The sequence below is a fragment of the Vicia villosa genome, unplaced genomic scaffold, assembly GCF_029867415.1.
Source record: "Vicia villosa cultivar HV-30 ecotype Madison, WI unplaced genomic scaffold, Vvil1.0 ctg.001422F_1_1_3, whole genome shotgun sequence".
Classification (NCBI taxonomy): domain Eukaryota; kingdom Viridiplantae; phylum Streptophyta; class Magnoliopsida; order Fabales; family Fabaceae; genus Vicia; species Vicia villosa.
The window spans coordinates 5,359-68,921 of NW_026705614.1; the positions used below are offsets into that span (position 1 = coordinate 5,359).

The window sequence follows — 63,563 nt, forward strand, 5'->3', positions numbered from 1 at the left end:
GTCGACCTATTGCAAGCCCTTTGTGAAGAAAGTCAGGTGAAGGATGAATGCGTCGACGCATCACCTTCTTAGGTCGACACATTGGGTTTTTGAGGAATTTACGGGAATGCGCACGCCGACCCTTCAGGTCGACGCATCAAAGTTTGGCTGCTCAAGTGCAAGAATGGAATGCGTCGACGCATTACTTCATTAGGTCGATGCATGGACTTTTGGGGAATCCACGGGAATGTGCACGCCGACCCTTTAGGTCGACGCAAGTGTCACACTGGGCTTATTTTTCAGGTGCAAATCATTACATAGGTCGACCTATGTAGAGAGCAGGTCGACCTGTCGCTAATAATTCTGGTTTTCTGTTGTGTTCATTTTGATCTATGCATTGTATGTGGTATAAATACTCAAGTGATCATTCTCAAGAAAAAACAACAAGAAACGTGAAATATAGACTCAACTTCTTCTCATCTTCAACCTTTCGCTTATTGATCGAGAATCACACATAATCATCTTTCTTGATCGAAGTAAGGAACGTGTGTTGATAAGGTTCGACGGTAGAGTTTGTCTTGTTCGAGATTCGACGGTAGACATTCATCTTGTTCGAGTGAAGATTTTTGAGGGTGTTTCTTGTATAAAACCTTAGGGTTTTTCCTTCCTCATCAAAGATTTTGTTCGAAGGTTTTTGATGATCGATTCGCTTTGGTAATCAATTCAGCCGTGCATAAGGGTTTGAGAGATTGAAGATCTACTCAACAAACTTGCTACAACCGGAGGATTGAGAAAGGAACGATCAGGGTCTTGATCGTGAAGATCTTAGACATTGACTTGATTCGACGTGAATCAAGGGGAGGATCGAATTGTATTTCAATTTTACTGCATGATTGTAGTTGGTGATTGGTACTTTCTATCCTTGTTAAACATTTTGCAATCAAATAAAACTTTCCTAATTTCATTTGAAATTAGGGGCAGACGTACTCCTGCGAGGACGATAGAGGAACTGCCTAAACAAATATCATGTTCCTTATCGCATTTACTTTATCGCATTTTCACTTGTTTTCGTTTATTTCCATTATTGAACAAAAACTAAGGTTAGGTAAAATATCGATCACCAAGTGTTCGATAAAATTACTCAATCAAATTTTTGTTCATATTTTAGTGAAAACGTTCATTGTGAGTAATATACCATATAGTGTGTAATTGAGACAATCGAGATATTCGTTAAAACGTAATTCATCACTTGACATTCTCATCCGTTTGGTTTAGTGCACATATCCGGTCCCCGATAACATAATCATCTTAGACGATTAAGTGATTCAGGGAAGTCACGTTTCAAATAGCTAAAATTTTCTTAAGTCGAAAAAGGTGGTCTATTCACCCCCCCTCTAGACCAGTCCTATCGTCTAACAAGTGGTGTCACGAGCTCCGGTTCATTCTAGTGCTTGATATAACTTTTTAGAAAATGGAGAACGGTCAAAAATGGGCGTATACTAAAGCGCCTGTTTTCACTGGAGAAAATTATAGTTATTGGAAAGACTGTATGTGCATTCATATCAACTCCGTTGATAGAAAAATTTGGGATGTCATCGTCAATGGTCCGATGGCTATCACCATAACCAACGATGCTGGCATCACAAGACCTAAACCTCAAGCACAATGGGATGAAAAAGATGAAAAGAATTACAGGTATGATTGGAAAGCTAAAAACATGATTATAGCTTCCTTAGGGGTCGATGAGTACTTTCGTGTGTCACATTGCCAATCGGCTAAGGCAATGTGGGATGCATTACAAGTCGTCCATGAAGGAACTAATGATGTTAAACTAGCTAGAATCAATACTTTAACGCAAGAGTTTGATCTCTTTCATATGAAGCAAGGTGAAACCATTGCGGATATGCAAAAGAGATTTTCTCACATTATCAATCGATTACACACTTTGGGACATATTACTCCCAATGCCGTAGCTACTAACAAAGTTTTGAGATGTCTTAGTAGGGAATGGCAACCGAAGGTCACGGCAATCAAAGAAGCCAATGATCTCACTACATTGGATCTCACAGCTATATTCGGAAAGCTTGAAGAACATGAGCAAGACCTCATGAACCTAAACAAGCACGAAAAGAAAGAAAAGAAAGAAAAGTCAAAGGACACGGAAAAGAAGTCTATCGCTCTAAAGGCTTCAAGTTCTAAGTCATCCACCAAAGATACATGTGATAGTGAGTCTAGTGATGAAGATGATAGTTCGGATGAAGATATGGGATTATTCGTAAGAAGATACAACAAATATCTTCGAAAGAATGAAATTAAGCATTTGGACAACAATCTAGTTGATTATAGACGTCAATCAAAGCCTAACAAGCAAGATGAGTACAAGAAGACTAAACCTAGAGGATCTTATTACAACTGTGGAAAACCCGGTCACTATAAACCGGATTGCCCTTCGCTAAAGAAAGATAAGACAAAGAGTAAAACTCAAAAGAAGCAACCAAAAGGAAGAAGAGCTTACATCGCTTGGGAAAGTGATAGTGATTCATCTAGCAAAGAAAGCTCAAGCGATAAAGAGGAAACCGTCAACCTATGTCTCATGGCACATCAAAAGAAGAAAAAGATTGTGGAATGTCTTGAGCCATCCGAGAGAAGATGGTTTCTAGATAGCGGATGCTCAAGACATATGACGGGTGACTTATCTTTATTCTATGACTTTGTGGCTAAGAAGAAAGGATTTGTGACCTATGGTGATAACAACAAGGGAGCAATACTCGGTAAAGGTAGTGTAGGTAATCCCTCTTCTACTACTATCTCTGACGTCCTTCTAGTTGAGGGCCTTAAACACAATCTTATTAGCATCAGTCAATTATGCGACAAAGGATACTCAGTATCGTTTTCTAAAGAAAGTTGCATAATTCGAAATGATGACAAGAAAGATGATGTGTTCAAAGGCCTGAGGGTAAATAATGTATACATGCTTGATCTAAATGATGTATCCTCGATTGAAGCAAAATGTCTAGCAACTATGAGTGAAGACTCATGGCTTTGGCATAGACGTTTAGCTCACGTCAACTTTGATTTGCTTAATAAAATCGTCTCAAAAGACTTAGTGTCCGGCCTACCTAAAATAAAGTTTTCCAAAGATCACTTATGTGATGCGTGCCAAATGGGGAAGCAAACGAGGATCTCTTTTAAATCTAAAAACATTGTTGCAACTACAAGACCTCTTGAACTTCTCTATATGGACCTCTTTGGACCATCTAGAATAAAAAGTCTAGGTGGAAACTATTATGGGTATGTCATAGTTGATGACTTTTCTAGATATTGTTGGACGATTTTCTTAGCAAATAAAAGTGACACCTTCTCCGCATTTGAGAAATTTGCCAAGTTAATTCAAAATAAATTAAACACTAACATAGTATCCATCCGAAGTGATCATGGAGGTGAGTTTGAAAACCATCTCTTTGAAGAGTTTTGTGGCAATCATGGCATTAATCATAATTTCTCTGCACCACGAACCCCCCAACAAAATGGTGTTGTGGAACGTAAAAATCGTGTGTTGAAAGAACTTGGGAGAACTATGATTAATGAACATGGGCTTCCAAAATATTTTTGGGCCGATGCCATTAATACGGCTTGTTATGTTCTGAATAGGATCCTGATACGTCCTATTCTAAACAAAACACCGTATGAACTCTTAAAAGGGAGAAAACCAAACATTTCTCACCTTCATGTATTTGGATGTAAATGCTTTGTTCTAAACAATGGAAAAGAAAGTCTTGGCAAGTTTGATGCAAAAGCGGATGAGGGTATCTTTCTAGGATACGCTCAATCTAGTAAAGCTTATAAAGTATACAACAAAAGGTTACATATTGTTGAAGAGTCCGTACATGTCTCTTTTGATGAGTCTTGTCCGAAAGTTGTCGGAAAAGGTAGTGTTCTTAATGGTGCAGGTGTCTCAACTGAGAGTTTACTTAATGATCCGGATGCCAAGCTTGAGAAAGATAAAGAATCCCTCTTACCCGAGAATAATGAAGAGGAAGTGGATCAAACACCTAAAGAGAAAGTAGAAGATCAACCAAGCGAGAAGAGTGATCTTCCTCTTGCATGGAAATATTCTAAGGACCATCCTATGGAGAACATTCTAGGAGACATATCAAAAGGGGTGACAACACGGTCAAGGATAAGTAACTTTTGTTTTTATTATTCTTTCGTCTCTCAAATTGAGCCTAAAAACTCAAAAGATGCATTAGTCAATGAGCATTGGTATTTAGCTATGCAAGAAGAGCTAAACCAATTTAAGAGAAATGAGGTTTGGGACCTTGTCCCTCCTCCGCGAGACCATCGAGTAATTGGCACTAAATGGGTGTTTAGGAACAAACTAGACGAAAATGGTATCATCACTCGCAACAAGGCCCGTCTTGTTGCTCAAGGGTATAGCCAAGAGGAAGGGATCGACTATGAGGAGACCTATGCTCCGGTCGCCCGACTTGAGGCAATTTGCTTGTTAATTGCATTTGCATGTTCACAAAACTTTAAGATTTATCAAATGGATGTTAAGAGTGCTTTTCTAAATGGGTTTATTAATGAAGAGGTTTATGTATCTCAACCTCCCGGATTTGAAAACGTTGATTATCCTGATTATGTTTATAAACTTAAGCGTGCCTTGTATGGTTTAAAACAAGCTCCTAGAGCTTGGTACGAGCGGCTTAGCAATTTTATAATTAATCAAGGTTTCTCAAGAGGGAAAGTTGATACTACCCTATTCATTAAGAGACATGAAAAGCATTCAATATTAGTTCAAGTGTATGTGGATGATATTATCTTTGGCTCTACTAACATGACTCTTGTAAAGGAGTTTTCTAAGCTTATGCAGGGAGAATTTGAAATGAGCATGATTGGTGAACTAAACTACTTCCTTGGACTTCAAATAAAACAACTAAAAGAAGGAACGTTTGTGAGTCAAACCAAGTATTGTCAAGAACTCATCAAACGGTTTGATATGGCAAAGTCCAAGGCCATTGACACTCCTATGCCTACCGCGGTAAATCTTGATCGGGATGAACATGGTAAGCCGGTTGATGTAAAAAGGTATAGAGGTATGATCGGTTCCCTACTTTACCTTACCTCTTCCCGTCCCGATATTATGGTTAGCATATGCATGTGTGCAAGATATCAATCATGTCCCAAGGAGTCTCACTTAAAAGCCGTTAAGCGCATACTTAGGTATCTTGTAGGTACAACTAAGCATGGCTTATGGTTCTCCAAAGGTAGTGATTGCTCTTTGGTTGGATATTTCGATTCCGACTTTGTCGGGTGCAAATTGGATAGGAAAAGCACTAGTGGAACATGTCACTTCTTTTCAAATTCCTTGGTTAGTTGGCATAGCAAGAAACAAGTGTCCGTTGCTTTGTCAACCGCCGAGGCGGAATATGTGGCGGCTGGTAATTGTTGTGCTCAAATACTTTGGCTCAAGCAACAATTACTTGACTTCAATGTCAAGCTTGATCATATTCCTATCTTTTGTGATAACACAAGTGCTATCAATCTAACAAAAAATCCGGTCTTACACTCTCGCACTAAACACATAGAAATACGACATCATTTCCTTAGGGATCATGTTGAGAAGGGTGATGTAGTTTTTGAGCATGTTGATAGAAAAAATCAACTTGCCGACATCTTTATAAAACCACTAGCTATCGAGCCCTTCTTTCACATCCGTAGGGAACTCGGCGTCCTTGATATATCGGATAGGTTACAACTATGAGTAGTTGCATATGCTTTATTTATTATCTATGCTCTCACAATGTTTGAAGTGTTCATTAAAGGATATGTGAGGGCTTGTTTCTCATCTCCCTTGTGTAAAGGTAATATCGTTTCAACCTTAAAACTCACTTCATGGTAATGTATCACTATGGTAAAGTTGAAATGTGTTTATCAATATGTTTATTCTATGCAAGATTTGGTCATAACATGCATACATCGGCTCAAGAAGGAGATGGTGATGCAAATGCCTAGTGTTTTTCTTTTGATTTTCTTTGCATTCAACATTTCCATATTGTCATGAACATTTTATTTGTATTTTGTGACTTAATTTTATCTTCTGCTAGACATAATTCTACTGTACTTTGTGTTTGTGTAAGGATTTGAATTGAGCTATGTGCTCATTATCGTTTAGCTATTTATGTTATATTGCCGTTTATCTTATCATTAAGCATTGTTTTATGTGAATGAGTGCTTTATGATTATGATTGCAAAAGGGCTTAGTAATGATCAAGATTCAGATATGGTATTCCGTCATACATGTATAATATTATCTGTCTTTATTTTATGTTGTCAAAGGGGGAGAAAACCGAGTGAATCAACAAGCAATGGAAAACAAACGCACCAAGAAAGGGGGAGCATAAAGAAAGGGGGAGCAATTCATTTCAGACAAGCAACACCTCGACTAAGATTCACAAATTTTGCCATCATCAAAAAGGGCGAGTATGTGAGGGCAAGGTATTGTTTTCATGCTGTCAAAATATTGTGAATCAACCGCAACTTAAGTGGAAGCATAAAAATCAAGCACATGCAACCAAGACAAGCATTTTTGGACACAAAACACCAATAGGTCGACTCACACGCATCATAGGTCGACCTATTGCCAGCCCTTTGTGAAGAAAGTCAGGTGAAGGATGAATGCATCGACGCATCACCTTCTTAGGTCGACGCATTGGGTTTTTGAGGAATTTACGAGAATGCGCACGCCGACCCTTCAGGTCGACGCATCAAAGTTTGGCTGCTCAAGTGCAAGAATGGAATGCGTCGATGCATTACTTCATTAGGTCGACGCATGGACTTTTGGGGAATCCACGGGAATGCACACGCCAACCCTTTAGGTCGATGCAAGTGTCACACTAGGCTTATTTTTCAGGTGCAAAGAATTACATCGGTCGACCTATGCAGAGAGCAGGTCGACCTGTCGCTAATAATTCTGGTTTTCTGCTGTGTTCATTTTGATCTATGCATTGTATGTGGTATAAATACTCAAGTGATCATTCTCAAGCAAAAACAACAAGAAACGTGAAATATATACTCAACTTCTTCTCATCTTCAACCTTTCGCTTATTGATCGAGAATCACACATAATCATCTTTCTCGATCGAAGTAAGAAACGTGTGTTGATAAGGTTCGACGGTAGAGTTTGTCTTGTTTGAGATTCGACGGTAGACATTCATCTTGTTCGAGTGAAGATTGTTGAGGGTGTTTCTTGTATAAAACCTTAGGGTTTTTCCTTCCTCATCAAAGATTTTGTTCGAAGGTGTTTGATGATCGATTCGCTTTGGTAATCAATTCAGCCGTGCATAAGGGTTTGAGAGATTGAAGATCTACTCAACAAACTTGCTACAACCGGAGGATTGAGAAAGGAACGATCGGGGTCTTGATCGTGAAGATCTTAGACATTGACTTGATTCGACGTGAATCAAGGGGAGGATCGAATTGTATTTCAATTTTACTGCATGATTGTAGTTGGTGATTGGTACTTTCTATCCTTGTTAAACATTTTGCAATCAAATAAAACTTTCCTAATTTCATTTGAAATTATGGGCAGACGTACTCCTGCGAGGACGATAGTGAAAACGTTCATTGTGAGTAATATACCATATAGTGTGTAATTGAGACAATCGAGATATTCGTTAAAACGTAATTCATCACTTGACATTCTCATTCGTTTGGTTTAGTGCACATATCCGGTCCCCGATAACATAATCATCTTAGACGATTAAGTGATTCAGGGAAGTCACGTTTCAAATAGCTAAAATTTTCTTAAGTCGAAAAAGGTGGTCTATTCACCCCCTCTAGACCGGTCCTATCGTCTAACAACCTTTGTGTTGGATGATGATTTGATTGTATTTGAATAATGCTAATATATAAACATGCTTTGATGATGATGATGGTTTGAATATGAGACGATGTTGTTCATTGGATTGACGATGGTATAAGTATGTTATATATATGTTTGTATTCATTCATAATCATTTGTTGAGGGCTGTATCCAGATGTTTGTTGTGGATCAGTGAAGGGCATAATTCTCATTGTGTGGAATTTGTGCTGGCAGGGCCGTATCTTAATGATGTTGAATCGGTCGGTGGGTTATTCCCATTGATGATGTTGGTACCACATGCATAGTGTCAGTTCATTCATATGCATGATTTTCATAACATGATTGAATGTGTTTCAATGTTATGGTTTGATGATGTGTTGATTGTGGGATGGTGAATTGTATGAATATAATACAATTAGGTGAATAATATAACTATGATGTGTTATTGTTTATGATGTAATAATATTTGTTAATCGAGAATGAGACTCACCCTTACATGTTGTCATTTTCAGATTGAGGATAGCGTCTTTCGAGTTGGTGAGGATTAGCTCATAAGTCAGTGTGTTTAGTATAGCGTCAGGTGTCATGCTCTGATATTGTAACACTGGGGAACGCGGGTTTTTGAGTTTATAAATTTATAAATCTATTTGTTTTGTTTTGAGTTATCTTGTGGAATATAGTATCAAAGATGTTGTGCTTAATCGTATTATTAATTTTACGCTGTATTAACATGAGATGTTATGGATTATGATGAATTTCCCTTAGTGAATGCACGACAATGACGTATTATTTCGTCTTTAAATTGAATTGTGGCACCCTTGTTTCATGTTACTCTGAATTTCTCTTCCTAAAACGGATTGAGGCATCCTTCCCAATCTCTTTTCCCTAGCGGAGTCAGTTTGATATCCCTCGGTAAAGATATCCTTGCATCACTCGCAATTTTGGTATCTTAGGTCCAAAATTTGCGTCTTCTGATATTTAAGTCTCTTCCACCCTATCAAAATAAAGATTTTCAATCTTCATATCTCAGGTTGAAGAAACTTAAATAGGGGCATATGTCATACCCCAATTTTTGACCTAAGATACCACCTCATATCATTGCATATGCATCATTTGCATCTCTAACAAATTGCATAGCTTGTGTTTGTTACTCGTGCTCAGCAGGGTTTAATCAAGAGATCGCTCATCAGTGCAAGAAACAATCAATTAGGGTTTTGTTCTCCCTTCATATCAAATGAATCATCTTCATCAACAATCAACATTTGGTCCTCAGAGATTCATTTCAACAAGCTCAAAGACTTTGAATCGACTGAATTAGGGTTGACTGAAGATAGCATACTCCTGACTTTTGCTCAGAATTTGACCTAATGACTTGGGACATGACCTCAAGACCCCAAGTGCATCATTTTGACCTAATCCATTGGCTCAGAACATCTCCTACACAAAGATTGATCAGACAAATCCTCAGATCAGGGTTTTTTGAACTATCAGGGACTAAAATCAGGGATCACATTTGGGAAACCCTAAAAACCCCCAGGAAGTCAATCAAAGGTTTCAATCATCCTCAAATAATCCCTATGACAATATACAATGGAAATCACATCTCAATTCAAGACCTACAGGCATCAATTTCATCAGGTCGACAATTAGGGTTTTTGACCTAATTCACTGAGAAACTGACTTTTTAATCAGGACATGGTGCCACAACTCAAACCATGGCTCAATATCCTCTAATGCCTCAATATGATCCATTCATACTATTCATTTGGTGAGGATAGCCTGTTTCATTTGAAATCTCCAGAAACGCGATTCGTCTGAAAAGTCAACTGTACAAGATCACCATTGACTTTTGGGGAATTTTGGTCAACCATGACTTTTGAAGTTTTGAATCATCAATATATGATATGAGAAGTCATTTGATCAAGAAAAATCAAGAAAATCAATCAAGAATCAAAAAGTCAAAAGTTTGACTTTCATACTTAGAAAATTTTCTAAGTGTTTTTCAATGGTTTTTTCCAAACTTTGGAAGGGAATTTCTCAAAATTTCACCTACAAACTGAAAAAAACTCCCAACATGAAAGTTGTAGATTTTGATCCAATAAACAACTTTGACACATATAAATTTTTTCCATAAGATCAACCATTTAAGAGATATGGAGCTTCAAAGTTGGTACTTTTTGAAAACTTCACTTAAAACTTCATTTTTCTCAAAGTTCATGGATCTTTTTCACCCATTTCCTTAAAGGTCTTGAAGAAACTTTCAACTAGGGTTTTGAAGTGTGTAACATGAGCTTTCCAAAATGTCCAAGAGCATGAAAAAATATGGAGTGTAGCTATGGTTTTGAATTTTGCCATTAGTGAACTTTTCACTTGAAATTTCAAGCCATTTTCACAAAGTTATGAACCAAATTGCCAAATGGACCAAGTAATGATGCATAGAGGCAATAATTGGAGATATTTTTCTGATTTGAGACAGATGGGAAAGAGATAAGAAGCATAGCCAATTTTAACCATGGTTTAGTAACTTTAACCATATGCATTTAATGGTAAGATTCCATTCTATCTCTTAAGTGCCAAATCACCATTCTTTGATCAACTTGCAAAGCTTGGAGTTCAGAATCCTTGGCCTATAAATAGAGGTCCAAACTTCATTCAAATTCACACCAAAACCTCACAATTATAGGTTTTCTCTCTTCTTTCTTGAATTACAAGTCATGTGTTTCAAAGTGAGGTAGAAAACTCAACCTCCAAATCCTTGAAGTTCTGGCCAAAGTGATGATTCCAACAACTTCTAAACATCAATTAGGAAGTGTTTGAACCACTCACACACCCCAAATCACCCCAAAACTCAGAATCATCATCTCACCTCCATATGAACATGAAATGAACCTTATCATGCCAATTTTCATTCAGGCTCAATTCTGTCCAAACTATCACTTCTAACATCATCCATATATCACATATGAACTATCCAATCCATCACATATAGCCAATAACCTCAGAATCATCAAATTCGATTCACTCTTGAAGCTTATGCAGGTCGGGTACCATGACCATGCCCAGATGAATTCAGATGGTTCCAAGCATCCAGACACCTTCCATAAGGTCCATTGAAGCTATCCAGATCATCAAACAACTTCTGTAACACCTCCTTTGCAAAATTCAATCTCCAGCTTAGCCGTTTTTGAGGTAAGTGCTCATGAACTTCAAACTCTATCATACATGCATCATAAATGAAAAACTGAGTTACCATCTTGTTTCTGCACCTATGAGGATCATTAACCCTCAATCAATTGCATCATAACATGATCATACACGATTTCACATTGAATTTCAGTTCTAGGGTTCTTCGTGTTCATCAGAAAATTGATAGCCTTAGAGTAAAAATAAATGAAATTAAAGGTCATCATCATGTTCGTCGTGAAAAACCAAGTGGAATAGACCCTTTACCTGATCAAAACAACACAGATTTGATGAAATTCAAAATTCAGTTAGGGTTGTGTTCTTGGCGCGTTTTTGGTTTGGAAATTTCAAATATTTGTTTGAAAATATAATTGAATGGAAGTGTATCATAAACAAGCTGCACGCGCAGCTCAGTTGGTTGTTGTTTTGAGTAGTGAACCTCAGGGCGTGGGTTCAAGCCCTAGTGAAGACAAAACCTTATTTTTTGACACTATTTTTCTCTATTTTCTTCACAACTTCACCAATTAATTTAACCCATCAAAATAACTTATTTTTTCTTCATTTTTTAAACACTTCTTATTTAATATACATATTTTGACAATATCAAAAAAAATCACAAAAAAAGATTTATTTAATATACTTTTAATTAGGTTTAAAATGACATGTTTTTAGGTATTTTCAAATACTTTAAATATTGTTTTATTTGATTTTTTCAAACTTAATTACTTGTAAATATTTTTTGTGATCAAACCCTAATCACTTAGGTCTTAATTAAGCATTAAAACTTGTTTTCAACTTAATTAAGTTAATTTTTCTCATATTCAAATCGTTTTAAAACGAGCGATCGTGATTCTTTTCAAAACGATAAACCACTTCTTTTTGATTAAATCTTTTTAATTGATCAATTGATTTTCAAAACGAAGTGGGGCCTCTCGAATATTAGAGAGTGTAAGTCCCATTTCTTTTTCTTTTTTGTACAGTTTTTCTTCAAACAGAATAAACTTTTCAAACAAACTTTCAAATAGTTTTTCAAAAGCGAAACCTCGCGTCTGTAAATAAACAATCAACCATGTTTTGTAAATAAAACACGGGCCTCCACGTAGGTATAAGTCCCAAGCCCTTTTGTACATACCCATTCTAGTACATGAAATTAGGTATTTCATTGTACACACACTGTTTTGTACATATCTCGATCAGTTTGATTTTTAACTTTGAATAACAAACCAAAAATGAAGGTTTCTTTAAATCTTCCCAAAAATACCATGGGCCTCCATGTAGGTATAAGTCCCAAGCCCTTTTGTAAATACCTGTTTACATAGCTTTGAATAAACTCAAGCGGACCTCTTCCCGAGTGTAAGTCCCGAGCCCCTGTGTAAACAAATGGATCATGCTTACAGGTATATTTCCTTCATAAACTCCATTATATACACACACTTTGTCATATATAACTGTTCATATAACTGTTCATATTTGTTCATGTACTTGTGCATATTTGTTTGTACTTGTTCATACTTGTGATTGTGTTATATACTTGTTCAACTTAATACAACACTAGGTTCCCCATAGCCTCCTATTGGGCTTCGTGCAAAGAATCTCCACTAGTTTAGGTTAGGACATAGAGTATGGTTTCCCGGTGAAATCGCTCTAAGAGCTCAGACCAACTATACCATGCCTCCCCTTGGGCTTTGTACAAACGAGTGACCCTCCCATAGCCTCCTCTTGGGCTTACAATGCAAGGACCCTGGATTGTCCCTCCCATAGCCTCCTCTTGGGCTTACAATGCAAGGACCCTCGGATAGCCTCCTCTTGGGCTTCGTACAAGGACCCACGGGCTTCTTATAAGCATCCCCAATATCCAAATCAAATACCCTAGGAGATTAGACATTTTTCATCTCCATGCTAGGAGTATCTCTTTTATATCATCACAAACAATCAATCAATCAATCAAACTTTTTTGCCACAAGGCTGGCTAATCAATCCAACTTTCTTTTTGCCACAAGGCTGGCTAATCAATCAAACTGTTTTACCACCGTACTGGATGATTAATCAAAGTTTTTGTCACAAGGCTGACTTCACTGAAACTTTTTGCCACAAGGCTGGCTGATTAATCAAAGTTTTTGTCACAAGGCTGACTTCATTGAAACTTTTGCCACAAGGCTGGTTAAACAAAAACATCTTTATCATTCTAAGCACCCTAAGTGGCATGGCCCCGGGCTTATAATGAAAAGATTTTCAAACAAAATCAAACAGATGTATGTGATGATATAGATTAGATACATCTAGCATTTAGACGACATTTGTCTATTTTCCTTTGCTTCCACTAGCATAAGTGGGAACTACGATTGCTCTGACTTTCTCAACATCCCTTTGAGAATACGTAGGCACAAGGTCGATCCTTGGCGAGCAAAACAAAACAAAAAAAACCATTCAAACCTTAGCACCCGTAGACCCCGAGCTACAGATGCTCTGATTCCCTCTAGGGGATATGTATGCAGAGGATCGCGATGATCTTTGCGAGCATAATCAAACAAACACCTTAGGTCCCACCTATTTCACAAGAACCTCCACCCTAACAAGAATGGAATAAATAAAGCAAAGAAACCTATAGAGTACTATAGATACGTTGGGTGCTAATACCTTCCCTTCGTATAACCAACCCTCTTACCCAAGATCTCTCCCCCACTTTTAAGGTTATTGCAACTTTTTTCCTTTTCCTCTTTTGGAAACAATAAAAAGTTTGGTCCGTACAAAAGAAAAATCATTTTTTGAGCACTCGAGCCCAAAGAAGGCATCAGGTGTCTCATCACAAAAAAGACAACGATTTTTCGCCCGCGACAGAAAAATGGCGACTTCACTGGGGATGATCTTTTTATTGTTTCCAAAGAAAGGGTTATTTCTATTTGTTTTATTGTTATTTTGTTCTTGTTTGGTTCTTTGGTTCTGTTACTTGTGTGGATTCTGTTACAAGTGATACATTATGGACAAATCCTAACCCGGATTAAGTACACATAAGAAATTAGGTGGAGGGTATAGTCATGTGCAGGCGCACGTGAGAATCCTTCCGCTCAGTGGAGGTTCCTTGTTTGTAATATATGTTTAGCGAGTTAATTGCGAAGACATTGTTGCTTTCATTGAACTGTAGAAGCTGAGAGACCGTAGAACCCCAACCCATCCTGGCCTTATTAGGTTGTGGTGCAGAAACTATTCAGGTGAAGACTTGGATTAGTTGTCATGCGGAGAACCACACTCAGACGAGTTTTTCTTGAGAATATTATTGGCTCATGAGTTTAATTGTGGAAAGCCGGTAATATCCGAAAGAAAAATGTAGACTCTGACGTATCAGTAGAACATGTTTTGCAGGTGATTAACTAGAACTATCCCATTTTTGGTTCTCTGACCTCATGCTCGTGACGCTGGACCTTTGAACCTGTGTGTACCATGTATTTGTGTTGCCATTACCATGTCTGTATTACCATGTATGTGCTACCATGTATGCGTTACCATGTTTGAATATGTGGCATCCATGCATCCATGCATTCATACACTCATTAGAAAACCTATCTTTTTCCATAAAAACATGATTTTTCCAAACAATTAGAGAATTTTGTTTGCAAACATTATAGGGTTAAGTTATGGAAAAAAGGTATACCAAGAGGTACGGTTTCAAAGAGCCTAATGTGGAAAGACTGAAAGAGTTAGCATCTTTTGTACAAGATCCTTCTGATTTTAGGAAAAGCCATGGAAAGCTTTTGCCTATTTTGAACACTCATGTTGATGAAGGGCTTCTCAAAACTCTGGTTCAGTTTTATGATCCCGTCTACCGGTGTTTCACCTTTCCAGACTATCAGTTGGTACCAACCTTGGAAGAATATGCCAATCTTTTGGGTATTCCTGTGTCTGACAAAATACCTTTCAATGGTTTGGAAGCCATTCCTAAGTCACCAGTCATTGCAACAGGTACCCACCTGAAGAAATCTGAAGTAGAGAGTAATTGGACTACCAAAGGAAACCTTCCAGGTTTGCCTTCACAGTTTCTAATAAAGAAAGCCTTTGACTTCATCGAGACTGGTAGCATGATAGCTTTTGAAGCTGTACTAGCCTTGCTCATCTATGGGTTGGTTTTGTTTCCCAATATCGACGACTTTGTTGATATCAATGCCATAAAGGTCTTTTTGAATGGAAATCCCGTTCCGACTCTGCTTGGTGACATGTATTTCTCTGTCCATCATAGGAATCACCAAGGTGGTGGAATTATTGTATGTTGTGCACCTCTGTTGTTTAAATGGATTGTTTCACACTTACCTAAGTCTCCCATTTTCACGGAAAACCGGGAAGGTTTACGTTGGTCTCAAAGACTTATGTCTCTTACTAATAATGATATTCAGTGGTATACCTTGGCTCGCTGCGGTACAGAAACCATTGAAAGCTGTGGAGAATTCGCCAACGTACCCCTCATTGGTACACAAGGGGGAATTAACTACAATCCAGTCCTAGCCCGACGACAACTCGGGTATGCAAATTCAACTAAACCCATTGGCCCTACAGTGGAAAGTTACTTTTATCAGGAAGGAAATGATCCTCAGGGGTTGAAAACAAAAATGGTGAAAGCCTGGTACGACATCCGATGGAAAGAAAAAGGTGAGACAAAGAACTGTATCGCTACGAGCGCCTACACCTGTTGGGTAAGGAAAAGAGCAAGGGAGTTTCAAATGCCTTATGATTATGAAAAACCCATGTTCCCTGTGGTGCCTCAACGACCCAACATTCCCACTATGGAGGAATACCAAGACACTTTGACCAAGATGAGGATAGAGAAAGACGCTTGGAAAGAAAAGTTTCGAAGAACTGATGTGGAAAATAGAAAGTTGAAAAAACAAGTGAAAGAACACGAAGAAACTCTCTATTATCAGGATGGATGGCTCATGAACAAAGATGAGAAGATCCGTCGGAAAGATGCCGCAATCAGAAGATACATCAAAGAAAGCAAGAAAAAGCTTGAAGGCTCAACAAGCAACGCTCCGACTCCTGATGATTGGAAGAATGTGGTTGACAAGCTGAGAGCTGAAAAGGCCGAGTTGAAAGCTCGCTATGGGAAAGAAATCATGAAGCTCAAGTTGCACAATGCATTTGGTTCTTCGTCTGATGAAGATGCTTAGCTTTTTATTTTATTTACCATTTGCTTTTGTAAGGAGCTACGCTCCAATGTTGTAACATTTCCCATTATTGTAATAAAAAATGAATGAATAAAAGATTTGTTTGTGTTCAAATGTTTGCAAGGAAATAATCTTTAAAATGTTTGGAAAAATCATAAAATTTCTTTTTGCATACATCATTCTGCATATCGAGTCTGTTGTATAGAGTCTCATCTTTTGGATCTTTCTCCATTAGATCGTCAAGCTGTCGCGTCTCAAAGTTTCTCGACCGCGCTCGCAATCAGATCACAGATACAATACTCGTTCAAACAGAAGAAGAGTAATGGAACACTCTGAACAAGAGAATATTGAGCTCCGTGGTACAGTGACCACTCTTCAGGAAAAGTTGGAAAGTCTTACTACTCTGGTTGACTCCTTGATGGCCGCACAAAATCAGCCGCCGCCACCCAACAGTCAAGCAACGGTAACATCTGAAATCACTACTCCAGTTTCTACGGTTGCATTCGGCATTCCATCTTTCTCCATGCCAGAAGGTTGGGGCACGCCTTTCAGCTTTGGTACAGGTTTCCGCCATAATGTTTCTGGGGTTCAAACATCCACAACTGAAGCGCCTGCTGCTCAGAGTTCACAGTTCACTCCAAATCAGGGGGTAACTTTTTCTCAAGTCACTATGGCACTTTCTCAACCTACTATGACAGTTCCGACCCCTACGGTTCACACTGTTCCTTATGATGGCAATGAGATTTATCATGATCAAGGTGATAGCACAAGTCAGCGTAATCTTGTAGGAGATCTCCAAGAGCAGTTCAACAAGATTCAGCTGGAAGTCAAAGCTATTCGGGGAAAAGATTTGTTTGGAAAGAATGCCCAGGAGCTATGTTTGGTTCCCAGTGTTCAGATACCAGCTAAATTCAAGGTCCCTGACTTTGAGAAATACAAAGGAAGTTCTTGTCCACAAAGTCATCTTGTGATGTATGCCAGAAAGATGTCTACTTATGCAGATAATCATCAGTTGCTTATCCATTACTTTCAAGACAGTTTGACCGGTGCCGCACTGAAGTGGTACACAGGCTTGGATAGCACTAATATTCGAACTTTCAATGACTTAGGCGAGGCCTTTGTCCGACAATACAAGTATAATTCGGATATGGCTCCGGACAGAGATCAGCTTCGATCCATGGCTCAGAAAGACCATGAAACTTTCAAAGAGTATGCCCAACGATGGAGAGAAACTGCTGCTCAGATTAATCCACCGTTAAAAGAGAAAGAGATGACAAAGATCTTCTTGAATACTCTCAGTCCGTTTTATTATGAACGCATGATTGCTAGTGCTCCAAGTGATTTCACCGAAATGGTAAACATGGGGATGCGTCTAGAAGAAGGAGTCCGAACCGGACGTCTAACTAAAGAAGGTGGATCTTCAAGCGGAACCAAAAAGTTTGGAAGTGGTTTCCCAAAGAAGAAAGAACAAAGTGTTGACATGGTGTCCCAAGGGAAGCCAAGAGGAAATGTTAATCGTCAACGACAGGTAGCTGCTATCGCACCAGCCGTTAATACTGCACCGAATCCGGGTTTTACTCCGCAGTTTCAACAACAACAGCCTCGACAACAGGCTCAGCAGTTTAACAATAATCAGAATCGTGTACAAAGAGCTCCACAGTTTGATCCGATTCCAATGACCTACACAGAATTGTACCCTGCTTTGATTGAAAGAGGTCTTGTTCAAACCAAAGCACCACCACCGGTACCTGAGAAACTCCCATGGTGGTACAAAGCTGAGGTCTCATGCCCTTATCATCAAGGAGCACCTGGCCATGATCTCGAGCATTGCATAGCTTTGAAACATGAAGTTCAGAGGTTGGTAAGATCTAATCTCCTCTCTTTCAGAAATTTGAATCCAAATGTGCAAGCAAATCCGCTGCCCAATCATGGAGGGCATGTTGTAAATATGGTGTATGGATGTCCTGGTCCATACCGAGTCTATAATATCAATTTCTCAAGAGCCAATTTGGTACAAATGCACGCCACTCTCTGTCGAGGGCAGAATTTTCGCCAGCATCACTATGGTTCCTGTAGCATATGTTGTGTAGATTCTCATGGATGTTCGATTGTGAGAAGAGATCTCCAAGTACTGTTGGATAATGGTACTATTCAGATCTATAGAAATAGGAATGAAAATGAAGTTAACATGATAGGATGCTATCCGCATGAGCTTTTAGTCTCAGATATCAACTCGGAAATGCCTACAGTTAACGTCATCGTTCCTCATTTCAACATGCCTGAGCGCATGGAAGTTACTTATAACAAGCCGAAGGTTCCTGTTGCTCCTTTGATCATTTGTCTACCTGGACCTGTTCCCTATGACTCTGACAAGGCAGTTCCATACAATTACAATGCCACAATGATAAAAAATGGACAAGAAGTTCCTTTACCTACTCTTTCATCTGTCGTGAACATCGCTGATGTGAGTCGAGTAACAAGAAGTGGACGTGTGTATACTCCATTACCTACAAAACAGCCTGTTGCTCCTGCAACCAGGCAAAATCCTGTTAATACACCAGTAGGGAATCCTGTGGAAACTCCTGTCAGTAATCCAAACACTGATGTTGGTCAATCCAGTGGAACCAATGTGAATCCTGACTTTGATGAAATTTTGAAGCTTATCAAAAGAAGTGAATACAAGATTGTGGATCAACTTATGCAGACTCCTTCAAAAATCTCAATACTTTCATTGCTGTTGAATTCAGAAGCCCACAGGGAAGCCCTGATGAAGGTCTTAGATCAAGCTTTTGTAGATCATGATGTGACTGTTGATCACTTTGATGGGATAATAGCCAACATAACAGCTTGCAACAATTTAAGCTTCTGTGATGAAGAACTCCCCGAGGAGGGTAGAAATCACAATCTTGCTTTGCACATTTCTATGAACTGTCAGTCAGACTCTTTGTCCAATGTGTTAGTAGACACCGGATCTTCCTTGAATGTTATGCCAAAGACGACTCTTGCTCGTTTGTCTTACCAAGGAATGCCTATGAAGTTCAGTGGTGTGGTAGTCAAAGCATTTGATGGATCGCGAAAATCGGTTATTGGCGAAGTCAACCTTCCCATGACAATTGGTCCACATACGTTCCAAATCATCTTCCAGGTCATGGACATACAAGCTGCTTATAGATGTCTGTTAGGACGACCATGGATCCATGAAGCAGGGGCAGTAACTTCTACGCTCCATCAAAAGTTAAAATTTGTAACAAATGGAAAATTGGTAACGATAAGTGGAGAACAAGCCTTGATGGTGAGTCATTTGTCCAATTTCTCTTTTATCAGTGCTGATGATGTGGAAGGAACGCAGTTCCAAGGTCTCTCTTTAGAAGACGAGTCTTCCAAAAAGAAAGCATCGATCTCTTCTTACAAAGAGGCGGTAAAAGTAGTGAAAGATGGAACTACCACTGGCTGGGGGCAAGTTGTGATCCCTACCAAGAATGAAACTAGAGCAGGTCTCGGATGTTCACCAACATTCTCAAACTGCACTAAGAAGGATGAAACCCTTCGTCCGATCAAAGAAACATTCATTAATGGAGGATTCCTTAACCCAATTCCTCAAGAGGTTAATGTCCTTATTGAAGAATGCGTCGAAGAAGGTCTACCTGATCCTGAAGAAGAATGGAAATGTTATCTCAATGACTCAGGATACATATCTCAGGAAGAACCACATCCTCCTTCAGAGAAATCCAAAGGCAATGAAACTGAACCTGTTCCTGCAGAAATCTGGGACACCTTGGGACAACCAAGTGGAAAATTTGATTATATGGTGAAATATACAGCACCTGAAAGTTACAAGATTGCGATTGAGGATATCCAACCAACTGGATGGGGAGATTCCTTTGAATATAATAGTCAACCAGAAGAGGCTTACCAATGCTCTCAATTTTCTCAGCAGCCTGAAGTTACTGAAGATTTCGGCTTCAACGCATCTGCCAAGGTTTATAATCCGGAAGATGGTTATTATCACATAAATGCCATTTTTGAAGATGAAGGGGAAGATGATCCCGCAACCGACTCAGAAAGTGTCGCTGACAATGAGTCTCTTCATCCTGAAGACTGGGAAATACATCCTGAAAATTCTGAAGATTGTGACTCATCTTATGCTCTTCAAGAAGTAGAAGAAGACCGTTTCGACTCTACAAAGAACAAGGTTGACAAACCAGGACCTTCAAATCCTGCTCGACCAGCGGTCAATGTCAATACTGAAGATAATTCCGAGGGAAATTTTCCTGAATACATAATACACAGAGGAGTTCGTTGCTACTGGAAAGCTGTCGACGTTCCGAATGTTGTTCGCCGCTCAAAGTAATCACTTCGCTGTTATTTTGACCTCCTGCCTTGCCCAAAGCAGAGAGATGTTTTATAGGGCTTTGCTTTTAAATGTTCTGCCCAAATAACTTTGTGTATAGGACTTTGTTTTAAAAGTTTCCCTCTTTGTCCCGCCCAAGACAAATGAGTTTGTGTTTAGGGCTTTGTTTCAAAAATGAATCATAAATAAAGTGTCATTTTGAATTCCCTACCTTATGTGTTTTATTTTGTGCTTTTTTCGGGAAATGGTAATCCTAAAAAACCAAAAAAAAAAAAAAAACCTTTCAAAAAAAATCTGCATACACTCTTGCATTCATAAATTTTCTGAAATAAATATAAATCACATGTGCAGATTTACTATTGATAAACCCATTGAATGCAATAACCCTATGCCCTCTCCCAACTTTGAGTTTCCTGTGTTCGATGCCGAAGAAGAGGAAGAAGAGGAGATCCCGGACGAGATCTCTCGATTACTTAAGCACGAGGAAAGAGCCATTCTGCCTCACAAAGAGCCTTTAGAAAAGATCAACTTGGGTTCTGAAGAAGACAAAAAAGAAGTGACCATTGGATCGCTCCTTGATACTGATGTCAAGAGTAAGTTGACAGACCTTCTCAAAGAATATGTTGACGTGTTTGCCTGGTCCTACCAAGACATGCCTGGGTTGGATACCAATATTGTTCAGCATTACTTGCCATTGAAGCCAGAATGTCCGCCGGTTAAGCAGAAATTGCGAAGGACTCACCCTGATATGGCTAACAAGATCAAAGTGGAAGTTCAAAAGCAACTCGACGCAGGTTTTCTTGTCACCTCTGAGTATCCTCAATGGTTGGCCAACATAGTGCCAGTTCCGAAGAAAGATGGCAAAGTCAGAATGTGTGTTGACTACCGTGACTTGAACAAGGCCAGTCCAAAAGATGACTTTCCATTACCACATATTGACATGTTGGTTGATAACACCGCTAAGTTCAACGTCTTTTCCTTCATGGACGGGTTCTCCGGTTATAATCAGATCAAGATGGCTCCTGAAGACATGGAGAAGACATCTTTCATCACCCCATGGGGTACCTTTTGCTACAAAGTGATGCCATTTGGATTAAAAAATGCAGGCGCAACTTACCAAAGAGCAATGACTACTCTCTTTCATGACATGATGCATAAAGAAATTGAAGTTTATGTGGACGACATGATAGCCAAGTCCAGCACAGAAGAAGAACATATTAAATACCTTTTGAAGTTGTTTCAACGACTAAGGAAATATCAGCTTCGCTTGAATCCTAACAAATGTACTTTTGGGGTTAGATCTGGAAAACTCTTGGGTTTCATTGTCAGCCAAAGAGGTATTGAAGTAGATCCCGACAAAGTCAGAGCTATTCAAGAGATGCCTGCACCAAAAACTGAAAAGCAAGTAAGAGGATTTCTCGGACGATTGAACTATATCTCCAGATTTATCTCTCAAATGACTGCTACATGTGGGCCAATTTTCAAGCTTCTCCGCAAAGATCAAGGGGTTGTATGGACTGAAGATTGCCAGAAAGCGTTCGACAGTATCAAAGAGTACCTGTTAGAACCACCAATATTGATTCCTCCAGTTGAAGGAAGACCATTAATCATGTACCTTACCGTGTTGGAAGAATCCATGGGCTGTATGCTTGGGCAACAAGATGAAACTGGTAAGAAGGAGCATGCCATCTATTACTTGAGTAAGAAATTCACAGACTGTGAGTCTCGTTACTCCATGCTCGAAAAAACATGTTGTGCTTTGGCTTGGGCTTCAAAACGTCTCCGCCAATATATGATCAACAATACTACTTGGTTAATCTCCAAAATGGATCCGATCAAGTACGTCTTTGAAAAGCCCGCCTTAACAGGAAGGATTGCCCGATGGCAAATGCTGTTATCTGAATATGACATTGAGTACCGTGCTCAAAAAGCGGTTAAAGGAAGCATTCTCGCCGATCATTTGGCGCATCAACCGATTAATGAATATCAATCTCTCAAGTTTGACTTTCCTGACGAAGATATCATGTACTTGAAGATGAAAGATTGTGACGAACCGTTACCTGAAGAAGGTCCTGAACCCGGATCAAGATGGGGCCTAATTTTTGATGGAGCAGTAAACGCTTTTGGCAATGGAATTGGGGCAATCATCATCACTCCCAAGGGTACTCATATCCCATTCTCCGCCAGATTTCTATTTGAGTGCACCACCAACATCGCAGAATATGAAGCTTGTATCATGGGTCTCGAAGAAGCCATTGACTTAAGGATCAAGATCCTCGACATATATGGAGATTCAGCCCTCGTGATCAACCAAATCAAAGACAAGTGGGAAACTTACCATCCTGGCTTGATTCCTTACAGAGATTATGCAAGACGTCTGTTGACTTTCTTCAACAAGGTTGAATTGCATCATATACCTCGAGATCAGAATCGAATGGCAGACGCCTTGGCTACTTTATCTTCCATGTTCAAAGTCAATCATTGGAACGATATGCCTACAGTCAGAATTACGCGCCTTGAAAGGCCCGCCTATGTGTTTGCAACTGAAGCAGTCATCGATGATAAACCGTGGTTCCACGATATCAAACGCTTCCTTCAAACTCAAGAGTACCCACTTGGGGCATCAAACAAAGACAAGAAGACTCTAAGGAGACTTTCTGGCAGTTTCTTCCTGAACGGAGACGTGCTATACAAAAGAAACTTCGACATGGTTTTGCTCAGATGTGTGGACAGACACGAAGCAGACATGTTAATGCATGAAGTGCATGAAGGGTCCTTTGGAACTCATTCAAATGGGCATGCAATGTCCAAAAAGATCTTAAGAGCAGGATACTATTGGTTGACAATGGAATCTGACTGTTACAAACACGTGAAGAGATGTCACAAGTGCCAGATCTACGCAGATAAGATCCATGTGCCACCGACTCTACTCAACGTTCTCTCATCTCCGTGGCCTTTTTCCATGTGGGGTATCGACATGATTGGAATGATCGAACCAAAAGCTTCAAACGGTCATCGTTTCATCTTGGTAGCAATTGATTACTTCACCAAATGGGTCGAAGCAGCATCTTACGCCAATGTTACAAGACAAGTGGTTGTGAGGTTTATCAAGAACAACATCATTTGCCGATATGGTATTCCCAGCAAGATCATTACTGACAATGGTTCAAACTTGAACAACAAGATGATGAAAGAATTGTGTGAGGAATTCAAGATTGAGCATCATAACTCTTCTCCTTACAGGCCAAAAATGAACGGCGCCGTTGAAGCCGCCAACAAGAACATTAAGAAGATCGTCCAGAAAATGGTCGTCACTTACAAAGACTGGCATGAAATGCTACCATTTGCTTTACATGGGTACCGTACTTCAGTGCGTACTTCAACAGGGGCAACTCCCTTTTCTCTAGTATACGGCATGGAAGTTGTGCTCCCCGTAGAAGTTGAAATACCATCAATGAGAGTCCTCATGGAGACTAAGTTATCAGAGGCTGAATGGTGTCAAAGCAGATACGATCAGTTGAACTTAATCGAAGAAAAACGTATGACTGCTCTATGCCATGGACAGTTATACCAAGCAAGGATGAAACAAGCTTTCAACAAAAAGGTTCGACCTCGTGAATTTCGAGAAGGCGACCTCGTGCTTAAAAAGATCTTGTCTTTTCAACCAGATTCTAGGGGCAAATGGTCTCCTAATTACGAAGGCCCGTATGTTGTCAAAAGAACATTTTCTGGCGGCGCCATGACTCTTGCAACCATGGATGGTGATGAACTCCCACATCCTGTGAATGCTGATGCAGTCAAGAAATACTTTGTCTAAAAAAAAATACAAAAGAACAGCTCGGTAAGTTGAAAACCCGCAAAGGGCGACTTAGGCAAAAATGAACGTCTCGGTGGACTGAAAACCTGAAAGGGCGGTCCAGGCAAAAATTAGAGACAATAAACAGAAAAAATTCATCCTGGTAGATTGAAAACCTGAAAGGGCAATCTAGGCAAAAATTAGGGATTTATGACAAAGTAACTGCATCAGTCCATACTTCGTCACCTGAAGAGTCTGTACTTCATCAAAGGATCTTCGATCAAATCATCGCCAATCTGAAGCGACAAGCACAGTTGGAACTCAAAGTTGTTAAGGGGATAGTGGTTATTGCTTTCAATGTAGCCTTTTCCGCATAATTACCATTTCCAACTTTTGTAAATACTCCATGGAATCACGCCTTTAGCTGATTACCATCCTATTAAATAAATTTGAGCCTTGTGCCCATTTGTCTGCAATCTTTAATTTCTTTCAGCTTGCAAAATGACGCTTTAATTGTGTTATTCACTTTTGAAAAAAGAAAAAAATAAGTTTTAAATGAATTTACTTCACTTTTCTTTTTCAAAATAAAAGCGAAATTTTCCTTTGAGTTGTGAACAACGGAAGGAACATCAGCAGTCGTCTCCATAGGATGAACAAAAGGATTCTCCCTGAAAAATTGTTGAGACAACGGTATTCTGGTCCCAGAAAAGAATTCTTGAAGCAATTACCCCTCGAGGTAAAGAAGCTCTTCTACCCCCAAAGAAAAAGCTCTTCTATCCCCAGTGAAGAAGGTCTTTTATCCCTAGTGACGAAGATTTTCTATCTCCAGTGAAGAAGTTCTTCCCTCTCAATAAGAAAAGATGCTCATCTTCCCCAGAGAAGTTTAAAACACGCAACACCATTCATTACCCGTGTTATCTACACCGTGTTGAAGAACATTTGCCAAGTATCTGGTTGTATTGCGACGTCGGTCCCTCTCCAGTATATACTCTTTTGTCTGTCAGTCTCGTCAGCATGCATGCTACATTCATGACATTCATCATTCATACATATTTGCATCATTTATGCATTCTTGCATTTTTCAATGTTTGCTTTAAAATCACTTGTTTAGGATATATTTATCCTCAAAAAGAAGAAAAAAAAGAGAAAAAAAGAAAAAAATGAAGCAGGTATGGGCGTGTCATCTCTCCAATAGATTGTCACCCATAAGCAGAAAGAACATTTTGTTTCTCCAGTTCCCCACTGAGATCATTCCTCGTGGAAGAAGGTTGCTTTAGTTTCTCCTTTCAAAACAAAGGAGGAGATCCCCAGTTGAGTTCATTCCTCATGGGTGCAAAGTCTTGTTTGACTATTTCTTTCCAATTCATTCCTAGTTAGAACCCTGTCTTTACCAAAGATTCAAATTCCGATTCCTCAAACAGAGTCGTGAAAAACATACAATAAGCAATAGCCTCATCATCTGAGCAGCTTATGTCTCTTTCAAAAGCTTTTTCCTCTCAAGGAAATCAATCATGAAGATCATTTAACGATCAGGGCCTTATTGCTGTTCACAAGGCTGAATAACCAGTAATTTCCCTAGCAAAGTCTCCAGGATCATTTTATCACTCGGCTGATAATTGATCATGTCTTCAGAACCGCTATCACAAAGTTGGTAGTCGGTAACCTTTTGTTCTGGTTATATTATTCAACATGTCTATCACAATGCTGATAGTCGGTAATATTAACCGAACCTTTGAAACTCTTTTTTACCTTGTCAAGTCTGTCACCATGCTGATAGTCGGTAACACAGTTTCACGCCTTTCACCTTCGCATTATTAAACAAGTCTATCCCCATGCTGATAGTCGATGATGTCGATTGGTAAGCTTTTCTTACAAAGCTATCATTCCTTTGTGAAGCATACACTTGCTTTCCCGAAAAAACGGATTCTCTTCCTAAAACGGATTGAGGCATCCTTCCCAATCTCTTTTCCCTAGCGGAGTCAGTTTGATATCCCTCGGTAAAGATATCCTTGCATCACTCGCAATTTTGGTATCTTAGGTCCAAAATTTGCGTCTTCTGATATTTAAGTCTCTTCCACCCTATCAAAATAAAGATTTTCAATCTTCATATCTCAGGTTGAAGAAACTTAAATAGGGGCATCTGTCATACCCCAATTTTTGACCTAAGATACCACCTCATATCATTGCATATGCATCATTTGCATCTCTAACAAATTGCATAGCTTGTGTTTGTTACTCGTGCTCAGCAGGGTTTAATCAAGAGATCGCTCATCAGTGCAAGAAACAATCAATTAGGGTTTTGTTCTCCCTTCATCTCAAATGAATCATCTTCATCAACAATCAACATTTGGTCCTCAGAGATTCATTTCAACAAGCTCAAAGACTTTGAATCGACTGAATTAGGGTTGACTGAAGATAGCATACTCCTGACTTTTGCTCAGAATTTGACCTAATGACTTGGGACATGACCTCAAGACCCCAAGTGCATCATTTTGACCTAATCCATTGGCTCAGAACATCTCCTACACAAAGATTGATCAGACAAATCCTCATATCAGGGTTTTTTGAACTATCAGGGACTAAAATCAGGGATCACATTTGGGAAACCCTAAAAACCCCCAGGAAGTCAATCAAAGGTTTCAATCATCCTCAAATAATCCCTATGACAATATACAATGGAAATCACATCTCAATTCAAGACCTACAGGCATCAATTTCATCAGGTCGACAATTAGGGTTTTTGACCTAATTCACTGAGCAACTGACTTTTTAATCAGGACATGGTGCCACAACTCAAACCATGGCTCAATATCCTCTAATGCCTCAATATGATCCATTCATACTATTCATTTGGTGAGGATAGCCTGTTTCATTTGAAATCTCCAGAAACGCGATTCGTCTGAAAAGTCAACTGTACAAGATCACCATTGACTTTTGGGGAATTTTGGTCAACCATGACTTTTGAAGTTTTGAATCATCAATATATGATATGAGAAGTCATTTGATAAAGAAAAATCAAGAAAATCAATCAAGAATCAAAAAGTCAAAAGTTTGACTTTCATACTTAGAAAATTTTCTAAGTGTTTTTCAATGGTTTTTTCCAAACTTTGGAAGGGAATTTCTCAAAATTTCACCTACAAACTGAAAAAAACTCCCAACATGAAAGTTGTAGATTTTGATCCAATAAACAACTTTGACACATATAAATTTTTTCCATAAGATCAACCATTTAAGAGATATGGAGCTTCAAAGTTGGTACTTTTTGAAAACTTCACTTAAAACTTCATTTTTCTCAAAGTTCATGGATCTTTTTCACCCATTTCCTTAAAGGTCTTGAAGAAACTTTCAACTAGGGTTTTGAAGTGTGTAACATGAGCTTTCCAAAATGTCCAAGAGCATGAAAAAATATGGAGTGTAGCTATGGTTTTGAATTTTGCCATTAGTGAACTTTTCACTTGAAATTTCAAGCCATTTTCACAAAGTTATGAACCAAATTGCCAAATGGACCAAGTAATGATGCATAGAGGCAATAATTGGAGATATTTTTCTGATTTGAGACAGATGGGAAAGAGATAAGAAGCATAGCCAATTTTAACCATGGTTTAGTAACTTTAACCATATGCATTTAATGGTAAGATTCCATTCTATCTCTTAAGTGCCAAATCACCATTCTTTGATCAACTTGCAAAGCTTGGAGTTCAGAATCCTTGGCCTATAAATAGAGGTCCAAACTTCATTCAAATTCACACCAAAACCTCACAATTATAGGTTTTCTCTCTTCTTTCTTGAATTACAAGTCATGTGTTTCAAAGTGAGGTAGAAAACTCAACCTCCAAATCCTTGAAGTTCTGGCCAAAGTGATGATTCCAACAACTTCTAAACATCAATTAGGAAGTGTTTGAACCACTCACACACCCCAAATCACCCCAAAACTCAGAATCATCATCTCACCTCCATATGAACATGAAATGAACCTTATCATGCCAATTTTCATTCAGGCTCAATTCTGTCCAAACTATCACTTCTAACATCATCCATATATCACATATGAACTATCCAATCCATCACATATAGCCAATAACCTCATAATCATCAAATTCGATTCACTCTTGAAGCTTATGCAGGTCGGGTACCATGACCATGCCCAGATGAATTCAGATGGTTCCAAGCATCCAGACACCTTCCATAAGGTCCATTGAAGCTATCCAGATCATCAAACAACTTCTGTAACACCTCCTTTGCAAAATTCAATCTCCAGCTTAGCCGTTTTTGAGGTAAGTGCTCATGAACTTCAAACTCTATCATACATGCATCATAAATGAAAAACTGAGTTACCATCTTGTTTCTGCACCTATGAGGATCATTAACCCTCAATCAATTGCATCATAACATGATCATACACAATTTCACATTGAATTTCAGTTCTAGGGTTCTTCGTGTTCATCAGAAAATTGATAGCCTTAGAGTAAAAATAAATGAAATTAAAGGTCATCATCATGTTCGTCGTGAAAAACCAAGTGGAATAGACCCTTTACCTGATCAAAACAACACAGATTTGATGAAATTCAAAATTCAGTTAGGGTTGTGTTCTTGGCGCGTTTTTGGTTTGGAAATTTCAAATATTTGTTTGAAAATATAATTGAATGGAAGTGTATCATAAACAAGCTGCACGCGCAGCTCAGTTGGTTGTTGTTTTGAGTAGTGAACCTCAGGGCGTGGGTTCAAGCCCTAGTGAAGACAAAACCATATTTTTTGACACTATTTTTCTCTATTTTCTTCACAACTTCACCAATTAATTTAACCCATCAAAATAACTTATTTTTTCTTCATTTTTTAAACACTTCTTATTTAATATACATATTTTGACAATATCAAAAAAAATCACAAAAAAAGATTTATTTAATATACTTTTAATTAGGTTTAAAATGACATGTTTTTAGGTATTTTCAAATACTTTAAATATTGTTTTATTTGATTTTTTCAAACTTAATTACTTGTAAATATTTTTTGTGATCAAACCCTAATCACTTAGGTCTTAATTAAGCATTAAAACTTGTTTTCAACTTAATTAAGTTAATTTTTCTCATATTCAAATCGTTTTAAAACGAGCGATCGCGATTCTTTTCAAAACGATAAACCACTTCTTTTTGATTAAATCTTTTTAATTGATCAATTGATTTTCAAAACGAAGTGGGGCCTCTCGAATATTAGAGAGTGTAAGTCCCATTTCTTTTTCTTTTTTGTACAGTTTTTCTTCAAACAGAATAAACTTTTCAAACAAACTTTCAAATAGTTTTTCAAAAGCGAAACCTCGCGTCTGTAAATAAACAATCAACCATGTTTTGTAAATAAAACACGGGCCTCCACGTAGGTATAAGTCCCAAGCCCTTTTGTACATACCCATTCTAGTACATGAAATTAGGTATTTCATTGTACACACACTGTTTTGTACATATCTCGATCAGTTTGATTTTTAACTTTGAATAACAAACCAAAAATGAAGGTTTCTTTAAATCTTCCCAAAAATACCATGGGCCTCCATGTAGGTATAAGTCCCAAGCCCTTTTGTAAATACCTGTTTACATAGCTTTGAATAAACTCAAGCGGACCTCTTCCCGAGTGTAAGTCCCGAGCCCCTGTGTAAACAAATGGATCATGCTTACAGGTATATTTCCTTCATAAACTCCATTATATACACACACTTTGTCATATATAACTGTTCATATAACTGTTCATATTTGTTCATGTACTTGTGCATATTTGTTTGTACTTGTTCATACTTGTGATTGTGTTATATACTTGTTCAACTTAGTACAACACTAGGTTCCCCATAGCCTCCTATTGGGCTTCGTGCAAAGAATCTCCACTAGTTTAGGTTAGGACATAGAGTATGGTTTCCCGGTGAAATCGCTCTAAGAGCTCAGACCAACTATACCATGCCTCCCCTTGGGCTTTGTACAAACGAGTGACCCTCCCATAGCCTCCTCTTGGGCTTACAATGCAAGGACCCTGGATTGTCCCTCCCATAGCCTCCTCTTGGGCTTACAATGCAAGGACCCTCGGATAGCCTCCTCTTGGGCTTCGTACAAGGACCCACGGGCTTCTTATAAGCATCCCCAATATCCAAATCAAATACCCTAGGAGATTAGACATTTTTCATCTCCATGCTAGGAGTATCTCTTTTATATCATCACAAACAATCAATCAATCAATCAAACTTTTTTGCCACAAGGCTGGCTAATCAATCCAACTTTCTTTTTGCCACAAGGCTGGCTAATCAATCAAACTGTTTTACCACCGTACTGGATGATTAATCAAAGTTTTTGTCACAAGGCTGACTTCATTGAAACTTTTTGCCACAAGGCTGGCTGATTAATCAAAGTTTTTGTCACAAGGCTGACTTCATTGAAACTTTTGCCACAAGGCTGGTTAAACAAAAACATCTTTATCATTCTAAGCACCCTAAGTGGCATGGCCCCGGGCTTATAATGAAAAGATTTTCAAACAAAATCAAACAGATGTATGTGATGATATAGATTAGATACATCTAGCATTTAGACGACATTTGTCTATTTTCCTTTGCTTCCACTAGCATAAGTGGGAACTACGATTGCTCTGACTTTCTCAACATCCCTTTGAGAATACGTAGGCACAAGGTCGATCCTTGGCGAGCAAAACAAAACAAAAAAAACCATTCAAACCTTAGCACCCGTAGACCCCGAGCTACAGATGCTCTGATTCCCTCTAGGGGATATGTATGCAGAGGATCGCGATGATCTTTGCGAGCATAATCAAACAAACACCTTAGGTCCCACCTATTTCACAAGAACCTCCACCCTAACAAGAATGGAATAAATAAAGCAAAGAAACCTATAGAGTACTATAGATACGTTGGGTGCTAATACCTTCCCTTCGTATAACCAACCCTCTTACCCAAGATCTCTCCCCCACTTTTAAGGTTATTGCAACTTTTTTCCTTTTCCTCTTTTGGAAACAATAAAAAGTTTGGTCCGTACAAAAGAAAAATCATTTTTTGAGCACTCGAGCCCAAAGAAGACATCAGGTGTCTCATCACAAAAAAGACAACGATTTTTCGCCCGCGACAGCATAAAGTAAAGTTAATTGTTAATTGTCAAATGTTAGAAATTAGTAGTTATTAGTTAGCTTGAATGATCAATAATGGGTGACTAATAAACTTAGGTCAAAGTTTATGAAAACTTGTCAGATGACGGGTAGAATCAAAACCTCTACACAACAAGCTTTCAAAGTTTATGAACCCATTGTCAAATAATCAACCATCCTTGGGCTTGTAAACATAGGTTTAGGCCACAAATGATCATTCTCCAATAAGAGACAAAGATAAAGAAAGGGGAAAAAGTATATTAGAACCACAGTATCCAGATGAATTTCTTTTGATTTTTATGGGATTTCATCCGGATGATTCATCAAATGATTGATAGAATCAAAACCTCTACACAATAAATTCAAACAAGACTTACACCCACTAATCAAAAAAGGGAAGAAGAGAGAGAATAAACTCAAACTACCATTAATATCATTCATCTTATATTATAGATTTAGTTCTTTCAAACCTATCAACATCCTAGATCCAATGATACAATGAAGTTAAGTCAAAGTATCATGATATTCTCCACAAAAGGAGACTTGTAAGTTATGATCCTTTGAAGTTATGATCCTTTAAAGTTGGTACACAATTCCTTAACTTTCAAAGGAGACTTATAATGTCTTCTAACGTTTGAAAACTTTCTCAACAAAATTTCTTCTTGACTTGTGAAGAAAAGTTGTTGATGATGTCAAGGAGAGTATTTTGCAAAAAGAAGCACTAAAAAATGTTGAAAATTGAGAAAGTTATGCCCTTCTAACCATGGAACCAAAAACTTGCCCAACTAGGTCTATCTTCTTGAATCAACTTGAAATCCTTTGAATTTTTCTTGCATGATAAAACATGAGGAAGTCCATAAGACCTTGAAATGATATTCTATTGAATCACACTTGATTGTGAGGTTCATAGTGTGATGAAACTTGTTGAAGAAGGCATGGAAGTAAACACATGAACCTATGAAGTTCCTTGATGAATAAAACCACATAATATTGATATGAGCTTAATCAATCGGTGCCTTCGGGGATAGGAATTTCCACGTGAGCGGAGTCCCCATCACTTGTCTGGTCTTCATGTTGCATGGAGGCCTTTGTTGACGGAGTGGTTGTCCGCCTATCATGAATTGGGTTTTCTGTCTTGCGGTTGAGGCTGTCTGTTTCCAGTATTATTGTTTTGGATCAGCTCGTCGACGTGGAACAGATCGTTGTCGTTCGGAGCGTTGTTGTTGTGGCTGACCATGCTGATCAAAGGTTTATTTGGGTTTGCTTTGATCTTATTGCTTGTAACAGATGGGGAAGCAAAGGATTCCCACAGACGGCAGCACATATCTTACTTAATCAGAGTGGATTGTCACGGTCATCTACGGTGGACTTGAAGAACTAGGGGGTGTACCTGCAAGGTACTCCAATGTCAAAGTGAGAAAGCGATTAGAGAGCAAGTACAAGGTTTAGTGAGAGAATGAACGAATACTTGACCTCTAGTGAAAAAGGGTATTTATAGCCCCAACGTTGGGTTAAGATCTCGCTATTGGACTGGATACCCAGGCCCAATTCGGAGACTGCCAGGATCCTACGTGTGTAGTGGAGACCAGCGCGTGGTCTCCATCCTGGGTCAACCACTCCGAAGTTTGAAGGGGAGACGCGGTCTTATAGGGACGCGTGGACTCCGCTTTATTCAGTGGGTTGGGGAAGGAAAACCCTACGAGGAGGAAGGTCCTCGGCAGTAGGGTTATGCAGCGATGCCCGTGGGAGGCATTCGCTCGGGACCAGGCGGGTGGATTCGCTCAGCTTCCATCTTACCCGGTCGGAGGTTGGTGTAATCTGGCGGTTTAAGGCAACTTCAACGACGCCCGCTCGATGAACACGAATTGACGAGGAGGAATCTCCCTTGGGGTAAGAAAGATTTGGGCCTCGTAGTCCAATTGGGCCATGGGTCGGCCCAGTCTAGAACATTTTCTATAAATTTGAGGTTTCTAATGTTGTATTTCACACAACCACAAAAATGTCTCAATATGAGTACAACGTCCGTTGGTATGTCGCAAGTGTCTCCTACTCTGACGGCTGAACACCCGAGCGAATTTTCAAACTCAACGAGTACACCTCGCTCGATGTTATCATTAACGAAATCCACTACCTCCTACCTTACGGTGACAAACAAAAGGTTGTGAAACTCGAGTATCGTTCACCTTCATTTGACAACGGAGGGAATGTCGTTTACAGCAACATTGAGCTCAAGAGCCGAAAGGATGTTTTGACGATGTGGCGAACGTATTACAATTTCAAAGAGAAAATTTCGCTCGAGTTCGTTGCGACGCTGCAAAGAATGGTCGAACAAATCTTAGAGATGTGCAAGCGACCAAGCGTCCACTGGTCTACTGAGATGTAATATTTAATTTACTTTTGAAAGTATCGATGTTATGCCGATTTTAATCTATAAATTTTGTTTTAGCGTTGCAATGTTGATTTTCTGATTTTTTGTTGCTGGTTTATTCCGTAGCTATACCTATAAAAATGTTTCGTAGATGTATCTACGGAACATTTTCATGCAAATTTTAAAAAAAAAAATTTCGAAGATACATCTACGATAGCAGAAAGGCAATTTTAGAAGCACACATGATATCTAAGAACCTCAAAGACTATAATAAGAGATATTCTTATTTAAAAGAGTGAATGAGGTCGTTAAACTTATATATTTTATAATTAAGTTAAATGAATACAAATTATTGGTAAGCGTTCATCCTTTTTCAATAACATTTTAAAAAAAATATTTTCTAATATTAAATATAATTTGAATAAAATATCAATACTTATAAATAAAAAAAATTTAAAAATTATTTACATTTTCATAATATGAATAAAATATTATTGTAACATAAACTACATTTACAAAAATCAGATTAAGAGAATGCAATTCTTGTTTTCTTACCATATTCTAAAGAAATATCAATATTATTTATATTTTTATAAGTATGGTTATAGAAACTGATTTTTTATTTATATTTTTACTCTATTGTTAATATATTTATCATATTTTCTATTAATTAATAATTTTACTTTTTTAAGTTTTTATATATTTTTCTCTATTTACATTTTTCTTTTTATGAACCAAACAAAATATAAATAATACAGAGAATAAGTTATCTCAATTTGTTTTTTTTTTTTTATAAATTAAATTAGATTTTACAAATTTTCTTAAAGAATAAAATGAGTTTTTTTGACTCTATAAATTTAAGTAATAATTAAAATAGAAGAAGAAAATGATTAAAATTGATGAAAAATCAATAAACAGTTGTCACTTACACATAAGCAACTTTCACGACATTGAAGAAACAGTCCGAGCACGGGTCGACCGGACGTTGGCTCGGAACGGAATACAAAAGAAAGCTCCGGCAACTGTTAATGCCACCGTAGACTCAACCGTTACTTTTCAGCTCTCTCTCTCTTCTTCCAAACATGCGCTCCAAAGACAGAATCGCTTACTTTTACGACGGTGCGTTTCCGTTCTCTTCTTTATTCACATTCACTTTTATACCTTCCTTCGTATTTTTTTTCCACTCTAGTTCATATTTGGTGGAATCAAAGAGATCTTCATAATTCATAGCTCTGATTATTTATTATATATTGAAACCCTAGCTTTATTCAGATTGTAGTTCTTGTTTGGCTGAACTTTATGGCTTTCCATGTTTTGGAATTTGCAATTGTGAGAAAATTAGGTCGTTGCATTTTTTACTGACAAGTGATTTTGGTCTCTCCAAATGAATGATGAATGAGGTTTTCATCTATGCTATACCAGCACTTTAGATCGTAGGCATATTCGATTTTCGGTGCGTGTTAATGTCATGCACCGACACGATGCGGCGCCTACACATGTGGTTATATATTCAGCCTCTTACATTTTTTGTGTTAATGTCAGAGCGTCTGGTGTTTGTGTCTATGTCAGTGCTTCATAGGTTCTCATACTTTTCAAATGATTGAAATCCAGTCCAATTGAATGAGCTAACACTGGTGGTGTTTTGTGATGATATGGCAGCTACTTTACATGGACATGACATGCCATAAAGTCGACTGTTCTGGCTTCTGAGACTGTTATTACATATAGACAGATACTAGTATGGATTTCTTCTTTCAATGGACTATTATGTCATGTCATATGAGCCTGTTTTTAATCGTCCCCTTATATTCTTTTTATGGAGAGGATGGATGGAAGGAGATGATCCACTTTCCATAAAACTGGATAGAGTAGTAATAATAGTCACATTTCACTGATAGGAAAAATATGTTAACTTGATTTAAATAATCGATGCTGCATTGACCTAAATCGTCGTCTGTCAAGCTACAAAGACCAAAAATGTAATCAAGTTTTTAGTTATTTTGCTGTCACTATGAATCAATTTGCATTTATTTTATTAATTTTCATGCTGTTAGGCAAGGAAAGTAGTACATTTAATAGGAATCAAATTCTGAGAGGAGCTGTTCAATCTTAAGTACTCATTAGTTTTTTCTTTTTAAGCATTTCACAGACCTTGTTTATTTTTGCATGTTTGTCTTGAACTCAATTACTCTAGTTTTTATGTTGCAGGTGATGCGGGCAGTGTTTACTTTGGGCCGAACCATCCCATGAAGCCTCACCGCCTTTGCATGACTCACCATCTTGTTCTCTCGTATGATCTTCATAAGAAGATGGAGATTTATGTCAGTAACACACCTTGTCTGTTTAATTTTCATTTACATGTTTGGTATTTCTGTTGCCATTTGTTTATTGTTGTGGCTCATTATGTCAATAACGTTATTCTGATGGTTTCTTTTTTACATATGATGCAGCGCCCACACAAAGCTTATCCTGTTGAGCTTGCCCAGTTTCATTCCTCTGATTATGTTGAGTTTTTGCACAGGATTACACCTGACACTCAGCACTTGTTCTCAGATGAACTGTCCAAGTGTATGCTTTGCTCAATTTATCAAATGGACATGTCTATGTGATTTTAAGTTTTTTTTTTGTTTTACATAAAATAAGATACATTGATAGAATTTATTACTGTTTATTATATTTTCTGTCAGAAAAGTAGAGAGGGAAAGAGGAAGTCTATCTATTTGTACCGACACAGTAGTTTTCAAACTAAGGCCAAAGTTTGAGCATATATGATTTAATTTCTTTTGGCTTCTAAAAATCCACTGCATAATTTTTTCTTAGATGTTATAGTCATTAGGCTTGTGATCGGCATCTTTAAGTTTTAAGCTTTAAACCAATGAAAACTCTTCCATATTGTTAATTCTGTTCGTGTCTTTAAGTTTTAAGCTTTAAGCCAATGAAAATTTTCATATTGTTAGTTCTGTTGATTGCCTTCAAGGTTTTATGTTTAAAACTTTTTTATTCACATTAAACTTGAAAGTAAGCATAGTTTGCCTTTTTAGGGAGAAAAAGGGGGTGGAAATTGAGCAGTTGGGATATCTAACTTCTCATTTTGACATTTTCCTATCTCAATGTTTATGTGGTAATTTTACCTTAATATATTCTATTTATTGTTTAGTTAATAACAAGTTCCACCTTTATTGTTGATTATTTCTTTCAGATAATCTCGGAGAAGACTGCCCTGTATTTGACAACTTATTTGAATTTTGTCAGATTTATGCTGGTGGAACTATAGGTAATATGTTTATTGTTGAAATTATTGGAATTTTGGTAGGGGAGGAAGAAAAATGGCTAATGAAACTGAAATTGATATTGATTTAATAATTGATATGAAGTAGCTGCAAAACATAAAGCATTAACCTTTATTTACACTAAAACATCCTAATCTTAAATAAGGAAACAAATTATGAATATATACTCCCAATTATATTTATAGTTCTCATGAATTTTGTCTTGCCTTGTTTGTCATATTTATGCTGACTAAGATGTACCTGCAGATGCTGCACGTCGACTGAACAATCAACTGTGTGATATTGCTATAAACTGGGCCGGTGGACTACATCATGCCAAGAAATGTGAAGCCTCTGGATTTTGCTACATCAATGACTTGGTTTTAGGGATTTTAGAGCTTCTTAAACGTCATGCCCGTGTTTTATATATTGATATAGATGTGCACCATGGAGATGGTGTAGAAGAAGCCTTCTACTTTACTGACAGGTCTACTAGTTTCTTATATCAGATCAATTTAGGAAAATGAATCTGTTGAGAATCTTAAAATTATCAAAACAATATTGTCATTAAATTCTCTAATGTATTTTGTTACAAGTATGACTAGTCGAACAAACCTGATGTTATTATGTTTCATTAGAAACTATCAACTTTTACATAGGAATAAGATAGTAGCTGTATAAATCGTTTTTTGCGATTCAATTTGAATAACCTATTTATAACAACCAAGCCTTGTTCATTATCTACTAAATGTATAATTATGTGCTGGTAGACAGTACTTTCCTTTTATGATATTTCAGGGACATATTTTTGCTATATTGTACATTATTTTTCTCTATATCTTAAATGGTAAATTTTTTCATGACAGGGTGATGACTGTCAGTTTTCACAAGTATGGAGATATGTTCTTTCCAGGAACTGGTGATGCTAAGGTGAATTTCTATATTCTGTTTGCTTGTGTTTTTAGTGTGTTTTCTTGTTTTTATGGTAATCACCCTATTTCTTTCATATCATAGATGTTTCAATTATATAATTTCAATGGTTTGGGATATCACTGTTCCCCCCTTGTGCATTTGCTAAATTGAATATCCTTTTTGCTTGAAACATTTTGCAAGCTCTCCATAGATTGGAGTGATTTGAACTGATTTTACCTTATTGAAGGAAATAGGAGAAAGAGAAGGGAAGTTTTATGCAATAAATGTCCCACTCAAGGATGGAATTGATGACTCTAGCTTCACTAGACTTTTCAAGACTGTAAGTTCCGCTCTTATGTTCTTTTGGCCAAATTGCAACTTCAATAAGACATTAATTGCATTAATTCTTCTGGCTTGATTGTATGTTATCTGAACCTTTTGAAATTCTTGTACTATAGATTATTTCCAAAGTAGTTGAAACATATCAACCTGGTGCAATAGTACTCCAGTGTGGAGCAGATTCACTTGCTGGAGATCGCTTGGGTTGCTTCAATCTCTCTATTGATGGTGCTTATTTCCCAATAAATTTCCTATTCTGGTGAAAATATCATCATTCCGTTATAACCCTTTTCCTGTTCTTCACAAATGTTGATTCCTATTGTGCAGGCCATGCTGAATGTGTTAGATTCGTGAAGAGATTTAATGTGCCCTTACTGGTGGGTTTATATCACTTTATGTTTGCCTTCCATTCACCTGTACAATGACTGAGACTTACATGAATGGATTTCTAAACAGGTCACTGGAGGTGGGGGATACACAAAAGAAAATGTTGCTCGATGTTGGGCAGTTGAAACTGGAGTTCTTCTAGATACAGAGCTTCCAAATGGTATATTAATTTAGCCTCTTTGCGACTGTTAAGTTGTGTCATGTTTTACTGAAATTTATCTTCTTTTATGAGTTGGATTTAATATTCATTGTTATTATTATTTTTTAAGAATATAGAGATATATGATTCTGTGATAATCAGTTGATGATATAGTTTAGGAGCCTCTACGGCCAAATGATAAAAACATTTGACCCTCGCCTTCTAAATTATAAAAATATTGAATTTTGGAATAAGATAGGATGGCCTATGCACTGTTCTCGCTTGAAGTGGAAAGAGCTCTTATGTGAGAGTATATCAGAAACTATTCATATGTTTTCATCTATTAGCTTAAGCTTTTGAGTTGCTTAGTTGATGGCAATTTCATGTATCTCTTTTCCAATGAGTTGAGACAGGATTTAAAATGTAAATTTTGTCTTATTATTTCTAAAGTCTGACATTTTTAGCTGCGTGTTCTATATTTTGCAGAGATTCCAGAGAATGATTATATTAAATATTTTGGACCAGACTTCTCATTGAAGATTCCAAATGGGCACATAGTATGTATTTCTCAATAGTCTTCAGTATACTATTTTAGTTCTTTAGATTTTTCTTTAATTTTAAAATTGACTTGGGATTTAGATTTGGAATTTCTTGTCTGAATTGTGGCTCTTTCAATTACACTGGATATGATCAAATATATACTATTATAATTTTAGTTTAGACATCGCCTTATGCAGTGAAGTGTATATATAGTCTAATTATTTTTCTTCTTTGAAATGACCAGGAAAATTTAAACAGCAAATCATATCTTAGCACTATAAAAATGCAAGTCTTGGAAAATCTACGCAGCATACAACATGCTCCGAGCGTGCAAATGCAAGAGGTGAGTTCTTCCTTAAAATAAGGGAGGATACCCAGGAGGCATAAATTTGTTGTGGCTGCGACTTGTGATTATTTTCCCAATGGCAGGACTAACATTTTGTGGATTACTCACAGGTCCCACCTGACTTCTACATTCCTGATCTCAATGAAGATTTGCAGAACCCTGATGAGCGCATTGATCGTAAGGAGAAAAACTTTCTTTTTCTTCTTCTTCATTCCCTATGTTGACATGTGCTAAACATTTGTTTATTGATTTTGATCATTCTCTTTCCAGAGCACACTCAAGACAAGCACATCCAGCGGGATGATGAATATTATGAAGGTGACAACGACAATGATCATCAAACGGATCTTTGATGAAATGTCAGCGCCCAGCTACATGCATTCTTTTGTTGGGGGAGAGCCGTCGTTTTAAAAGACAATGAAAATGGAACTAGATAGAAATACCTAGTTGGTTCTCAAGAAAGCATTAGGGATAACCAAAGAGTTGTGTATATTTGTTAGTTCTTTTGATATTATTATTTTGTATATTTGCTGTAGACTAAAGTTATATCGACAGTCTGTCTTGTTTGAATTAATGCCATATTTTGTGTAGAGTGAAACATGCGTCCCAGACCTTAGCTTATCCTAGATAGTAAGCATTAAGAATTTATTTGCACATTGTTGGTATTTGAATGGGAAATGCTTTTCATTGTCTCTTGTATTAGGGAAGAAAGGTAGATGATTTTTAACTGCTAAGATGGGAATTTGAAGAGAAAAATAGATAAAATTAAATTTACCTTGATTATGTGTGTTGCCTTACCGATATTTATTTTATTTGCTTACCGTTATTTTCACTTATGTGTGTTGCCCTGAGTCATGTGTTACCTAAGGAATATTTCATAGAATATTCTCTTTCTATATTTATATATAAGAGCATATAAATCAAAAATCAAATGCATCAAACTTGCCACATATATTTAGTTCTGGAACTTTACAGGGATTTTGTAAACACATTTGTCAATTGGTCATTAGGGATTTTGTAAACACATTTGTCAATTGGTCATTAGAGTTGATAAAGCTTATAACGATGTTGTCTGATTCAATCTTCTCTTTGATAAAGTGACAACCTATCTCAATATGTTTGATCCTCTTATGGAAGACTGAATTTGAAGCAATGTGCAATGCAACTTGATTATCACAAACAAGTGTCATTGGTCTTGTTTCTTCAATTTGAAGTTTCTTGAGCAATTGCTTTAACCAAATGAGTTCACATGTTGCCATTGCCATGACCACATACTCTAACTCGGCGCTCGATCTTGCAATTACATTTTGTTTCTTACTTTTCTAGGATATAAGGTTACCTCCAACAATTACAGAATACCCAGAGGTGGGTTGTCTATCAATGGGTGATCCAGCCCAATCAGCATCAGAATATCTAACTATATGAGTATGTCCTTTATCTTCATACACGGGACCTTTTCTTGAGCACATTTGATATAAGAATTCGGACAATCGCATCCATGTGTTCTTGGCAAGGAGAATTTAAGAACTAACTTCCCACACTAACTGCAAAAGAAATGTCCGAACGAGTGAATTTGAGATAATTCAACTTTCCAACCAATCTCCTATATCTTCCTGAATCAGATAGATGCCCCCCTGTTTGGATGTGAGTTTGACACTTGGATCCATAGGAGTATCAACTGGTTTAGCATTCAACAAACATGTTTCATCCAAAATATCCATAGCATATTGGCGTTGAGAAATCACCAAACCATCTTTAGATTAAGCTACCTCAATACCTGAAAAATAGCGAAGTTTACCAAGGTCTTTTGCCTGAAATTGATTTGAGAGATGTTGTTTCAACTAGAGTATTCTCATTTAATCACTACCAGTTATGACAATATTATCTACATACACAATAATATAAATACCTACATGGATTGAGTGACGATAAAACACAGAATGACCAGCTTCACTACGAACCATACTAAACTGTTGTACTACAAATCATAGAAGATGACTCAGTGCTGAATTTGCCAAACCAAACTCTTGGAGATTTCTTAAGACCATAAAGAGACATGTGTAGCTTACAAACCATAAAAGATATCTCCCCCTAAGCAACAAACCCGAGTGGTTGCTCCATATACTTTCTCTTCAAGATCACCATGTAAAAATGCATTTTAATGTCAAGTTGATGAGAGGCCATTAACGAATGGCTGCAATGGGGGAGAAGAAGTCGAACCGATGTCATCTTGGCTACAGACGAGAAAGTATCACTATAATCCAACCCAAAACTCTGAGTGTATCATTTGGCTATCAAGAGAGCTTTAAATCGACTAATCTTACCATCTAGACTAACCTTCATTGTATAAAGTCTGCAAGTGTTGGACTTGAGACTTCACACACAAGAGGGGGTGAATTGTGTGGTTTAGAAAAATATAGTTTTGAAAAACTTTTTGAGATTCAAATCAGAGTTTGAAAATATTTTTCTACATCTAAGCAGGAGAATATAAAAATAAAGTGCGGAAAGTAAAAAAGTTAAGGGAAGAAGGAAAATACCAAGAGTTATAGCGGTTGGTCAAAGATAAAAGACCTAATTTTATCCCCAAGAACTGATCTTGAGAGTTTCCATTATATACTTGAGATATTTTAGTAGGTGAAGCTCACAAACCCCCTTATCCAACGAAATGGTGGTTGTTCTACACCCATGATAATACAAGACAAAATATGATCGTTTGCATCTTCTCCATTAAAACACTGAGACTAAAGTGACCAAGATTCCTTCCCAACTATAGATTGAAGTGATTAATCTTCTTTCCACGAAATATCTGGGCTCAATTTAGTTTAACAGGAAAATCAATAACCTTTTGAAATTTTAACATGATGATCTTCTAACCTATGGTTTTAAACGGGCTAACCATGAACCTAATGGTAAGTTCATCAATATCGAGAAACTTCAACCTTTAAATGAACAAGGTTTTCCAAGAGCCTTAAGGGAAGTTCATCAATATTAATGATTTACAACCTAAATAAATATCAGGAACTGATCACACAATCCCTATGTAAGAAGTGATATATAGCCGTTGTTAATCGATTGAGTGCATTCAAATAGCCTTTTTCCTCAAAAACGCACTAATCTAATTGATTGACATAATCGATTAGATTTAGTTAAAAAAATATTTTCTGGCTCTTTTAGTGCTCCCATCATTTTCTATGCAACTTCTATATATACTTCTCAAGGCTTTTTCTTTTCAAAAAAATTTATAAAAAGATTTTAAGTGTGTGTGTGCGTGCTTATAACCATCTACTTCTATAAAGAAAGAACTTTTTCTTTTACAAAAATTTCACTCACTTACTAAATTAGGATATTGACTCCTCTAAGCCTTGTCTGATAGATTATTTTGTGTTGACACTTGCTTTGAGATTTCTTTTGAGGATTTAGATGTAATTTGTTTTTTTGTCTTTGTGTGAACCTATGTTAAAGTCTAAAGCTTTATTTGAAACTTTGTCAATCCTTTATAAAACCCATGGCTTGCATCTTTAACTGCTTAAGTGCACTGGTTGATTTTTTTTATTGTTGCATCTTTATCATATTGAATATCATTTGTTTTGAACTTTTACAGTTTTTGTCATGTTGCATATTTGTCATGCTAAATATCATTTGTTTTATTCTACACATTTGTCATCATGTTGCATCTTTATCATGTTGAATACCTTCACAGTTCTCATCATCAAAACAAAAACCTATTACCTGCAAAACAAGGTTCCACAACAACAACCTACCAAAGATTTCCCAGGGGGAAATGAATCAGTTCCCAGGTACCACTGCTTTGAAGAGCACATATCTTATCAATCACTGCTTGCTTCCACTCAGGGTGAAATAACGCTTCACTTGGAGTTTTAAGAATAGAAACAGAAGACAAAGAAGACAAGCAAGTATAATGCAAAGGGGAAAGACGATGATAACATAAATCGATATAATGTGGATAAATATTTTGTATATGACGTATACCTTTTTGAAGGGCAATTTGAAGATCAGAATCAGGTTGCACAATCGGTTTTGATAATGGAGGGGGCATCAAAGGAGAGTTTGCAATGCCTCAGGGACAAATATGATCTCAGGGACAAAATACAGACGTTGGATGAAGATTCTAATATGTTAGAAGTGATCGAGAAGCAAGGGGTCAACCGTAGGTATAACTATTGGGGCATGATTCATAGACTGATGAGGAACAATAACTTCCGGAAGGGTGTGGGAGTACTTTCCTGAAGGGGTTCCGGAGTGACGTGGCTAGACTCGAAATACGAAACAGACTCAAAGAAGGCAACATCGACCGATATGAGGTATCGTTGCATAGTATGTGAATACCAACAATAACCTTTTTGGGATCTATGATAACCAAGAAATACATATTTTAGTGATTGAGCTGATAGTTTATCAAGACCAGGAGAGAGATTGTCTACAAAACATGTAGACCCGAAGACTCGGGAAGGAATTAGGGGAAGAGGGAATGGGGAAAAATATTGAATGAGGGATTTTATTGTTAAGGACAGATGAAGACATGTGATTTATAAGATAACATGGAGAAGTAGGGTCCGAGTGATTTCTATGAGATGCCGATTTTTGCGTTCAGCTACCTTGTTTTGTTAAGGTGTATGAGGGAAATATGTTTGGTGGAGAATGCCATTGTATGACAAAAAATTTGAAATTGTTGGGATAAATAATCACGGGCATTGTCACTTCTTAAGGTAAGAATAGTATAACACCCCATTTTCTACCCGGTAATTATATTAAAATCAGAGTGCGAAAATTTTTAAACATCAAACATGAGGCATTACATTTTCAACTTAAAACCACAAACAACATGTATTTCATTTATATTTGATACATAGCATTCGGCATCTACAATTTTAAAATTATAATTCAAACACAAGTTTATTCAACTAGATCAAACTTCAACTCATAATTATTCATCAACTTTTATTCAACTAAAAACAACTTAAACAACAGTAATTACTTCTTATTAATCAACTTGGATATTCAACATCTATAATAATAACAACAACAATAGAACAACAAATACAATCATGATCCCATCCTGCGTGCTACGTATCAGAGCAAGACACCAACTCGACTAACAGCAACTAAAGACTTCATAAAATCACTTCAACTTCCACCGCTATCCTAAGTACCTGTCTATTTCCCATGGTAGGGGAAACATCGGCAGAAGGGGTGAGATATCGAAAAATATGAATAAAACTATGATAATTAATATATTAGATCAAATCATACAATTATCACCACTTTCAAACAACAGTTATAATAACAACTAACAACATCAGTTATAACAATAACTTTAGCAACAATTATAACAACCATTAACAACAACAATAATCACAATAATTACAATAATTATTTCCTAACTCAAACCAACACAACTTATATAAAAAGCAACTCATAACAACATTAACTTCACAACGACTCAAAATGCGACACAACTATGCAAATGCATGTGGTACCATTTGAAGCACAACTCCCAACTTAAACAGATACCAGTTTATCGAGGCATTAACAAGGCATAAGCCTTCAACATGGTGCCATCAAGGCCAACTTAAACAATGCAATGTATGTCATGCAACATCAACCACAATGACAACCAGAACAACAAAAACAAAACAACAACTAGAACATGAAACGAATTGCATCAACTTAATCCAACATTGGTTGTTCAACCTACAACTTGATCAACAACAACTTATAAACAACAGCGTATTCCAAACAACAACGAAATCAACAACAAGTATTCAGAACAATACATTCAATAGCAACTCATCAACAACACAATTCCATAAAACGGAACAATTCAACCACACCTGCAAATCAACTTATTCGAAATAATTATAACAAACAAATCAACCAAAAATATCTATGAATGTACGCGACCGGCCCTGACAATTTTCAACTAATTCCGAACAACTAATTATACCGCTTAAATCTACTAATTCGGGACTATTTCAACCTTCTACTACTACTAATATTTATCTTAGTCTTCTGCTAATTATCTCTACCACTGATTAATTATCACAGACCAATAATTCTGCTAGACTACTATTCTACTAATAAAATCATTTCTCGTGTTAGAATCCAAACTTTCTGGTAATTCAATGGCCTACTGAACCACTACTAAATCCATTGAATTCCTTAATTATATTATCATTATACTAAACTTATTAAGTCATCACTTTAGCAGACAATTAATAACTCGTCACCTAAGCTACATAAAACAAAAAAACAATTTGTAAAAGGGCATACCACTTGAGGTGCCCATCTCCAAGAGTGGAGGCCCCCGCCTCCAACTTCACAACAATATACGAGGAGAGAGGAAAAGGGCTGAGGCACCCACCCCAGGGGTCTGAGGCGCCCGTCTCCAATGGGTTGTGGGGCCCACATTCCTCTCTTCCTCCAAATCCAAAAATTGAGACGTGCGTCTCCAACCCTTCTTCATATCACCACCATAATCCCTTATAACTTCTCCTCGGTCTACTTATAATTTCCAGATTCTTGTTTCGTTAAAACAACAACTTAACGCAAATACTTATTTTCCATAGAAATCCAATCGATCAACAAAATTCATAAAACAGCCAATTGTTCATAAATCCAAACAATACATTAACAACACACAATTCGTAGTATTAATTTATACAATCCCAATCCTACATACTAACCATTATAATCCCGGTTATAAGATTTGAACCCCACCCTTACCTTGAATTGAAGATCGCCTCTAATATCCGATTGAGTGCAAGCCTTTGCCCAACGATCACGATTAATTCCTCCACTGCCAAAGCCTCGCTCCTCTTTATCGGCAACTTCGTTTCACGATCTATTCACCGAAAAACCAAAACCTATTTCCACATAAACCTAATTGCATATATTCTCCTTTAATCCTATAAATCAAATAATAATAATATTAATATAGTTACTATTATTTCTTAATGGGCCTACTAATCGTACACATCCACATTGCTATATATACCTCACCACAACTAAACCAATTTAAATAATAATATTATTACTATTTACCTACGAATTTGACAATACCTGCGGCATTACCTACGAATTTGACAATACCTGCGGATTTACCTACGGATTTGACAATACCTGCGGATTTACCTACGGATTTGACAATACCTGCAGATTTAATATTATTTCTTCAACAAAACCAACTTTATTAATTCTTTGATTACCCGACTAAATAATCTAATTCCTCGTCTTATAATATCACTAATAAATCCAACTTTGATCGAATTTCCATATTAAATCCTTGAATAATTTATTTAAATAATTAAATAAATTTCGGGGTGTTACAACTCTCCCCCACTTAGAATATTTCCGTCCTCAAAAATCTATCTGACATAATCATCCTTAACACATCCTTCACATCTAGTCCTTCGATCAAACGACAACCCGATCACGGTTTAAATCCAATACTTATACCTCAATCTTCCAATACGATTGCAATATAATCCTTACCAACTTGTCAACCATTTTAGCAATATCTTGAAACAGCATCTTACAACGTAGCAACAACTACCACTCGCTTACATCTGGTTATACAATCTCACCTCATCATCAACGGCAACATATTTAACACCAAACACATACGCAATTCTTATTTCCATATTCAGGTGTCCTTTACTACCGAAGCACCAACTACTTACAACCGAAGCATAACCGAGAAGCACAACTTCTCCCCCACTTAGTTTCAAACCCACTCCTGCAACAAGAAATAAAAAACAACAAGTACCGACAGTGTTGTACACACTTGTCGCATACTAAGGGATAAACAACAATTAGACGACTCTGGCCGGATGGACCGACCTGCTCTGATACCACTAATGTAACACCCCATTTTCTACCCGGTAATTATATTAAAATCAGATGCGGAAAATTTTAAACATCAAACATGATCGAGGCATTACATTTTCAACTTAAAACCACAAACAACTTGTATTTCATTTATCTTTGATACATAGCATTCGGCATCTACAATTTTAAAATTATAATTCATACACAAGTTTATTCAACTAGATCAAACTTCAACTCATAATTATTCATCAACTTTTATTCAACAAAAAACAACTTAAACAACAGTAATTACTTCTTATTATTCAACTTGGATATTCAACAACCATAATAATAACAAAAACTATAGAATAACAAATACAATCATGATCCCATCCCGAGTGCTACATATCAGAGCAAGACACCAACTCGACTAACAGCAACTAAAGACTTCATAAAATCACTTCAACTTCCACCGCTATCCTGAGTACTTGTGTGTTTCCCATGGTAGGGGAAACATCAGCAGAAGGGGTGAGATATCAAAAAATATAAACAAAAGTATGATAATTAAATATTAGATCAGATCATACAATTATCACCACTTTCAAACAACAGTTATAATAACAACCAACAACAGCAGTTATAACAATAACTTTAGCAACAATTTTTAACAACAATTATAACAACCATTAGCAACAACAATAATCACAATAATTACAATAATTATTTCCCAACTCAAACCAACACAACTTATATAAACAGCAATTCATAACAACATTAACTTCACAACGACTCAAAATGCGACACAACTATGCAAATGCATGTGGTACCATTTGGAGCAGAAATCCCAACTTAAACAGATGCCAGTTTATCGAGGCATTAACAAGGCATAAGCCTTCAACGTGGTTCCATCAAGGCCAACTTAAACAGGTGCCATCAAGGCCAACTTAAACAATGCAATGTATGCTATGCAACATCAACCACAACGACAACCAGAACAGCAACAACGAAACAACAACTAGAACATGCAACGAATTGCATCAACTTAATCGAACATTGGTCGTTCGACCTACAACTTAATCAACAACAAATTATAAACAACAGTGTATTCTAAACAACAACAAAATCAACAACAAGTATTCAGAACAACACATTCAATATTAACTCATCAAAAACACAATTCCATAAACCGGAACAATTCAACCACACCTGCAAGTCAACTTATTCGACATAATTATAACAAACAAATCAACCAAAAATATCTACGAGTGTACACGATCGGCCTTGGCAATTTTTAACTAATTCCGGAAAACTAATTATACCGCTTAAATCTACTAATTCGAGACTGTTTCAACCTTCTACTACTACTACTGATATTTATCTTAGTCTTTGGCTAATTATCTCTACCACTGATTAATTATCACAGACCAATAATTCTGCTAGACTACTATTCTACTAATAAAATTATTTCTTGCATTATTACTCCGGTTAGACTCCAAACTTTCTGGTAATTCAATGGCCTATTGAACCACTACTAAATCCATTGAATTTCTTAATTATATTATCATTATACTAAACTTATTAAGTCATCACTTTAGCAGACAATTAATAACTCATCACCTAAGCTACAGAAAACAAAAAAACAATTTGTAAAAGGGCATACCACTTGAGGCGCCCATCTCCAAGAGTGGAGGCCCCCGCCTCCAACTTCACAACAATATACGAGGAGAGAGGGAAAGGGCTGAGGCGCCCACCCCAGGGGCCTGAGGCGCCCGTCTCCACTTGGTTGTAGGGCCCACCTTCCTCTCTTCCTCCTAATCCAAAAATTGAGACGTGCGTCTCCAACCCTTCTTCATATCACCACCATAATCCCTTATAACTTTTCCTCGGTCTACTTATAATTTCCAGATTCTTGTTTCGATTAAAACAACAACTTAATCCAAAGACTTATTTTCCATAGCAATCCAATCGATCAACAAAATTCATAAAACAACCAATTCTTCATAAATCCAAACAATACAGTAACAACAAACAATTCGTAGTATTAATTTATACAATCCCAATCCTAAATACTAAGCATCATAATCCCTGTTATAAGATTCGAACCCCACCCTTACCTTGACTTGAAGATCACCTCTAATATCCGATCGAGTGCAAGCCTTTGCCCAACTATCACGATTAATTCCTCCGCTGCCAAAGCCTCGCTCCTCTTTGTCGGAAACTTCGTTTCACGGTCTATTCACCCAAAAACCAAAAACTATTTCCACAGAAACCTAATTCCATATATTCTCCTTTTAATCCAATAAATCAAATAATAATAATATATTTACTATTATTTCTTAATGGACCTACTAATCGTACACCTCGACATTGCTATATGTATCATACCATAACTAAACCAATTTAAATAATAATATTATTACTAATATTATTTCTTCAACAAAACCAACTTTATTAATTCTCCGATTAACCGACTAAATAATCTAATTCTCCGTCTTATAATATCACTAATAAATCCAACTTCGATTGAATTTCCATATTAAATCCTTGAATAATTTATTTAAATAATTAAATAAACTTCCGGGTGTTACAAATAGACACACCGAGTTGAGTAATTATTTCTAGATAAAATTGTTTAAAAATAGAAAATAATTCATATTTATTCTTCATTAAAAATAACCACATGCAACATGATAAATCATCAATAAAGGTTACAAAATACCTAGACTCTAAAGTAGAAACAATACGCGAGGGTCCCTAAACATTAGAGTGAACTAAAGCAAAAGGGAACGAAACTCGTTTATTGACTCGATCGAGAAAGTGATTACGAGTGTGTTTCCATAACCGACATAACTCACAATGTAAATTATATAACTTGCATAAGCTAAGCACCAACTTCTGTAGTTTGGGAAAACCTGGATGACCTAACTCAACATAGATAATGAGTAGAGAATCTGCGATTGAGCATGTCTTAGATGACACAGAGAGGTAGCAAAGGCCTTGAGAGAATGCATTAAACAACTGACTGAAAGCAGATCAAATGGACAATTAGATACACAGAGAACAAAAGTAACAACGAGAGAAGGTAGAATTTGAATAATACCAATCCCTTCATATCGGGTTTGAGAATCATTAGCAGAAGTTATAGTAGGTAAGAAACCAGAGGTAGAGAGCAAAGAGAAAAAACCTTTATTACCGGTAACATGACCTGATGCACCAGAGTCAAGGATCCAAGGGCCGAGAGAAGATGATTGAGAGAGGGAAAAAAAGAATTACCAGTGTGTGCAACCAAAGCTGTGGAACTAGAGGTCCGATTATTCTGACACCACATAATGAAATAATTGTAGCTTGACATAGATATTTGAGGAGAAAGTGAGGTTTAAGAGTGACTGAAGGATCAATTTGAGCTGCATTCACATGGCGTGAAGGTGTGTCATGTATTTTCCAATAACGGTCAATAGTATGCCCAAGCTGGTTACAATGATCACACTTGGGATGAGGTTTGGATTTTGATGACCCTCCTCGAATATTATTATGACTGTTGCCAAGAGACGCAAGAGCAACCATATCACCTGATGAGGGGGCACCAAGAGATGGAGGGGAAACCGGTCCAAAAGCATGAGATGTAGCCAAGCGCAACAGTTGTTTACTAACTGCGTCATAGTAAGGAACAGTAGAGCCTGATAAAATCTGGTTACAATAGACTCGAGTTCTAGTGGTAGCCTTATAAGTGCCATGATAATAAAAAAAACTTAATTTGTTGTTCGACATGAGTTGTTGCATCTTTTGCGTATGGCATTAGGGTTGCGAAATTTTCTTTCAAGGCATCAAGCTTACTCAGATAGGCTTGCATATCCATATTCTCCAATCTCAGAGAGTTGAGTTTAAGGATGACACTATATAGACAATGAACATCGTTGGAGAAGACTTTCCTGACCTTTTCCCAAACGTCATAGCAAGTGGAGAATGCTTGGTAATATATGCTTGGATGTTAGGTGCTATTGAAAACTACTACCTCTGTTCCTTTTTATAAGAGACAATTCACCTTTTAGGTTCATTGAATAATCAATGTATCTAGTCTATAAACAGACCAAATACATTGATTATTCAATGAACCTAAAAAGTGACTTGTCTCTTATAAAAGGGAACGGAGGTAGTATAATACAGTGCACAAAGAGACACCAGTTTTCTTCTATGTAGTGAGTTTGGCGGAAGAAACATCAACTAATTTTGTGGTTAGGTGATCTTCAAATCCTTGACGTGGAACCACATCTTGATGGAAAATGCAAAAAAAAAAAAAACAAGAAAAAGAAAAATGGTGAAAATGCAAAGAAAATTGAGCTTTACTAGAAAGCAAGTAACTTTTATTTCTTCATGTATCCTTTTTCTTCACTTTCAATTAAATTGTAGACAATAGGGTGTAAATGACCATTTTTGTTCTCGTCCAACATGTTATTAAAGTGTAAATGACTCACTTCTTAAAAGCTGGCCTTTTAACATTACAAAATAATTATAGGTTTCAATGAGTAAGGTTGACTTTTTACTTAAAAGTAAGCTTCTAAACAGGTTCTGGTACGTCAAAATTGATAATTAAAAAAAATTTCCCCAGTCAAAGCCACCGCTAATTTTTCACGTCAAAGACCATTATCGTCGCACAAACCCAATGCTACACAAATACCTATAGCGTCGACAAAAATTGACACTAATATAAAATGTACTATTTTTTAGTGTCTCCTCCCATTCATTAGCTTCTCTCAAATGTTTCCCTAAGTCGACGCAACAGTAGCACCGACTAAACTGTGCGTTAAGCTTCGAGTATTAAAGCGTCTGCCACGATATTGATGCTAATATCCATTGGCGTCGGTTTTTTACTTATAGCGTATGCTTTTGGCCGACACTAAAATGTCGTTTTCTTGTAGTCAGGGGAGGAGTCAAGGCCCAGCTAGCCCGGGCAAGCGCCCGGGCTCAACCCCTATTTTCTATGCACTCCCCACAATTTAATAGTCGATTTTTAGACAAAATCAGGGGCAAAATTAGTAAAAATAGAGTGTGAAAATTAAAACAGGTGAATAATCAATGGTGTAATGTTTTTGCCCAGGCTGTATAAAATTTCTGGCTCCGCCACTGCTTGTAGTGCAAGTCTCAACTTTTGTTGTTGAATGAGTTGTCCACTCATGTGATGTAAGTTGTATAGGGCATCCCGGATTCAAATAAACTTGAACAAAATACAGCAAACTTGAAATCCACCCATGAAGCATAATATGATCATTTGGATTTAAAGGTGGGATAATGCCCAGTGGAAAAAAATGTTTCCGAGAAACCGTATCTTGTAAGATCAATACACACTTGGTATGAGATGACTCAGTTCAAGGAAACGCATTCATTTATCATCCGGTGTCGGTCCACTAATGCAAGGAACAATAGACTCATAAATTGCATCAAAATTTTCTTTTTTCTCGTATAGTCGTGTGTATGATTCTTTATGAACCCTCAACTATTGAATAAGTTGACGGAAGACAAGTGTGTGATCTTTTTCTCCTTTATCATGCAAAGCATAAAATCTCAAAAACCGTAGTTACTGTCACCCTCAATATTGACGATCCGTTCAATGTATTTGTGCATAAAAACTGGCTTCTCTTCAATGAATGAAATTTTTGGTGGAGACGGTGAATGAAGTGGTTTGCTAATGCAAGCTCCTTTGAAAAAACTTTTCTGAGATTTTGGAGTTGGTGAATGCGGAAAAAGTTTGTCAATATATTTAAAATATGAAAGAGATCACATCATTGAATTGTCATCGGTGAAGGTTTGATATTCTTAAGAGCACCTTTTAATTTTATCGATCGAGAGGGTGGTTTCAAGTCTGTGGTTTCCGAATAAGAAATCTTCCTCAACTTCTACTTGATGTGGAGTTTCATATTGTCAGCGACATTCAAAAATCTCTCATGTATCACTTCTCATTTGGTCAAGATAAAGATATTCAATTTATCGTCTTTCATGACACCATCATCATCAAACCTGAGTTTTTTCGAGTGAGTGAAAACTTCATCCATTCAAATCGGGCTATCAAGTTTCACCTTCTTAGATATAAGACAGACACGTGGGATACCATAGGTTTTCATAAGTGTGCAACCACACTTTGAGCTATCGGAACCTACGATATCAGCTCATTTGGCTTCGTGAAAAATATAATTCAGACCTGTTTGAGATATGTTACCAACCAACAGATAATAAAGATTGTTGTCTTTGAATCGGTATTCTAACACTGTGATGCTACAACCAAATGATGTTTGTATCTCATTATGCCGATTTTGAATTATTTGGTTCATAGTGTCCAATCTCTCTACAAAACACTCTTACTATTTCCCAACCAATTATTCAATGTAGCATGGGCAAACTCAACTCGATTTGTTGTATTTCCAAGGTGTCTAACCTGATCGGTCCAAGCACAGACAATTTTCTCCTTTTCATAGTCTAAAATTGTACTTTCAACATATTTCAACAAATCTGGATATTTCTCACACACCTTCCTGAAATGTATAATAACATCGCCATATAACTATTTTGTAGAAGAATTTATTATAGCATTCCATGCTTCCATTATCCTTTCCACTATCACGCACGTCAAGACCATTTTTTCGTCTTCGGCCTTTATTTGTTCCATTCCTACTGTGGGTTTAACCCGACTTCTCACAATCTTTGTTATGTGATACCTACACAATAATGCGTAAGAAGTAGGAACGAAATTTGCAACTGAATTCTTTGTCCTTCAACATTGCTCGACACACCTCTAAAGCCCGATTAGCATTCTCCTCTTTTTTTGCTCTCTAAAAATGCAAAGACGACATAATAAGTCTTCTTAGTAGAGGTAACACCAACAATTTCAATAGTGGAAGCTTGTGCTTGTTGGTCTTATACGTTGAATCAATGATGAGCAGAGTAGGAAATATGTTGAACAATTTGATGGAATCATGATGAGTCCAAAATATATCTCTAACAGTTACTTCATCCTCGCATCTTTGCTACTTAGAAACATAACTATTATTATCACCCAAAAGTTTCAAGAGTTATTGCATTTCAATTATACCCCCTCAACGCCTTGTAATTTTGGTACCGAATATCGTAGACTTACTTGATATTTGTGATATTTCCGGGTCTTTTACGTTTTAAAGTTGCAAGTATGTTTTTCGATTGCACCAAATTCAATGTCATGTTTGAAACGCATTCTTTCTCTTGCGACATGAGGCGACATGAAATTGGATGATCGACTAACTTTTCACACAAGTTATGGTTATGTAAACCACATATCACATTAAATATTCATTTTTTATTTGACAATAGATAACCACACAACTTAAAGGGACACTCACATTTTCTTGAATCAGACTTATCTCGTTCGATATTTCAGATATGAGTTTTATACTTCCTACTTCTTTCGCCTGTCATCGTCACAAATGCACCTCTTCTAATGGAATCATTATCGGACCATTCGATTACAATACCAAACTCCATCTTGAATGCCTCTTTACGAATTCATAGAAGCACGTGATCACAAAATTCAAACTCTTGTTCATTTTAAAATTGGTTGCCAACATCTACCTCCATCACAATAATACATTTGGCATCCAGAGACACAATAGATTTCGGGAAAACATCGGAGTGCACCATATCTAATGAAAACAATAAGATCAAATACTCAAAAACAACTAACACGGAAGACTGTTGGAAAATGAAAATAGACAGAATCTGAAAATGCATTTCCGGGGGATTGCATACAAGATCCGAAAATAAATTTCTGGATTAAACGCGGATTTTTTCAGCTTCAAAACAAGATTACCGTGAACAATGAGGTTTGAAATAAACAATATTTACCTTGAATCTAGCTTCCTTTCCTCCTTTTGATGTGATGAAACACAAGAATGAAAATTTGGAGTAAAAATCTTGATTGAGAATGGAAGGATTTTTCGAAAGAGTTTTGAACAATAATGAGTATGGGGATTGATCATGTAGGTGGTTATTTTATTAAAATCACGTTTGATATTTCCGAAAGTGCATCTCCGAAAATTATTGACATGCAAATGTGACAGATTTTCAAATTCCCGCTTGAAAACTTCGGAGATGTATTTCCAAAAATCGTATTGGGATACTCAAAACACAATAAATTAAATGGATACAATCGGAAATGCATCTCCAAAAAAATTGATTTTAAAATGTGGTGACACTCATTTGGTGCGTCATTCAGTGATGCAGAATATGCGTCCGAGGATAGATCTCCGAAATCTGAGAGGCATTATCAAATTTTCATGATTAGAATTTCCCAAATGATAAATATGAACTACAACCAAATTCATGGTTTAGTAATTAACTATTATTGATATACTATATGCCCTTAATATTTTTACATCCAAAAATTAAGTTTCATACATTATTTCATGTTATTATGTTTATAATCGTTTGTACAATTCTAAGATTGTAACTTAATATATCTCTAGTTTGGACTTTTAGTCCTCAATATATTTTTGAGCCATTTTTAACCTCTCACTTTTTCAATTTTTACAACTAAGTCCCACAATTTGTATTCATTTATTTGAAATCTCAAAAATTCCCTTGAATAGATATGCTATTAAACATTCCCTGATTTACCAGTCAAAACTTCACTTGAAAATTACTTAGATACATTCCTCTTATAACACCCAACCAGTGGTAGTGCAGAAGAACATTAAAAATAATTCAAATATTTAAATTAATTGAGAGGTGAAATATGAACAGAAACAGCATGCAGCACCTAATGCGCATGTCAACCTATTCAAAATGATCTTAACTATTCCTATAACTTGCTGATTCTAAGAACTCAATGAGAAACACAACAGTAAATAAAAAAAGAGGAAGAAAAAAACTTCATTTTATGACTCAAATTCTTGGATGGGCATGATAAAACTTCACAATATATAGCAATGGTGAATTTATGATGACTAAACAATGAAAGTATGAAACAATGTACTCTCACATCGATGAACACCGCCAATCTTTAAGGCTTAATAGCAGGACTGTATATTTTGGGAGTTAAAAAGGAATTAGGATTCTTGTATATGTTTATTTTCTGCCAAAATGTCATCCAACAATGATTCACAAGCATCTTCAAGCAAATCTAACACCTGCAAGTCCCACATAATGATAATAAGAAGATATTTCAACTAATTCACTAGACATTCGAGCTATGTAGCACCGATATTTCATATGGAAGGCGAGTCTAGTGTTCACCAGTGACACTGATATATGTGATTACATTCAATTATTTCAATTATCTCAAATTGTTTTCAGTGTGTCAAAGTCAGTGTCGTATCTATTTGTTGGTGCTTCATAGCATACCAGTGACCATATTAAATTCATTAGACCAAATAGTATCATAATTCAAGACTATCTTTGCATTGGTAAATGGTATTAAACTTTGTTCAACGCAAATGAACCAAGAATCAATCAATAACTTATTATGAAGAGTGTACCTTCTCAAAGCCTTGAGGTCCACCATAGTAGGGATCTGGGACTTCAGTTTCACTGTTCTTCTTACAATATGAGCACATCAGCTTAACCTGCACCATCCGAAATTCCTCAAAATAAATTGTACTGAAGACGGTCTCAAGTATAAGGCAACACAAGTTGTTATTTCAGGTAATAAAAGAAAGACCCTGCTTCGCCCAAAAATACTTAAATTGCTTTTAGTATTTACGGATCTTTTGTTTTTCCTTGGAATTTAGTGTTTTGAGTTTGGTGACAAATCGGAGCGGCATAACACAGCAGAATTTTAACAAAATCCTTTTGTTCAGCTATACACAGTTTAGCTAGCCCAAAGTGTTGTTAAGTAGCAGGGCCGCCTTTGAGGTTGTATAACATGGACTACAACACGTGGTCTCAAACCTTAAATTTGTCACGGTTAAATATCATCTCATAATAGATTTTTCACGGCTAGACCATGGCTAAATATGACCCCTAGTTGTTTTGTTTAATGAAAACCGTGACTAACCTGCACAAAACTTCCAAAAACTTAAGACAACCCTGGTAAATAGTCCTTATAAATTTGAACAGACACTTATTTTTCTTGATTAACAGCAATCAATGCATTGGATAAAAGGGGTTCTATTTTTGTTTGAGCTTACTCACCTTTTTGTGGGCATCTTCAGGTATAGGATCTCTAAATTTCCATCTATTAAAAGCTTCCAATATATCCTCTAAAACAAAAACAACAAGCTCCATTACTAAATATTAAACACATCAAACCAAACAACATTAAACAAAAAACTGAATTAAAACAAACAACCATGAACATCCAATAAAAATCCACTGAGATTAGCCCCTTATCGTTTCGATTCGTAAAAATAAAAAATAAACATCCTATCAAATTCAGATTAAAATATCTGATACCCTACCTTTGTTTTGCTTGTCCATAGCAAGAATAATATCAAATTCAACAAAATCAGATGACTTAATTGGCCTTGAACGTGAAGTTATCTCAATCCCACGTCTCTTTGATGCAGCTCTCATTCTCGGGTCAGCTTCATTACCCTTCACAAAAAAAAAATTAACTTTTTAAACCATCTGAAAAACCCATCACAAAAAAAAATCAACTTTTTAAACCATCTGAAAAACCCATCACAAAAAATAATCAACTTTTTAAAAATGACATTTTTAGATATACCCACCTCATGATAATTGATTGTACCAGCAGAATCAATTCTAAACTTCGAATCAAACCCCCTTTTCTTAACCAAGTCTGTGAAAACCCCTTCCGCAGCTGGGCTTCTACAGATGTTGCCAAGACACACAAAGAGAACAGAGAATGGTTTCTGTGTGTCTGTGACAGTGGAAGAAGCCATGGAAGAAGCTTGAATTGGAGAAAAGAGAGAGTTTTTGAAGGAAATGGAAAAAGGTTTTAGAGTTGAATTTCTCGTGTGCGTGGAAGGAACGAGGAATGGAACATTTGGGCTTGGAGAGAGGGATTGGGAACAGTGGCAAAATGGTAAATTGATAAGGTTTGTTCCTTGAGTGTATAGTGTTCTCATTTTGTTTTCCTCCCAAATCAATGGAGGAAATTTTCATTTGAAGAGTACTTTATATCTTTAAGAATCTCAAAATGTTTTTAAATTCAAAAATATAGTTATCAATTGTATTTTATTTTAAAATCCAAATAAAAGCACAAGAAGTGCTTAGAATAGAAATAATAGAAGTCACAAAACAAACAAATTTAAAAAAAAAAAAAAAGTTAACGATGAAATAATAAGAGATAATTTTAATCTTCTTTAGCAACAACAAGACATATGAACTTTTTTTACTATTGAAAAATAGAATTTATTTTTCCATTTTTATGTCTTCTTATAAGTTTTTGGTGAAAATTCAAAATCATCTCTAGAATTCGAAAAGGCATCTTCAGATGCATCTATTTTACATAAAATTGAACTCAAAAGTATAAATCACTTCATTATACTTATGTTTATTTTGGAGTTGCATCTTCGAAAATATATTTAATATATTTTAGAGATGCATATCCAAAAATAGTGTTGATACTTCAAAACTGAAACAAAGACAGTATGGGTAAGATCTAGAAACCACGACAACTTGACATTAAATTAAAACATTCAACATTACATAGATAATCATTAACATAAATTTAACATTGTATATCGTTATAAACGGGTAATCCTGGACGTTGCAACATATTGATAATATCTTCGACGAATCTTGCAATCTTTACATTCACTTCAATCAAACTCTTTGCTGAATAACGACAAAAAGTATTTGGCATAACCTCTACATCCTCATCCATCTTCAGTTCAAAGTTGGTCAATTGTATCGTCCCTTCGCTGTCAAATGAGAATGAACAATACTCGAGCTTGACAACTCTTCGATTTTCTAAATATCGCAGGAGAATATTTGGATATCAAATCGGCGAGAGGTGTGTCCTCGGTAACCCTAAATTGAAAAGGCGACTTCTCATCATTGAAATACACAAATGCAAGGTAGGAATATGTATTCATTATTTGATTGTGGTGTGTTGTGTGGAAAATATGGGATGAGAGACACCCTATTTATACAAGTCTTGGATCACTGTAGACCTTAAAAACCTTATCCCTACGAACTAAGTCATAACTTGTGGGAAAATATCTATATTTGATGATAATGTTATTAACAGTCTTCCAATCATTACACATTCTCCAACTATCATCTTTTTTCGGGACTAAAATAATATGAACAACATATTGACTTAAGCTTTATCTTACCTATCATTTACTTACTAATTCAATAACTTATTTGTTTATATCTCGAGTTTGTTGCGGGTTGCTTACGTAGGCTCTCCTATTAGACAAGGAAGCTATTAAAACTAATTTATTCTGATGTTCAAGTTCTCTTGTGAATGGTAAACCATTTGGTATTTTTTATAAAAACTAGCTCTCAAATTCTTAAAAAATATATGAACATAACTTGACAAATTTTGAGTGTTATAAATGTTAGATAATAAAGACACTTCTTTGAAAATTATCAAATACTAGTATATGGATTACTTGTTCGAGATTGCTTTTTTAATCTCTTTTTTTAGCAATCAAACTCTTTTTTAGTTTTTGTTTTCTTTTTCTATCGTTTTTATATTTATTTCTAAATGGAAGTTTCTTTTGAGTTGTTGTTCAGCTTTGACAACTTGATGTACCAACTCTTTCATTTCATTTCAGTATTGTGATTAATTTCCACTATGTCACTTATTTATGATTTAAGCCATAAAGGGGCCTATATATACTTGTCTCATTGTCTTCTTCCGCATTGTCCATAATTTTGACAACCTCCATCTCTTTGAAGAACTCTTTAATATTCTTAGAACCTTGTGTGAGTTTTTATAATTTATTGTGCAAATATTTATGGTAATAAAACAACACAAATGTTTTCCTTGTGCTTTTTTCCATCTCCTATTAAGTTCTAGTTGATGATTTTTTGTACCTTATTTTTTCTTGGGTCATATGTCTCCGCCAAAATAAGGCACGCTTTTTAAATTTAAGGACAACAACCTACACTTTTCAACATTACAGTAATTGTGAAATATAAAATTTGTTTAATTTTATTCTCTGATTATGAATCACTTGTCTATACAGATGGTGGGACTTAACTCTTTATGCCTCTCGAATCCCCAGTTTGCCTCATTTTTTTATACGATTTCTTTCATCCTTATCAAAACTTCCACCATTAGATTATTATACATTTTTCTTAACTAATAAATGTATTGTTGAAATTGGTTTGTTTATTTTCTCAATAATATTTTAAAATATTTAGTTAAGACCCATATTTCCAAAGGCCTAGTTGTTGTTCTGGGTGTGTCGCAGCACAAAAAGTACCCAAGCGTATCGCATGTTCGAAATATAACAGAGTTGCCGTCGAATTTTATTTATTCAAAAAAAAAAGGGAAAATATCGATAAAACCCCCCAAACAACGACAATGGTCATCGCAACCAAATTTTGGTTTGGGAGTCGGTTTTGCGAGGGAAAAGTATTAATATCCCTCACATCTGTTGTACTTAACGGTTAACGAAATAAAATAATAATTTTTTAACAATAAAATAAAACTAAGGATATTTCAGTAAAAATATTAATTTATTAAATATCAACAGTCACATTCCCTCCCCTCCCCTCCGAATCCCCCGATTCGGGAGGACGCAAAAAGTGTGATTTTGAGGGATTTTTCTCCCTTCCCCTCCTCTCCCTCCTGGAAATTGAATCAAACACATTTTATTATAAATATCTCTCCCCTTCCCTCCCCTCCCCCCCTCCATTTACCTCGAACCAAACACACCCTTAGGGCTCGTGGCATTAGATTGCATTTATTATGAAAAACCTTTGAAAAGGGAACTTGGCGTTTACCAAGGGTTTGTTTGCATTGATGTTGAAAATTGGATCAAGTATGAAATGAATTTAAAGAGTTTGATGATGATCAAGCATTTGAATCTTGTTTTGAAATATTGATTTTTCGCACGTTCATTTTTATCTTGTTTAGCAAGCAAAGGGTTTCATGGATCAAAATATATACATACAAACAAGCATGCACACAAACAAATGAAGATAAAAAAAAATTCAAACAATAATTAATCAAGGTTATTTCTAAAAAGGAAATTAACTCTTAAAGAAATCCCTTTTGGATCTTTTTAAAAATATTTTTGATAGAAAGAAAGCCTATAACATACATCTAAGTGTTGACTCTTTGAAATCTAAGAATTAACCTAATCAAAATTAGTGGATTAAAATCAATCATGTAAAAAATAAAAATAAAAACTTGATCCAACGTCAAGCTATTTTTCAAATAAAATTAATTGAATGTCATGCGAGCTCTTGGTCAACACTAAGTACTTTTCACCTTATTTTAAATCAAGCGCGTGCAAAATCTTTTTTTGAATAAACGAGTTGAACAAACGAGCTAGACGTATGTCCTACTTTTTCCTTGATTGTTTGGATACAAGTTATATAGCTTGGCCATTCGAATAATCGCAACTAGGGGTGTAAGCGAATTAGAAAAAACTAATTAAACTGATAATCCAAACCAAACCAAATTGAAATAAAACTTATTTTTTATGGTTCGGTTATAAAACCAAACCGAACCAATGGAAACCGATGTGGTTCGGTTCGGTTATCGGTTATAGTTTTTAGGAACCGCAAAACCGATGATCCAAACCAATGGATATAAATACGCTCTAAATTTTTTATTCCACCAATCATTAAGCTCAAATTTTATATCGGTCCAACCATTCTCCATCTTTGTTTACACTTTCCTCATTTAAGCAAAACACACATCTAGAACCAGACTCCAAAACATAGAAAGTATAAACCATAAGTCACAAAAACTTGCTTTCACTAAATTGTTGCTCTCATTGCCCGCCACAACTATTTCTTTCACTACTATCGTTCTAATATGTTATGGTTGTCTTCTTCGTGTTCAAGTTCTCTTCGTTAATTTTTATATTCTTTTTACCTTTTTTTGTTTCTTATTTTTCAACAAAATTCTTTCTAGTCTTGTTACAAAATAGTTTTTATGTGTGTTTGAGGTCTAAAACATGTTAATTGATGTGTATTTTGTTGTGTTCTATTTGCTAAGATTTTAAATATCTTCTCAGCCTTTTGATGTCAAATGTCTACTTTTATATTTGATAGTGAACTATTTTATGATGCAATGGAAATCATGTCACCCTTTCGTATGGATTAAGAACAACTTGTAATTTGTTTGAAAAAATAGAGCATGAAATAACTTACATGAAATTTATTATTTTAAAAACTAATAGCATAAAATACAACAAAAAACACGATAATGGAGGATACATTGATGAATATAATGTTTAAAAAAATAGCAAACTAATCAGCCGAACCAAACCAGGCCGATTAGTTTGGTTCAGTTTCATTTTTGAAAAATGTTAAAAACCAAACCAAACCAAAGTGATGGAGATATAATTGGTTCGAACCTTTTTTTTTGACCAAAAACCGGTCCAAATCGAATCGATTACACCCCTAATTGTGATCCTTTCAAAACACAAAAATTAAGTGAGTTTAGTTCAACTCCATAAATGATAAATGAACGAGCTGAACGTATGTTCTACCTTCTCATGAGTATTTGAATACAAGTTGTATAGCTTGGTCGTTTAATATTCACATTTTGTTAAGGACCTGTGACTAAACTCTTCTCACACTTTTTAAATAAATGGACGAGTTAGACGTATGTGTAACGCCCGGAAAAATAAGTATATGCTTAATTTGGACGTTTGTGACGTTTATTAGAATTTTACCGTTTTTGGAGTCGTTTCAGTCGGTATTAGTTCGGGATGGCGGGCTAATATTTAATAAAAGATTTTCATATTTTCGGTACTGGAAATATTATTAAGGTAATATTCTGCGTTTTGGGGTTTTTCTGAGCAATTGAGTTTAGACCGTAAAGTAGATATTTTCTTTATAAGAAAATAGATAAGAGAGATAGAAA

General features: G+C 36.4%; 2 protein-coding genes across 2 annotated transcripts; one reads left to right on the plus strand and one right to left on the minus strand.

The window, feature by feature from the left end:
* Positions 1-34,716: 34,716 nt before the first annotated feature.
* Positions 34,717-40,482, plus strand: LOC131635091 (histone deacetylase 9). The gene is made up of 14 exons (XM_058905689.1): positions 34,717-34,935; positions 36,025-36,137; positions 36,267-36,384; positions 37,016-37,090; positions 37,353-37,572; positions 37,952-38,015; positions 38,245-38,337; positions 38,456-38,564; positions 38,664-38,713; positions 38,793-38,883; positions 39,349-39,419; positions 39,647-39,745; positions 39,859-39,925; positions 40,019-40,482. Exons 1-14 carry the CDS (start codon positions 34,899-34,901, stop codon positions 40,099-40,101), a joined length of 1,290 nt encoding a protein of 429 aa, XP_058761672.1. The 5' UTR covers positions 34,717-34,898; the 3' UTR covers positions 40,102-40,482.
* Positions 40,483-56,443: 15,961 nt separating this feature from the next.
* LOC131635090 (uncharacterized) lies at positions 56,444-58,663 on the minus strand. Its single transcript, XM_058905688.1, has 5 exons — positions 58,267-58,663; positions 57,994-58,129; positions 57,728-57,795; positions 57,073-57,159; positions 56,444-56,724 (listed from the first exon to the last, which is right to left on the minus strand). Exons 1-5 carry the CDS (start codon positions 58,624-58,626, stop codon positions 56,644-56,646), a joined length of 732 nt encoding a protein of 243 aa, XP_058761671.1. The 5' UTR covers positions 58,627-58,663; the 3' UTR covers positions 56,444-56,643.
* Between the last annotated feature and the right edge of the window lie 4,900 nt (positions 58,664-63,563).

What these genes read in the sequence shown, in the direction of transcription:
- LOC131635091 (XM_058905689.1), top strand. Translation starts at nt 34,899, where the DNA reads ATGCGCTCCAAAGACAGAATCGCTTACTTTTACGACG. An exon ending in GCCTTCTACTTTACTGACAG is followed by an intron (nt 37,573 to 37,951) that starts GTCTACTAGTTT and finishes TTTTCATGACAG; the next exon opens with GGTGATGACTGTCAGTTTTC. An exon ending in AGATTCCAAATGGGCACATA is followed by an intron (nt 39,420 to 39,646) that starts GTATGTATTTCT and finishes TGAAATGACCAG; the next exon opens with GAAAATTTAAACAGCAAATC.
- LOC131635090 (XM_058905688.1), bottom strand. Translation starts at nt 58,626, where the DNA reads ATGAGAACACTATACACTCAAGGAACAAACCTTATCAATTTACCATTT. An exon ending in GTACAATCAATTATCATGAG is followed by an intron (nt 58,130 to 58,266) that starts GTGGGTATATCT and finishes TTTTTTGTGAAG; the next exon opens with GGTAATGAAGCTGACCCGAG. An exon ending in TATGGACAAGCAAAACAAAG is followed by an intron (nt 57,796 to 57,993) that starts GTAGGGTATCAG and finishes TTTTTGTTTTAG; the next exon opens with AGGATATATTGGAAGCTTTT.